The sequence below is a fragment of the Dipodomys merriami genome, unplaced genomic scaffold (assembly GCF_024711535.1).
Source record: "Dipodomys merriami isolate MVZ:Mamm:240054 unplaced genomic scaffold, mDipMer1.0.p SCAF_12, whole genome shotgun sequence".
Taxonomy (NCBI): Eukaryota; Metazoa; Chordata; class Mammalia; order Rodentia; family Heteromyidae; genus Dipodomys; species Dipodomys merriami.
The window spans coordinates 30,024,792-30,095,908 of record NW_027202493.1 but is presented as its reverse complement, the minus strand read 5'-3'; the positions used below and the strand labels follow the sequence as shown (position 1 = coordinate 30,095,908).

The following is a 71,117-nucleotide window of genomic DNA, read 5'->3' as shown; positions in this document are numbered from 1 at the left end:
CTTCCTTCCTTCCTTCCTTCCTTCCTTCCTTCCTTCCTTCCTTCCCTCCCTCCCTCCTTCCCTCCCTCCTTCCTTCCCTTCCTTCCTTCCTTCCTTCCTCCCTTCCTTTTTTTAAAAGTTTAGCAAGGATTTGAGTAAAAAGGTTTAAAGGAAGGAGAAATAGAAAAAGAATGAAAAATTTCCTGATCACCATGCAAGAATTAGAAGTTAAAGACTCCAACAGTTCTTTTCTTTAAAGAAAAGCAGTTTTATTTCAGGGAGCTGCATATTATCACCCCATTGACTACTAGCAAATTGACAAAGGGAAGACATGTCTTGAAGAGGGCTGTGTTTGCCATTACTTTAACTCAAGCATCAAACTCAGTATCACTAATAGTGGCAACTAGGCTCACATCCTCCCGGTGTTGTGTACCAATGAAATAAGCATCCTCCCTTGTAGAATATACTTCAGATTTCCATCAAGTCACATCTGGGTTATACTGCAGATAGAGGAACTATGGACATATGGCCTATAATGAACATAGAAAAACATGTAAACCACCATGAAGAAGAAACAAGAATCTGGAATTGGAGCACTCCATAAAACAATTTTAAAAAATCAATAGAGGCTGGACATTCCTGCAATACTAGCTACTCCTAGAGGCTGAAATCTGGAGGATCAAGGTTCAAGACTCAGTTTCTCATTAGCCAACTGGGATAGAAGCATGTCTCAAATGGTAGAGTACCTTTCATAATCAGGAAAACTGAGCAGAAATTTGAAGTCCCCAGTAAAGGCCTCAGTACATGCGTGCGTGCACGTGTGCCCACCTGTGCGTACATACACATCAATAATAGATAAGGAGGGGGTGGTTTAGTGCTGTTCCAGATTGAAAACAACTGATAGAACAATTGTATTATAGACTCCTTAGTTAATTTTAAGTTAAAAAATCTATAAAACTGGGTACTAACTTGAATATGGACTAAGTATTACATATTAAGGAATTAGTATTAATTTATTAGACATATGATGTACTGGAATTTGGTCATGTAAGAGAGAAACCTCATTTTTTAGAGATGTATCAAGAGTACTTAGGGTTGATTGCCTTCAAAGTGGTTCAACAAGAAGAAATGCAGTAAATGACACAAAGATGGCAAAACAATAACATCTATTTATTAAAGGTTTGAGTTATGGATGTTCACGTACTATCTTTTCTGCTTTTCTGCACATTGGAACATTTTTATGGTGAAAAGATTTTCTGCCTTAAACCTTACCTAGCATCCATAAAACAATTGATTCGATCTGCCAGTACTAAAACAATAGCAACAAGAAGAACCCACTACCTTTATTAGTTGTAATGCCTGAAAATTAGCTTCAAAACCAATGAGTTCTCCATCCATTTGTACCAGCTCAACCCGCTGGTCTGGGGGCTTGAACTCAGGGGCTTGAACTCACTGTCCCTGAGCTTTTTTGCTCAAGGTTAATACTCTTCTACTTGAGTCTTGGCTGCCTTTGAGCCTCTCTCCTCAGATTTCAGTCTCCTAAATAACTAAGATTCCAGGTGTGAGCCACTGGTCCCTAGCCTAAAATACATTTTTTTTTTAAGTAAGTAGAATCTAGATATGAACATGGTGACATCCAAGCATTTGGGAGGCTGAGGAAAGAGGTTCAGAAGTTGGAGGCCAGCCTAAGTTATGCAGCAAGAACTTGTCTACATACATACATACATACATACATACATACATACATACATACATACATACATACATGTGACAAAAACAGTAACAAAAAGGAAAACATTTAAACTAAACCACCTGTGATTTTTCAGTTATTTTAATCTTATGAGAGAAAAAGAAAAACTTGAAGTAACAGTGCCTAGCTTTTATATATAAGTTAAAATCAGCATAAATTGTTCTTATCGATGTATGATTATTTTTGTTGGTGGTGGTGGTGGTTGTGCTTGAACTCAGGGACTAGCTGCTGTCCCTGAGCACTTTGGGCTCAAGGCTAGTGCTCTGCCAACTTGAGCCATAGTGTCACTTCCATTTTTTGAGTGGATAGCTGGAGAAAAGTCTCATAGGAACTTTTCTGCCTGGGCTAGTTTTGAACTGCGATTCTCAGATCTTAGCCTCTTGAACAACTAGGATTACAGGTGTGAGCCACAGTGTCCAGCCAGTGCATAACTTTTAAATTGACATTTTAAAAGTGAAAACAATTCTACTAATCACAAATTATTTGTTGTAACCAACTTTTCCCATGAGTTAGTTGAAGCATTAGAGCACTAGTCTATAAAAAGGGACTTGTCCACAGCTGTGCCAGTTTACACGTTAGTAAAGTAATTTATTCCTCTCATCTTGGTTTAATCAGCTTACCTTTCCATCCAGGTATGTGTGCACAATATGGCTATCAAATAAATATTTATAGTTTATTAAGTATATTTGATTTAAATTGTCTTAATATTGTCAAGTAATAATTTATAAAAAATTGCTGAAATTAATTTATTGCAAGAATAAAGTAACAATCAGTTGGACATATTGGAAGTAGTTTGGAGCTAGGAATTATAAAATTGGGTGACAGACAACATTTACATTCTTATATACTAAATACAAGCTTTTATGCTAGTACACTAAATAAATGTCTGTCTAATTTGGGGCAAGTCTTTAATGTTCCTGAGCTTTATTTAAATGCATCCATGATTGGAAGAGATTAAAAGCTTTGGACTTGGGTTAGAAGGATTTATGGATCCACTAACACTAAAATATTCTCTGTGTATCCATATGCAAACATTTTTCTGAGAAGGGGTGCAATAGACTTAATGTGGTTGCAAAGCTCTGCAGCAACTCTCATCTGACCCTTAAATCTGTTTCCTTTCTTGTTCCATGGAGCTAGGTTCACCTTGTTACTTCCTCTGACCTAAAGAAAAAGAAATAATGTTATAGACTTCCAAGCCTGGCTTAAAGAAGCTTTGCCATCACCACCAAGTAAATTAGCCTCATCTCTTCTGCTAGAGACAGATGGCCCTGCTGTCAGCCAGTAACAACCACCAAATAGGGGACAGAGGCTACCTGGTCATTCAGTGTTAGTTAAGCCATCAAATGACCAAAGCTGCTGAGAGATTACAGAAAAAGCCAACAGAACCACCTAGATTGGTCCAGCACAAGCTGTAGAATTGTGGCAAATGAATAGTATAAGTAAGCTTCCCTAATCTAAAATGCTTATTATCAGAAGTGCTTCTGAGTACAGATTAGAAGGATGGGTTGAACATCTGCATATTTATAAAGAGATCTCTTAGGGATAAGATCCAAGTCCAAATACAAAATTCATTTCATCTTCATTTATATGCATAGCCTGAAAATAATTGTATACAATATTTTGTTTGTCAGTTGTGGGGCTTGAACTCTGGGCCTGAGCGCTTTCTCTCAGCTCTTCAGCTCAAGGCGAGCACTCTACCTTTTGAGCCACAGCAACACTCCCAGTTTTCTGTGGTTTATTGGAGATAAGAGTCTCACAGACTTGCAGGGCGCTGGTGGCTCATGCCTGTAATCCTAGCTACTCAGGAGGCTGAGATCTGAGGATCGAGGTTCAAAGCCAGCCCCGGCAGGAGAGACCATGAGACTCCTATCTCCAATAAACCACCAGAAAACCGGAAGTGGCACTGTAGCTCAAGTGGTAGAGCTGAAGAGCTGAGGGACAACGCCCAGGCCCAGAGTTCAAGCCCCACGACCGACAAAAAAAAAAAAAAAGAGTCTCACAGACTTACCTACCCGGGCTGGCTTTGAACTGCTATCCTCAGATCTCAGCCTCCTGAGTAGTTAGGATTACAGGCGTGAGCCACCAGTGCCCAGCTGTGTACAATATTTTTAATGTGTCTTCATTTTGACTGCAAATTGTTGCATGAGGTCAAAGGTGGAATATTCCACTGTGGTATCATATTTCTGCTTTAAAAAAGTTTTGGATTTTGAAGCATTATGGAGTTTGAGTTTTTGGAATATGAATGCTTAACCTGTAGTTATTTAAAAATCACCAAGTTTTAGGTTAGGTTGATGTATACTCTGATGTCTCAGTACTTCAAAGGGTACTTTGCTTTTATCTGATTCTCAAAGGTTATGGATTAGTGAATTTGAACTCGATTATTTAAATTTTAATGATTCTATATTTCGCCTCTGCTCATGAACTGTGTTATGGCATGATTTAATTTAGCAGATTTCTCATTCAACCTGCATTTTAAAGTAAACGCTAGCATTTTTGAATCGAAGAATCATCAGGCCTTCATCTGTAGTTCAAAGACTTCTTCTGCTTTCCTCTTGAAAAATCAAAATGTGGGACAGTGTCTGGGAACACCTCTCATCATCCTTAGTTTTTTAAAGATTAAAGCAATTGTATCTGAAAATTCTACTAACACTCTGGTTTGTATTTTCAGGTCAGTGTTTGAACTTGCTTAGGGCAGCTAGCATTTGTTCTTAAGTGATGGTCCCCTTCAGTTCTTCCCTACCAAAGGCTGTCCCTCCCTTTCCAGCCGCAAGAGTCGATGGGAGGCTGACAGTATTCACCCCTGTCGCTTGCAGTCTTTGTATCCTATCACCTCAGCCTATGCTTTCTCACACAGTCCTCTTCAGAGGTGGTTGTGGCGACTCACACCTGGAATCTCAGAACTTTGGGAGGCTGAGGAAGCGGGACCTAGAGTTGAGGCTACAAAGCAAGGACTTGTCTCAAATAAATAAGAAGAAGAAGAAGGAGAAAGAGAAGGAGGAGAAGGAGAAAGAGAAGAAGAAGAACAAGAAGAAGAAGGAGGAGGAGGAGGAGGAGGAGGAGGAGGAGAAGGAGGAGGAGGAGGAGGAGAAGGAGGAAGCAGCAGCAACAGCAACCAAAATATAATCCTTTTTGTCATCTAAAATGTTATCTACATTTTGCTTGTAGTCTTTTTGACTCTTTTCTCATATATGACTGACAGGGTTTTTTGTTTTTGTATCTATGTTTTTTGTTTTTTTTTTTTTTTTTTTAGGGGTTGATTGTGGGGCTTGAACTCTGGGCCTGGGCAATGTCCCTCAGTTCTTGAGCTCAAGGCTAGCTAGTGCTCTACCACTTGAGCCACAGCGCCACTTCTAGTTTTCTGGTGGTTGATTGGAGATAAGAGTTTCACAGACTTTCCTGCCCGGCCTGACTTAAAACCATGATTCTCAGATTTCAGCCTCCTGAGTAGCTAGGATTACAAGTGTGAGCCATGGACACCCAGCATTTATGTTTATATTACTACATCACTTTTCACATTTTATACCCATCATTTACAAAGATATCTGCTCTTAGTAACTTCCAGCTATAAGACACCAAATCTTTTTACTATCGCCTTCTTTTATTTCTTTACCTCTCTCCCACCTTTCTTTTTTCTTTCTTTTCCTTAATTTTTCTTAATTTGTTTTTTCTGTCTCTTTCTTTCTTTCCTTTTCTGTTTCCTTCTTTCCTTCCTCTCTGTCTTCCTTCCCCTCCCTCCCTCTTTTCTCCTTTCTTCTCTCATTTTCCCTTTCTTATCTCCCTCTTTCTCCCTTTATTTCCTTGTCCCCTCCTTCTTTCTCTCCCTCCCCCTTCTTTTTTGGTTCTGGTACTGGGGCTTAAACTCAAGAGTCTGGGTACTATCCCTGAGTTTTTGTGTTCATGGCTGACACTCTACCATTTGAGTCACAGCTCCACTTTGGGCTTTTGGTGGTTAATTGGAAGGAAGAGTCTCACGGACTTTCCTACAAGGTCTGGCATTGAACCATGATCCTCAGATTTCAGCCTCCTGAGTAGTTATGATTACAGACGTGAGCCACTGGTGTCTGGCTTCTCTTTCCCCTGCCCCAACCCCTCCCCCGTCCTTTCTTTTTTCCTTTCTCACCCCTCATCCCTCTGCTTTACATCATATGAATAGTTGTGTCTGAATGTCTTTTTTTTTTTTTTTTTTGAGGAATACCCTCTGCTTCTTTTTTTTAAATCTCAGAACAGGGTGTCAAAGTTAGACTTTTATAATTTCCTGAAATATTCTTAAGCTTAGACTAACAGTGTATGTTTGGCAGTGACCACATCTCTCTGGAATTTTCTGATGGCCAGGTGGCCCACTTCCAGGGTTCCTGTCACTTCTGATTTTTCCATTCAAGGCCGCTTTGGCCAGAATTAGAAGCAGGGTGTTAATCCTCCTCATCGCTTCCTCTTCCTTCTGAAAGATGAAATTATCATGTGTGCTAGTGATTCTCAACCTGGCTGCACGTTGGAACACTTAAAAAAAATGGGACCCATTCCTGAGTGATTCAGCTTTAATTAGTACAACACTTTTAATTAGTATAGGATGGAAGTTGCCTCTTTTTTGATTGTTTGCTTTTGATTGTTTGATTGTTTGGGATCTGACAAACTATAGGTTCTCTTATCTCAGCCTCCTGAGTGGTTATAGATGTGTATCACTGTGCCTGGCTTAAAAGAAACAAAGGATAGAGCCCAAGACCTTGTGCGTGCTAAGCATCCTTTCTACCGCTGAGCTCCAGCCCTCAATATTTTTTAATTTTTAAATTCTTGGTTATTGTTACTTACAGTCAAAGCTGAAAAAACTAATTGCAGAAATCATGGACATATCAGATGTTCTGAATTTAGAAAATGAGACATCTGGCAGATGCCTGGATAGCTGAAGCCCCCATCATTAAGATTTTTGAATGCTTTTCTTCTCCAGTCCATTAAGTTTTAACACAGGCAATCTAGTTCTAGCATGTCTAAACAGGATAATGACAACCAGAACCATGATATTACCTTCTGATTGTTGATATTAATCTCAATGCAGCGCTAACATCTTTAAACAAGATGAAGTGAGACAGTAAAAGTCCTTAGAAAAGTTCAGGAAACATGTTTTGGGACATTAGCTTTTTCAAAATTTAAATAAACGTGAACCACTGTTGTTCTAAATGGCTTTTCTGTAATTAAGTCAGTAATTTGACAAAAGAAGAAACTTAAAATAAGCAAATAAAGCAAAATAATTTTGTTGCTCTCATTCTGGTTAGTTTTCAGATTACTAGTTCTGTCTTATTCAAAAGGCAATTGAAGCTGGCACCCATGGCTCATGCTTGTAATCCTGGCTACTCAGGGGATTGAGCTCTTAGGATCATAGTTCAAAGCCAGCCTGGGCAAGAGCAGTCCTAAGACTCTTATATCCAACTTACTAGCAAAAAAAAAAATCAGATACGGAGCTGTTGCTCACGTGATAGAGTGTCAATCTTGAGTGAAAAATCTCAGGGGCAGCACCCAGGGTTCAAGCCCCAGTACTGTTTTTGTTGTTGGTGGTGTTTTTAAATAAGCAATTGAGAAGTCAAACACATTAGATTTTTGAAGGTTTTGGTTTTTTCCATGTATCACATCTACTGCACAATAGGGCTTAAAAAGTTAAGTACTAGGGGAAACAAAGGAGGAGGCAACAATGCTTGATAAGAAATGTACTCACTATCTTGCCCATGTAATTGTAATCCCTCTGTACAGTATTTTCACAATTAAAAAAAAAAAAGAAAAAAGATCAACAGCAAAAAATGGGGGAAAAAAATTTAAATGCTTCTGGGCGCTGGTGGCTCACGCCTGTAATCCTAGCTACTCTGGAGGCTGAGATCTAAGGATCCCGGTTCAAAGCCAGCCCTGGCAGGAAACTCCTTGAGATTCTTATCTCCAATTAACCACCAGAAAACCAGAAGTGGTGCTGTAGCTACAGTGGTAGAGTGCTCACCTTGAGGTGAAGAGCTCAGGGACAGCATTCAGGCCCAGAGTTCAAGCCCTATGACCGGCAAAAAAATAAATAAATAAAAATAAACAAATAAATGTAAGTGCTAATTTCTAATTATCATCATCGATATTCCTATGTTAGAAATCTAACTCACAATACACTAGTGTTGGGAAGTAGGGCTTAATGAGATTTTTGTAATGATCAGATCAGAATATTTCTGCCCTCATGAATAGATTAAGATCACTGGGTTAATTATCAAATGAATGAACTTGTTATAAAAGTGAGTTCAGAGCTAGGAGCTGTGGCTCATGCCTGTAATCCTAGCTATTCAGGAGGCTGAGATCTGAGGATTGTGGTTCAAAGCCAGAGGAAGCAGGAAAGTCTGTGAGACTCTTTTTTTTTTGGGGGGGGGGGTCCGGTCGCTGTCCCTCAGCTCTTCAGCTCAAGGCTAGCGCTCCACCACTTGAGCCACAGCACCACTTCTGGCTTTTTTTTATTTTTGCTTATGTGGTGCTGAGGAATCAAACCCAGGGCCTCAGGCATGCAAGGCAAGCGCTCTACCACTGAGCCAACTTCCCAGCCCCAGTCCGTGAGACTCTTATCTCCAGTTATCCACCAGGAAACTGGAAATGGCATTGTGGCTTAAGCGGTAGAGCGCTAGTTTAGGCTCAGAGTTCAAGCTCCACAACTGACAGAAAAAAAAAAAAATGAGTTCAGTCCCCCTCTTGATTTCGTCTTCTTTCTTGTTCTTTCTTTGACTCTACTACAGGATAGCATAGCACAGGGACTCAATTTAGATGCCAGCACATGCTCTTAGACCTCTTGTTCTCCAGAAGGATGACTTAAATAATTTTCTCATTATAAATTACCCCATCTGTGGTATTCTGTTATAGCAATACAAAAGGAAATAGGGAAATTTCCATGTTTGCAAATTCAACTTTCTATAAAATTGTTTTTTTTTTTCTTAGTAGAAATAGCCTTGTTTATAGTCAGTGACAGGATGGATTTTAGTGTCCCTCTCAGAGGTAGACCCTCTCAGGTCAGCTAAACTGAAATATCCAGGAACAAATAGCAAGCTTACCTTGCAGTCATATGACTTGAAATGAGCATCTTGTCAAGTGACCTTGAAGAGGTCATAAATATATGAGTACATTTTGCCACTAGCCAAGCATGATTTTACAATTTGGTAAGTGTTGCTGGATATGATGAGTATGCAGGAGGAAATCATCTTCCTATAAAAAAATAAATAAGCATGCAATTTTCCCAAATGCTTACTCAGGGAATAAAAAGCTCAAAGTTGGATGGTCTAAAACTCTATCTCCAATCTGCTCTGAGTTAGCTGTGAAAAAACGGCTATCTGGGGACAGTAGAAATCCAAAAGTATGGCTTGTAGGAATCTACAAACACACAACAAAAAGGATAAGCAACATTCTCACATTGAAACACTGCAACTGCTTTCAATCAAGCAAGGCCCTTTTGGAATCACAAGCATTTTGTCAATAATTTGGTCTTGCAAATGTTTTGCAATATGGTTTCATCTGAGAAACTCTCAGGAGAAAGCATATGCCGAAAAATGGAGTCAAATAACATTAAAGGGTGTGTTTTGAAACTGTGTACACGAAGAAAACTAGTGTTGGTTTCTCTCTCCAATTTGGAAAACAATGCGTGAGAAGATGGCAGAATAAAAAAGAATGCTTGACAAAACAAGACAGCACTAGTAGCAGGGGGAAGATATCTGAGACATGGTTTCCTAAAGTTGGTCGGTTTAACGCAGACTGAAGGTTGTTTGGGTGCCTTGTTCATATTTGAGTAGTAAATATGCCCAACTGGACACAAATATCTTAGCATCTACCTCCAAACATCAGCACTAAAAACAAGGTTTACTTTTGCTCTATAGTAGTTAGAAAATTGTAGAATTAAAATATGTTTATAAAAGTTTTAGAACATGGTAGACTCAAGGGAGAAGTCAAATGGTATAATTCCTTCAAAAGGCAAAGTCAAAGTTCAACAAAATAAACACCAGGAAGCAGGTATTCAAAGGGGATGGGATGAGGTCACAGAGAAAGGGGGTCAAAGACCAATGAAGAGAAGAAGGGGAGGATACAGTCAAAAACTCAATGTAGGGCTGGGAAGGTGGCTTAGTGGTAAAGTGCTTGCCTTGCATGTCTGAGGCCCTGGGTTCGATTCCTCAGCACCACATAAGCAGAAAAAGCCAGAGGTGGCGCTGTGGCTCAAGTGGTAGAATGCTAGCCTTGAGCTGAAGAGCTGAGGGACAGCGCCCAGGCCCAAAGTACAGGCCCCTGTAGGGGAGAGATGAGTGAGACTGTGAAGGGGGTGACATCGATCAAGACATATTGTATTCATCAACTTCGTTCAATGGCAATTCCTTTGTACAACTAATTAATTTTCAAAAATGTAAAAAGCATTTCAGCTCCTACCCGCGTTCTTTTTTCCTTCCTTCCTCCCTCCCACCTTCCCTTCCTTCTCTCCTTCCTTCCTTCCTTTCCTCCCTCCCTTTCTCCTTTCTCTCCTCCCTCCTTCATTCCTCCTTTCCATTTTTTGTGTGCTGAAGGTTGATCTCAAGAACGTATGCACACAGTCTACACAGAACTACACCCATAAAATTGTGTCTTCCACCAACAATGCAGTAGGGTTCCCTTCTGTCCACATCCCCTCCAGCATCTGTTGTTATTAGAGTTCTTGATTATAGCCATTCTAACTGGGGTGAGGTGGTATCTCAGTGTTGTTTTGATTTGCATTTCTTTTATGGCTAGGAGAGGTTGAGCGTTTCTTCATGTGTCTATTGGCCATCCTTCTTTCCTTTTGAAGAAGTTTCTCTTTAGCCCACTTATTTATTGGGCAGTTGTTTCTTTTCTTTTTTTTTTTTTTTGTTGCCAGTCATGGGGCTTGAACTCTAGGCCTGGGCGCTGTCCCTCAGCTCTTCAGCTCAAGGCTAGCGCTCTACCACTTGAGCCACAGTGCCACTTCTGGCTTTTTTCTGCTTATGTGGTGCTGAGGAATCAAACCCAGGGCCTCATGCATGCAAGGCAAGCACTCTACCACTGAGCCACCTTCCCAGCCCTGGGCAGTTGTTTCTTTGAAGATTTGTTGTTGGGGGATTTAATTTTTTGAGTTCCAGGTATATTTTAGATATGAGACCCTTGTCCATTGTATAGCTAGTGAAGATCTTCTCCCAATCCTTGGGCTTTCTATTGATCTTGCTAGCTATGTCCTTTGCCATGCAGAAGCTCTGCAATTTCATGCCATCCCATTTGTCCAACCTTTCTTTGATTTGTTGTGTTTCTGGGTCTCTATTAAGAAAATTTTGGCCTGTGCCAAGGAAACCTAAGGTTTCTCCTATTCCATCCTGTAATGTTTTCAGGGTGTCTGCTTTGACTCCAAGGTCTTTGATCCATTTGGAGAACCACTTTGGAAAGTAGTATGGAGGTTCCTCAAAAGATTCCACATAGAGCTCCCCTATGACCCAGCAATCCCACTTTTGTGCATTTACCCAAATGATCACAAACAAAACCACACTAAAGCTACCAGCACAACTATATTTATCGCAGCATTATTTACCATAGCTAAGATATGTACCCAACCCAGATGCCCCTCAGTAGATGAATAGATTAAGAATATGTGGTATACATACACAATGGAATTCTATGTCTCTATCAGAAAGAATGACATTGCCCCATTTGTTAGGAAATGGAAAGAATTGGAAAAAATTATATTAATTGAAGTAAGCCAGGCCCAAAGAAACATAGGTCTCATGGTTTCCCTTATGTGCAATAACTAGCATATATCTGAGACAAGCAGCAAAGGTCAGATGAGATGATGTTAAGCGAAATGAACCCCAGGATAAGGACACAAGTGGTCTTTTCTTTCTTGCTATTGTTTCTAACATATTTATAAGATACCATGTGTTTTTTTTGTTGTTGTTGCTTTGTATGTCCCTCCCCCACGGTATAACCCCTGTTTTCACTGTATTTGATGTTGGTATAATTTGGGGAGCAGAAGGGAAAAAACAAATTGTTTAAATAGGGATACAGGTGGACCCATTGTAACAATGAGATGTACAAGACGCTATGTCGAAAAACGAACTTTACAATTTAGTGGGGGGGGGGGAATGTAGTTGTGGAAATGGGAGGGAAGGGATGGTAGGGGAAAAACAAAGGAGGAGGCAACAATGCTTGATACGAAATGTACTCATTACCTTGCTCATGTGATTATAACCCCTCTGTACAGTACTTTCACAATAAAAAAGTAATTTAAAAAATTGTAAGTCTTCCTAAACATCCTTGTTGACATTCTGGAAAAATAATGAGATTTCAATTTTTCAAATTAATTCCTTTATTAGAAATGAGTATCCAGAATTGGGAGTATAGCTGGGTATAGCCTAGTGGTAAAGCACTTGCATAGCATACATAAGTCCTGGGTTCAATCTCCATCACTGGAATAAAGAAATAGATTGATTCTACAAATGCCTCACCATGCAAAGATAGATCATAATAAGATCTGAGGTGTGTATCAAAGATTGTTTTTTATACTTATTTCCTGCATAATGCAAAAAAAGACACAAAAAACCATACTTAGCACTATTAATGTTTGGCTTTAGTTTTGGTTGTAGAAGCAATACAATCAATCTCCCAATTTCATTCTATAACAGCATAGGTCCCAGTCTGATACAATACAACCAGGATTGTACAAATGCTGAGGTTAAGAGAAGTCATTCTACCTCCTCCTCTGAAATGAATCCTTGGGAATTAATTTAAGATGTCAAACTGGATTTAGATAAAAACATGCTGGAGAAACAATACTATTTTGGTTAAGGAAGAGGTTAATGAGGAAATTGTAATCCCTACTTGAAGGCCCTTGGAACGCAAAGCCACATTTATTTGCATGTGTGGTATCTGTACAAAGTCCAAGGAATTTTGTTTTTGGAGTTTTGATTGTTTATAATGTATTCTCTTTTTATTCCATCTACTAACAATTCCCAGAAATGACAGAAATCAAAAAGCAGAAACATTTAAATGAATTTCGGTTCTAAGAAAATTACCAGTTGCAACATCAACTCAAGCCACAGTTCATGAAGCAGGTGATTATGGGGACAATAAGAAAAAATGTCATTAAATCAGCAAAAAAATAAATAATAATAATAAATCCCCTTGACTCTTGCCAACTCTGTAATAGCGTCTAGAAGTCTGACACTTCAAAATAGTCCTTTCCAAATTTTGCAACAAAATTTCACCAATAACGATGCTTGTTTGCAAGGATGTAGTTGAGATATTCCAAGCTAGAGGACATGAAACATACTGGATGCTTTTTTTTTTGAGGTTGTTATGTTTTATTAAGTTATTTGGAAAGTGTCAAATGAATCTCGTCTTTTCAAAGTCATCCTGGAAAGGTCACCAACTTTTCAACAGACCAATTCCTCATCTCACTTTTAGGTTATTTCCTTGCACATTTCAGGTTCATAAATTGCTTCATTAAGAACACTGGATTTCAAAACAACCTCATTTTCTTCTAAGGCCCAGCAGTCAGAGCAGAGCCCAGGGTTGGGAAGCCACAGGCCATGGAGCCAGCTGGAGACGCCAGAGATGCGTTGGCAGGAAGTCGGTCAGATGATTGTTCTGGTCACAAGTTCTCATTTAAAACAGTGTAGCTGTCCTGTTGCAGCCCACTGCTAAGTGTTACCTCTGTGTAATAACAATGGTTAGAATTACTGTTACTTAGCAAGGTGTCAATGGCTCATGCCTGTAATCCTAGCTACTCAGAATGTTTAGCTCAGGGAGTTTGCAGTTCAACGTCAGACCAGGCAGGAAAGTTTGTTGGACTCCATCTCCAAAATATCCAGCATAAAGAAGGGTTGGAGGAGCCGGGCGCTGGTGGCTCACGCCTGTAATCCTAGCTACTCAGGAGGCTGAGATCTGAGGATCGCGGTTCAAAGCCAGCCCGGGCAGGAGAGACCGTGAGACTCCTATCTCCAATAAACCACCAGAAAACCGGAAGTGGTGCTGTAGCTCAAGTGGTAGAGCGCTCGCCTTGAGCTGAAGAGCTGAGGGACAGTGCCCAAGCCCAGAGTTCAAGCCCCACGACCGACAAAAAAAAAGAAGGGTTGGAGGTGTGGCTCAAGTGGTAAAGCACCAAGCTAGCGAGAACAAGGCCCTGAGTTCAAACCCTAGTACTGCCACACACACACACACACACACACACACACACAAATACTGTTGGCTAAACTTTTACTCCAAGGTCTGTATCTGTCACTTCAATGACTTCCTCTAGGCTTTAAAATATGCAAAACAGAAAATGAACCCAAAAATGCAATATGGTGATCACTTGTTAACATTTCTACTTCTGGCATCTTTTGGATACACAGATACTGATCTGCTTTAACTGAATTCCTCTGGAGAGCTCTGTCTCCCTTCTCTAACAATTAACAGTAGGACAGCATCTGCTAGAACCTGTGCCTGAGTGGACGGGCTTGGTTGGGAAGGTACTGCAGAACTTAAGAACCCTTTCTCCTTGTCCTACCTGCCACCTTCCCCTCCCCCACACTTCTCAAGGGCAATGTTTCTCAAAGTATGGGTCAGTATCAGCATCACTAAAGAATCCACTGGAAACTCCAGTTCTCCAGCCCCATCTCAGACCTGCTGAATCAAAACCTAGAAGTGATTCTAGCACCGTGTTTCGAATGAGCTGTCCAAGTGATCTGAAAGCTTTCTGTAGTTTAAGAACACATCTTACCTTTATTCTCTGGGAATATGGGAAACAAGGTCAACTTGATGAGTAGCAGGGCAAAACCAGCCTCAGGACCATGATCTAGGAAAGCTAAAATGCTGCATGCTGCGAGGTCCCTCCTCTCCCCTCAAATCTATATCTAAGTTTCCTTCATTCAAGCTGATCACATAGTACCAGAACCCAAAGTCATGAGATTTAGGCAAGGATGTAGTTGTAGAGGGAGAAGGCAGGCCACACGCAAACTGGATCTGCCTTAGCTATCCAATCCAGGTCCTAGGATGGAAAAAAATGGAGCTAGTTGGCTTTTCTAAGGATACATTCAATAGGTCTACTTAGCAGGAAATAGCTAAGGGTTTAATCAATATATTGAAACTTGAGTGATGGAAATAGGAGCTGCTTCTGTTAGACCAGCAGAGGGAGAGAAAGGAATAAGGACAGAGCGCATAAGGAGAAAGCATACTTACCCCCAACATGAATCCCTGGACCCCCTAAAAAGATCTCCGTGCTTCAATTCTATTCTCTATCTCTATTTGTTAAGATACTACATCCCCTTTCCATACCTTTTAAGGCTCACCCTTTCATTGCTTGCTTGAATAGGAAGCTTCTGGTTTGGAGACTATGGAGTGGAGATTAACCCAAAATCACCTCCTATGCTGGGGGCTACATGACTTTCTTTCTTATCAGTCCTTTGACAGATACCTGGAGAGCCACACCATCTCTTCTCCAGTATAATTTTCATAACCAGGAAGACCCCTACTGTGTTGAAATGCTAAAAGTTGCATGCCCATCTCCCCATCTTATTTTTAGTGGGTCAAGTCGGCCACAGAGCACAGGAGTGCTGCAGCTCAGTGAAGGCCAGTAAGGGGCAGCTCAGGCCTTAGTCTTGTACCATAGACCCGAAGGGCATGAAAGTGAGAGCAAGAATCTTGTTATAGCAACCTGACTTCTAAAGCGATAGCTTTCAACCTTATTTTTAAAAGAATTCATAAGAAATATATTTCACCTTGCAACTTACTACCCTCATAACCATGGGAAAAGAAGATTTGTGAAACAGTTCGTTTCCTTCTTTATAAAATCATGCTTAGGATACTTTTTAAAATTTTATTTATTTGTTTATTGATTTGAACTCAGGGCCTGGGCACTGTCCCTGAGCCTCTTTGTGCTCAAGGCTAGGGCTCTACCATATGAGCCACAACGCAATGGCACTTCCTGCTTTTTCTGAGTATTTTGTTGGAGATAAGAGTCTCAGGAACTTTCCTGCCTGGGCTGGCTTCCAAAGGCAACCTTTAGATCTCAGTTTCCTGAGTAGTTAGGATTATAAGTGTGAGCCACCAGCACCCAGCTAGGATATTTTCATTTATTCTACTCTGTTTTCTTAATGCTCTTGAAATTTCTCCCACCTCACCCACAAGATTGATTTCACACACACCACACACACACACACACACACACACACACATCACTGATTTCACTAGTATCCCCCCACACACTGCTCTGCAGAGCACTTTGTCCTAGAGACACAAGCAGCGGTATGTTTAAACGCAGCATCCGTAGCATGTTGCTGTCATTCCCGAGGCTGCAGAGTGCTGTGTGTGTGCTGCGTGTGTGATTCTGTCATTGCAATTAAAATCTTAAACCTGCCATAGTCCAGAATTCCAGCTCGATGCTCTCAGTAGCCCAATGAATGAAACATGACTTCCATTGACTTCCTCAACTTCAGAGGGTGTGCATCGGCAGCACATGTGGAGGGCCCGTTTCCAGGACCGGCTTAGGAGTTCTTCCCTCCCCCTCCCCCCACGTTTCAACACATTTCCACTCGATCTAAATCGAGTGCATCAATAGCATTGTATAAGACTGGGGTTCCTCTGTTCTCTCTGTTAAATTACAATAGTTGGAAGGCTGGAAATCTTTCAAGGAGAAAGAAAAAAAAAAGATGGGGTTTGAAAACGAAGAGCTGTGCTATTCAGACCCTCAGCTGCACTTCAAACTCTTGCTGCCTTGGGAGCAGGGAGGAGTTCTGCTTCATTCTAACCATGCATTTATGGCATCGCTTAGGAATAGGTCACCAAACACAGCACAGGGCGACACCCTTCTGCACCCAAAGGAATGTGTACACGAAGGCGCCCACCCCGCCCCACATGTCATCTGCAACCCAGACAGACTCAGGATGCTGGAAGATTGGAACCGGCCTTAACCTCTCCTCATTCTCTTCCCAAATCAAAACCCACCGTAAACGCCACGAAGAGCCAGGAAGCCTCACGGCTTTAATCATTTCCTTTCCCCCAGCTCCATGTGGCACACAGGACACGCCGCTCTCCTTTGGGCTTGTCGTCATTCTGCAAGGGGTGAAGAAGAAAAAAGCAAATCTGTGTTTCCTGAGGGCGGAGGGCGCACAGAGAAAGCACCACTTCCAAGCTGTGCTCTTCCATCCATCCCCGGGCTCCGCTCTAAGCAAGCCAAGAAAGCCTCTGGCTCTAGCAGAGGTTGAGAGCTGGCGCCACCTGGCTTTGCAAAGAAGAACACGAGGCAAGAGGTGGAGGAGAGCGGAGAGAGCTTTAGGTACACTGCTTCCTCGTGGGCACCAGCGGGGCTCAGAAGAAAGCTGGGGCGCTGCAAAGCACAGGACACCTGAGCTGTGGACACCCTCCCTGCAATAAAAGGTGAAGCAGTCACTCTGCTAGGAACCAGAAAAAAAAAAAAAAAAAAAAAGAAAACCAGAAACGCCCCGCTGCTGATGTTGGAAGAATCCGCACTTGAGACAGGTTAAATGTGCAGGAATAAGTGCAGCACTGAAAGCATTGAAGATAACGACTATTTCCTGTCCGCACCCTTCAGCCTGTTCTGAGCAGTTTCTATCAATCATTGGTTCTATACACACTTTCTGCTCCGATCTGTGTGTATGAGGGGGAAGACGGGAGAAAAGGGATCCCAGGTTTCTGGTCTCTATTCCAGTCTATTACAGCTTTGGGAAGAAGTCAGTTGAGATGTGTGATGCTTGGATGTCTGATGCCCCTTTACAAACAAAATGAAGACCACAGTGCCTTCGGTAATGCCGAAGGGATATTCTTTCCCACCCAGTGCCTATTAAACATGTTCTAAGTTGAATTTGTGTGAGGAAGGTGTAATGAGTTCGTAGAATGTTTGTTAATTGGAAGACACAAACTGCTCTATCTACAGCCTGCACTAATTATCAAACAATAATTAATTGATCAATTTCAAAGGTTAAAGTCTACCCCAGCCAAGACATAGGAGAAATCTCTGATATTGAAAATAATGATACTGACGTATAGTAGAGGAATATTAACAAAAGGATGAGGCTAGAAAGACCCAAAATGACATGAAGCCTGATTTTATATTTATATACACACATTCACACACGCACATTCATACCCGTATGGGGAAAAGAGCACTACTCAATAATCATTATCAAGATGGGGAAAAAAATGAAATCACCACTACACATACATGCATTCACATATACCCACAGGTATACGGATAAAAAGGGACCAAGATACAAGGAAGGCCTCAGTTAAAATGCTTATTCTTAAAAGAAGAGGAGGGGGAGTTGGCACCTTTGAAGTAAATGTGGCATAATATTAAAATCAACGGTTAATGTTCAATTCTGCATATTCTTATGTATGCGAGATATTTCATAAAAATTGATTTTAAAGGGCTGTTATAATATAGACATGAAACAATGAGAATAAAAATTACATTCACAGAAGCCACAAAACAAAAAACTTTAGAATCTAGTGCAAATTAGTTGAAAATTACCTTTCCATTTCATGAGATCATACAGGAACATACAGACACATGGATGTAAATAATATGTATACTCGAAGCGCAGGTATGACAGGGTACAAACACACATGGGAAATAGGCATTTGCATGTATCATAAGGTTACATGGCTACTGAGATTGCAAGGCTTTTTCATTCAATTTTCTTTTATTCTTCAAATCATTAGGGGACATTGCTAATCCTCATTTTACAGATGAGAAAACTGAGGTTCCAGGAAAATAATTTTCCCAAACCTTGACAAAAAGTTATAGAACCAAAACCATTTATTCTAACTCTGAGTCATTTTCACATTTAGTAAACCTATGATGGATGCCCACTATATGCCAGGCATTAAAGCACAGTGGCCACCAAGAGTAAAGACATAGCACACTGCACTCAGGGAACTCAGCTAGTGGAGAAGAGAAATATTACACTTCCCTGAGGCTTAAGGGGCCACCCAGGCAGAATCTCAAAGGACAAGTGGAACACAGTATGACATAGAACCAGGGAGATATAGCCTGGGCAGAATGACAGCATATGCACAGACTTAAGGGTAAAAGAAGATACGGTGCTTAAGTAGCACTAAAGGCTTCTTAACAAGTTGTAGGGAGAGTGAGAAAGGAGACTGTGGATTATTATGAGCATTCTATGCTCAGTATTTGTTTCATCCTGAAGTCCTTGGAGAGGTGAATGGGAGAGGAAATGGGGAAGGAAATGCCATAATCAATGGCATAGCCATTATATAATGATCAATCCATCTGTTGGTACACCAACAGTAGGAGAAATGGTGAAATGATGCAGACAAACTCAATATCTGTCACTGCGGAGGCACATAGTAATTTGGAAAGAAAAGAGTGTGGGTTTGAAAAAATAATATTTAGGAGGGCTTGATGACAATTGCCAGGTCACTGGCCTGAGCAGTGGATGGGTGGTGGAGCCTTTCCCAAAGGCCTGGAGAATGTACTGTAGGTGTTCGACAGAGAGTAGAAATAAATTCTTCTTGAGAATAAACAGCTTTAAAAGTCAAAGTACTTCCAAAGGGAAAGTCATCTAGCAGGGGCTTGGATTTTTCAGGTCTAATACTCCAAGAAGAGGTTGAGTTATAAAGATATGTCATCAACACTAATTAAAACCACAGAATGGTTAGTCATATTTGCTAACTGCATCCAGTGCTACTTATGTAGGCAGCGCTGTGGGAAAAGCACGTTTAGTAGACTATCTCATTTAATCACAACAGTCTCACTAAGTGTTCTGATGATGTGTTGCCTAGGAAGGTTTCATATCAAATGAGAAGAGGTCTCAAACAAAAGCTAGAGGATTTCTTAGCTCCACCCTAGTGGAGGGGTAAGGGGCTGTTGGGGGATGGGCGCCCATTCCGGCATAACATCTGGTCTCTACTGTGGAGACTTTCTCAAACCAGTTGGGGTTCTTTTGTTCCTCAAGTCATGTCTCCCAGCCTGAAGAGAACAGAGGAAAAGACAACTTTAAGCTGAGAAACTACCAGGTCTCTTAAACTCCCAGGGAAAATTATATTCTAGCTCTTCATCTAAAACACTTGGGCTGCCTAGTGCCAGTGGTTCACATCTATAATTCTAGCTTGTCAGGAGGCTGAGATCTGAGGATCATGATTCAAAGCCAGCCTGGGTAGGAAGGTCTGTGAGGCTCTTATCTCCAATAAACCACTCAGAAAACTGAAGTGGCGCTGTGGCTCAAGTGGTAGAGCGCTTGCCTTGAGCTGAAGAGCTGAGGGACAATGCCCAGGCCCAGAGTTCAAGCCCCACAACTGATAAAATAATAATAATGATGATGATGATGATAATGATAAATACTTGGATTCTAGCCAGGTAGTCCCAAACTCAGCTTGGTCAAGATCAACCAAAGTGAGGTGGACAGGAGAGGTTAGTTTTTACATCAAGAAGGTACTCCCCCCAAAGCAAGGAAGGACTGTTCACTATCTTATTCTTAATGAGGGATAATTCTCATTAACTTCTCTTTTTTTCTCCTCTCCTCTCTTCTCCTCTCTCTCCTCTCATCTCTTCTCCTCTCCTCTCCTGTTCTCATTGGTTCCCAATGTTGATCATTTGAGAGTTGATTGTATATGATATGAAAAGATCAGTTGAATATTATTCTAAATATTGGCTCTACTTCATTCATTCGTCCCTTTATTAGGTATCATTAGGGATTTTTCTCTTTCCAACCTTAAACTCCAGATTGCAAAACCAAGTATAACTTGGTGCTTTCCTTCTCAGGAAAGAAGCCATGACAATGTCCCAGTGACTCTAGAGGGCTCATTCCCCACATACAAAGGCAATGTGTTTAAAGGTACGCCATGCACGTGAAATGGTGCCTTCCTGACTTTGAGTTTTACTTTAAATTCATGCCCTGATCACAAAATTATTATATTCTTGCCCAGTGATTCCTGATATGAATATAAAAGGGAGTTGATCTCTGCAAATGGCTGGGAAAGGAAGAAAAAGTTGGTACCTGCTCACATACATCTGCCATGGACATTGGTGGGTCCAGTGTCTGCAGTAACATCCTTGGGAGAGCATGGTATTGAGTCGGAAGCTAACCTGGGCTCCCTAGCTGTGTGTATTGAAGAAGTCAGATCTCAGCCAGGCACTGGTGGTTTATGCCTCTAATCCTACCTCTTTGACAGGCTGAGATCTGGGAATTAGAGTTACAGGGGCGTATGTCCAAATAACCAGCTAAAAGCTGGAACTGGAAATATAGCTCAAGTGGTGGAGAGCTAGCTATGGGCAATTTGAGAACTCAAGACCCTGAGACCTCAATGCTAATTTTTTTTTAAGTTATTTCTCTAGGTCCAGTGAAATGAAGAAGCTGAAGCATCTCTCAAGCCTTTTCTAAATTTAACATTCTGAGTATTTTCACTTATGAATGATCAAGTTTATAACATTGGCACTGAAGTTTCTATCTAGTATGGGGAAGGGCTCGCTAAATGTTGATATATGTTTTATACTAACAGAGAAATATATTAGCAAAGAACATCAGAACAGAAGGCAGATTTATGGATCAAAGAGGCCACTAATTAAAAATTAAAATTTGTATGTGTGTTCATACATTTTATATATGTGGATACACATACACATATGAAGTGTATGAATACATATAAAGTGTATATATATATATATATATATATATATATATATATAGAGAGAGAGAGAGAGAGAGAGAGAGAGAGAGGAAAAGAGAGAGAGGGAGAGAGGGAAGGAGACAGTGACGCAGAGAGAAACAACAAGTTGATGGCAAACCAGGTCTAAAAAGAGGTTTTCTAACTATTGGTTGGCTATTTTGGCCACTGGTCTCTATGTATATCATATATTCACCAGAGAGCTGGAAGATTTGATAAGATCCCTGTTAATCAACTCCATATGTCCTGCGCTTCTTCCTTACCACTATCAATATTGTGTGAGAAAAAGCTGCATGTTCTGGCGACAGCATGGGTCTTCTTTTAAATGGGAGTCCTAAGAACTCAGCCCTGCTTTTAATACTAACGCTGCATGTAAATTTGCTGAAGGATAATATCCTGAGATCATTTTTCAGAGGTGACGAAAGGAGTCTATTTAATCGAAGAGACTAAAAGAGAGGAAGTTATCTGGCTTGTGCTCCCACAAGGGCAATATGGGATAGTGAGCCAGACCAGGCCACACTAGTCCTCGAAAACAGGGCAGTTGTCCAGTTCTGTTCTTGCTGTGTGGCGTGGCCAAATCACTTTACCTTTTTTTGGGGGGGTCTCAGCTCATCTTCAGGAGCATGCAGAAATTGAATCACTTTAACCAACTCCACCATTCTGAGATTTCGCCCAGAGAAATTCCTGAACTATCTAAACTTTTAACCAACTATATTGCTCTCTGCTAGGTAATTGAGAAAACCAGGCTAGCAGTCGAGATAATAACAGCAAGAGGAGTTTTGTAACAGATCTTGCTTGGACAGAAATTAAAAGGTAGACTGAGAGGGCCATTGCCCTTTATTTAGTTTGTTCAATATTCATTTGGTAAGCAGTATATAAAGTGATATGTAAGGCCTGGGGATATACAATATATTTATATATATATTATATGTGTGTATGAGGATAAATATGTATATGTACATATAAGTATACATGTATGTGCATATGTGTATATATACATATATGTATATATGTATATATAGGCCACTGTATCTTGACCACATTAAGAAAGTAGTTACCAACAGGAAAATGTGAATTTGCAAGAAAAAAATGCATGGCACAATGCCAAAAAGACACCTAGCATCTCTGAGTCTAATAATGGCTAAAGTCTCTCACAATCTACTCTGGGCCCAAGTCAAGTTATAGCCTTTTACGCGTTCCCTATAAACTGGCCCGTCCTTAAAGTCCTTTCTTAGTATAGATTGTATGATTATATTCAAGAAGGCTTCATTGATTGTCTTGGTACAGCCAATATCCTGATAAGAACCGCAGAATTTCCTAGGTAATCTGAACCGTGACTCCCTCCCATTTGTGGAGAAAAAAATTATATATATATATATATATATATATATATATATATATATATATATATGGAAGGAGAGTAGTGGGGGGATAGAAAGGAAAGAAAAGAGAAAAATCCTGAGAAACATGTTCTGGCAGGCAAGGCCTTCAGAGATTACCATATGTGCGCCATATTGAGCAGCCTGTGGTCTTTGATGTTTTCCTGAACGTAAAGGCATTATTCTTTCTCTAACTGCGCCTAAGTAGTACAGACATTCAAACAATGGGGCTAGAACGGCGCGGACACGGACACGGGTCTAAGTGTTTAATTTGTCCTTCACCCCAGTGCCTGCCACCAGTTAGCGCCCCAGTTTGTACCCAGGCAGCTGGATAGGCGTCTATGCCCTCGGCCCCAGCCCCCTTTCAGACCTGGATTTGCCTGGATCTTGGAACACCTTAGCGCCAAGTTCGGAAGTAAGTGCTTTCCCAAACGGCGGGACAAAAACTCCCCAGATGTTTCCTGTGTCACAGAAACGAGCTCAGGTTGGATCTGAAGCATTCTTAACGACTGGGGGTCAAGGGGGGCTCTCCAGTCCCGGCGCCCCGAGCGTCAGCTCCTCCCCCTTCTCCTCCCCGGGGGGGCCCCCCTCCGCCCCTGCCCCGCGCCTAGAGGGGGGGTGAGCTTCGGGGTGCGGCCTCTCCAGGAGTCCAGGGATATACACTCACCCCAGCTCACCTGAGGGGCCCACGGGGGAGGGGAAGGACAATTTATTACACGCAGAATTCTAAACCACAAGCGAGGATCCCTAGTACATTTACACTGTCCTCTTGGGGGAGTTCATTAACTAGTCACTCAAGCCTCCCCTCCCCCTGTAATTCCTCTCCCCCTGGAGAAGTTCCTGGACTATCTAAACTTTTAACCAACTATATTGCTCTCTGCTAGGTAATTGAGAAAACCAGGCTAGCAGTCTAGATAATAATAGCAAGAGGATTTTGTAACAGACCTTGCTTGGACAGAAATGAAAAGGTAGATTTGGGGAATTTGTCCATAGCTGGACAAAAAGGAGGCCCTAAAATGAGGACTCTTGAATCAGTTCATGGAGCTCTCCAAGAACGTGCTCTTGCCCCCCCCCTCCTCCCCCGGCCAGGCGGACACCTCAAAGGCTAGCCAGGAGACCAGCACCTCTCATTCCTCTAAGACCACTAGAGCCTTTACCAACTGAAGTACCTCCAAAGTGAGCAGGGTAGGGGCTCACCTCCCAAACTAGGGGGTCCAGCAGCTGCTTCTGGGTCTAGGCAAGAGCCCTTCTGGGGTGCACACCACTCGGGCCAGCGTGGCACCGGCAGGATCATCATAGGCCGTGATGGATAGCGAGGGTAAACGCCCAAAGGGAACCCCAACCACCATGGCCCAAATAATGTTGGGCAAGTACTTCAAGCAGCTGCTGAAATACTTGAAGTGTGAGGAAGAAGATGGCCCGGGGATCCCTGGGGGAGAAAATGCATTGGGCCCAGTGTTTCTGCACTCAGGCCTCCAAGGAGGTCAGGGAGAATGGGATCTGGGCACCTTAAGGGTCAGAGAAGGAAGTATTATGGGATAGAGACAGAGGTTGCTCTAATTCTCTGCTCCTGAGGCCTGGTCAACTGGAGAGGGCTCGTAGGCTGAAGCAAGGTTTCCAAGGGGGGGAGGGGGTAATCTGGAATCTTCCAGATTGGACTGTTTGAAGTTGAGTTGAAAGGGGGAGAATCCTTCTAAAATAACTCCTAAGTAGGCCTGAAGTAAACACACACACACACACACACACACACACACACACACACACACACATCTTTGCTTCCACTGTTGTCGAATAATTGTCCCTTCTCATGGGAACATCCATCTGTCAATCCATATCATCCTCTTAGCACCCACTGGCTCCAGTATTTGCCTTTTAGGAGAAACAAAGCCACCCAAATGCCTGGCTCAGGATTGGGAAGTGAATTAGTGAGAGGGAGAGCACTCATTTGACTTCTTCCACAGTACTTTTTTTTTCTTCCTGGAATGAATTAAAAGTTACCCAGAGAAGAATATGATATTGCATGCCTGGGCTTCAGGCTTGCTTTCTGTGTTCTGACCCTTCCTCAACCCAGCTTTTCCTCTTCAGGAGATTTGGAATTCCCCCTATTGGGCAAGGGTAGGGAGACAGCCAGGTAAGCCACGTAGTATGGCGAATTGAGGGGGGTGGGGGGGTGGAAGGAAAAGAAAATCGTCTCCAAATGCAACCTGGCAGGTAGGGGAAGCTGGGAGCAGAAGGAGAAAGGGAAATCCGCCTTAAAAAGGCAGCAGGCTGCGTTCTCCTGCTCAGGTGTGAGGAACTTGTCAACGCGTGGGGGACTGGAGCTGAAGAGGTTGGGCAGCTGTTGATCTGCAGTGAAGTTCTTGGGACCGAGAGGATGTTTTCCTTGTTCCTGGCCTGCCTGATTCCTTTCCTCCCTCTCCAAAACTGAAAGCTGGAGAGATTTTCCTGGGTTCCCGTTCAAGAGTGGTTATCATGGCGGCCTGGAACCATAAGGAGCTCAAGGAGACCAGGTTTCCTCAGCCCCCAGGCCCCTGTTTTAGGATGCCCCATTTCTAGCTACCAACTTCTTAGTCCCACCCCCCCCCCTTCCTTGCAAATGATCCAAACTACACGTTTGTTTAAAAATCCATCTGAAGTCGCCCCTCTCAGGCTTTCCGTGTCCCGGCGCCTTCCGGTGACTGAAGCAGTCTCGTTTCTGGAATGTGATCATCCATAATTACAGCCTAGCCACTCTGGAAATATATACAAGCTGTGTATATACAAGGTCGGATGCTCGCCGCCCGGCTCCGTCCGCGCAGCGGCGCCCTGCGAGAGGGCAGAGCACCTGCTTGACCTTGAGCCTTTCTGGGCTGGGCGAGGGCTAAGAAGAAGGGCTGTGGAGCGGATCCGGGGTTTCCCGGTCCGTCCCTGGGACCCCGGACCGTCAGCCGGGGTCGGTGTCATCTCCCACTTTGAGCTCGTGTCCAGTCTTAGGCCCTTCTAGTCGCTATATTTGCGCTGGAGGCGGGAAGCAATGCTCTTCTTCTGCAAGTTGGGTTTTATGCGCAGGGTCCAGTTCGTTTTGAGGGTCTTTCCCGGGGCAGGGGGTGGGGGGGTGGAGGTGGGAGTAGAATATCAATTTCCCGATGTGAAGTGGGAGAGTTCATGGAAGCGACTGGGAAGCAATCGCAAGAATTCAGAGATGAGATGTCGATCCACTCTATCCAAACTGCATGGAGGCCGGGGGCAGGCGGGTTGGGGGGGACGCCCAGGGTGGGGTGCGAATCTGAGGCCACCCCGCTGCAGGGTAAAGGGAGATGGGGCTCGGGTCACATTTTCTGACTTTCTAGGAATTGCATTGGGGAATTTTCCTAGAAGATGGGGCGGACGGGGGGGGGGGGTGCTGGGGGGGGCGGATACAGAAGGATCACCAGGTACTTTCAGACCCATTATTTGGCAAACACCCCTGCTGTGCAATCGCAAAGACCAGCCCAGAGCCGGCTGGGGCCTCTCAAAGGCCTTCCTAACTCTTCTGATGGTTTTTAAGTCAGTGTTGCCTTTAGTGAAAGACAATGTGTTACAAAGGAAGACGCAGTGGTAAATTGTCTTTTAATTTCCACTGACTACAGGCACCCGCCGAGCCTAATTATTTCAAGTGTGCCTTCCTCCTCGCCCCTCCCCGCACCCGCACTGAGCATTTGAACCCAGGGCACACAGCCACCAGCAAACACCACCTCGTCTGGAAACCACGGAAGCCACCCACACGGTCAGCCCGCGCGACTGTCGGCTAGTGGCCTTGGCACAGAGCCCGAGCTACGCTGTTTTTCTCATTTGGATTTCGTTCTTTGGGTCCTACCTGAGCTAAGATCTTTCTGACTCTAGTAATGGGGTTTGGGGAAGCGCTCAGCTGACCTGACTGGGGATCCCTACGTGGGGATGGCCTAGACTGGACCTGCTGGCTCGGGGCAGGTCTTCACCCAACCCAATTCCCCACCACCCACCCCCAGCTTCCCCTCTCCATCGCCTGCAGGGAGGCCTTCCAGGAGGCTGAGCCCCCTTGTCTGCAAAGAACTGCAGAGGTGCTGAGCAAGCGAAATGGGCTCAGAATCACGTGGATCGCGCCAGGAGAGCGCAAAAGACCCGCCAGCATAGACTGCAGCTGTTGGAAATACCGAATGCCCTTCTGAGCCTTGTACAGTTCTTTCCCTCCTGCTTGCCTTTCCTTCCCCTCATACAAGTTGGTTGTTCAACCTTAAAATTTCCTCAGCTCTGTCTTGATGTTTGGGGTTTCCAGGCCTTTTAAGGACCAACTATGACAGATAGATAGATATATAGACAGACAGACAGACAGACAGACACGCGCGCGCGCGCGCGCGCACACACACACACACACACACACACACACACACACAGATGCAGTCCTTCTGCTTGAATTTGGTTTTCACTTGTCTGTTGGTTGGCTTTGCTATCCCTGAGTTACATAATCAACAATTGAAAACTAAGGAAAATAAATCACCATAATCTCTCCTTTCATAGGTAAGGTGTATTAATACATCCTCTTTGAGTTTAAAAAGTCCTATTGGATGATCATTTATTTGGCCACCTCCAAATCTGGAATAGCACTCCAGTAGCAATGGGCCCGGGGGCTTTAGATAAACCAAAAATGTGGGAAATTTATCTGATATTACTCCCCCCCCCAACCCCCAGCACACACAGCATCACTTTCAAGCAGGAAGAGAAAGAGATGACTTTAGAGGAAGAATGTGGCTTCAGGGAACGCTGCAGAACAATTAACCCTTAATGACCATGTATAGTAGATATCCTTTGCAGCTGAGGTCCCAACAGAAGGATATGAATGAAGGTGAGCACTTTCTCTCTAGGCCTTAATTCCCCCCCCCACACACACACCATTTCTTTCTCTACTGTCAGAAGAGAGAAGACAAAGAGAAAGAGGGAAGTAGCTAGATCTGGAGAAGATCTTTGCTCTGGCTGTCTGTACACAGTTCTACCCATTCTCCTTCCTTGCTTCCTGGCTTTGCCTGCTCTGTTTCACCCCTCCAATAGGAGAAAATATTCTGCAGATTCCTTAAACTTTCTCCAGAGACAGCCTTTCGAAATGAGAAAGAAGTTAATGACACTACTAAGCAACTATTGGATGAGGGCTGGCAGGTAACTGCAAATGAAAATATTTGGGAGATAGAAGTTACGGGGTTTTGCTTGCAAAGGCTGACAGGTGGTTGACAGAGCCCCACATTCAGTCCTTTCCCAACTTAAGAGTATATAATCCCTTCTGCTCACTGGACAAACTCCTGCCCTGACAAATTGGGAAAATGGCTGAAGAGGGACTTGCCAGGTAGGAACCCAATTCATTCCCTCCTAGGCCTTCCCAGCCTTCTCACCTGGAGTTGTTCCTGCCCCCAATGTCAAAGCAAGGAGCTTTAGGCTCAGTTTAAGTGGTACCAGTAGAAACTCAAATCCAATGAATTTGAATTAAAATCTAAAACTCTGATGCAATGAAGCAAAAAAAGTGACCTTTTAGGATGGTGGATGCTGGGTTGGTTCCTCTAGTTAAGTAAAAGAGACCTGAAAACTTTTGCAGAATAACAGAGATGTGGAGACAACCCTTTAAATTGGTACCCAAAGCGTCAAGTTCTTAGGCCAGGGCTACATCTCTTAGAGCACTATAGAGTGAACCACAGAGGCTCCTGGAAGGGGTCTCAGCCCTTTTTCCAAGTTGACAGGAGACCTAGTTCATGGCCAGGAGGCTGCAGTTTGTTTGGATACACAAATCTATGGCTCTGGCTAGATCTGTCCTCTTTATACCTCAAGTTCTTTGCAGGCACACATGGTTTGGAAATGCCCTCCTTGTGGGTTTGTGATGCTTAAACAATATGCACCCTGTAAAATGTTTGGCACTTAGTAAGAGCTCATGAAATAGTAATTTCTTCCCCATGTCTTGGAGGTATATGTGTGGGAGGAGGGGTGAGCAGGTTTTATTATTTTGGAAGAATTGAGTTATGGAAAAGCAAGGAAGGACCACTCCTAATTTCCCTTCACTTCTTGCATTGAAGCCTCAGGGCTACCAGATTCTATCTTTTTAAGGTGGCAGATTCTTAGTTCTCTCCAGCTCCTTTGCCAAAGTGAGGGCTTGGATATGCTTCACTCACCCACCTGATTCACTTGAACTGAGTGTCAAAGAATCCATTAACAGGCAAAGAGCAAGGCTCTAACTATCCCCAAGTCCCACTCAATCAAATTTACAGTGCAGCCCAGAGGCCTAGCTGTAGCAGGCTGAGGCCACAGTATGAAGGGGAGCAGTCACTGGGCAGCCTCTGAGGCCTAGTGTCCAGGAAAAGAACCAAGTAGCCCAGCCCCTGTTGCTTGCACAAGGACAGAGGCACAGCCCTATTTTTGAACCTAGAGTTTCACCCATGCTAGGCAAACCCTCTGTCGTTAAGCTACATCATCAGTCCCAATATTTCCAAAAGCATCCTTCTAACTGCTACCAAAGTCAGATCCATTTGTCACCAAGCCTTGTTCTTCCTATGAGCTGTCCCCTTGAAAAGGAGTGCAAAGCTTTCTCCACACCTGAGCTCCACCCTATCCAGTGGCTACCTCCATCATCATCGCCATCTTACAAGGCTTTGGAGACCTAACCAGGAAGAGAAAAGAAAGAATCCAATGGTCCCCCCCCCCCAAGAAAGAGCAGTCCTCTTTTCTGTCACCAGAAGGCAGATGAGTTGGAGCAGTTGCAGGAGGCCTGGCTTGGGATATGGAAGTGTTTAGCAGGTTCAGTGCCATTACTGCCTAACAGGGTGTGAAAAGTAATATGAATGTGAAATACTGTGGGAAAATGGACAATTTCCAAAGCAAAGCAGCCGGGAGGCCCCTCCTCTGGCTGGCCTAGCAGGCACCAAATCCCTGCTGCCCCCTGAATCACTCCAGCACTCATTGCTATTGGCCCAGAACTACAGAGGAAAGCCAGGAAGGGAGGCAATGGCATGAGAAGCAGGGCAAAGGAGGTGAGCTCTGGGACCATGCCAGCAGGAGGTGGGGGACCCAGAGGACAGGTGAACAAAAACCTTAGCAAAATGCTGCCGTTTTCCTAGAATGGTGTGTGTGTGTGTGTGTGTGTGTGTGTGTGTGTGTGTGTGTGTGTGTGTGTGTGTTGAAAACAACACTTTCACCAATTTTAGGAAGTAACCTATCAACCCATTGCCATTGGGGAAAGATAGCAAGAGGCATGGAGGTGGGAGAGGGCCGAATGCCAAGGTCCTAGACAGAGGGAGATTGCTCCAATGGAAACCTGGCAAACAAGCCCAGTGCTCTGACCAACATCCTTTACCCTCCAACCCACAAACGCGTTTCACATCTTCTAGGCCTTAGCAATCCCTGGTTTCAGGCTACAGGGGGAGTCCGGGCGGCTCTGCTCTTCGCCCTGTATAGGTGCCCAGGTGACTTCTTCTCGGGTGAGGACCGGGCACTGCGGAAAGGCCCAGGAGAAAGGTGGGGGCCGATGATCCCCGGGTGCAGCTGGACTTAGCTGATCTCGCTCTAGGCGCGAGGAACCTGGGAAAAGAACCACTGGGCGTTCGGGGACCTGTTGCCTGGTGAAGCAAGGTGTGGGGGGCGGGGGGCGATGCCTTTCCAGGAAACAAGGCAGGGGCGATCGCGGGCGCAGGGTCAGTTCCGGAACGCTGTCTCCCAGTCTTCTCGCTTGTTTTGTGCTTTCCACGGCGAGGGGTGGAGGCGAGAGCGCAGGCGTCTTTGGTTAGAACGGTTCCCCAACAAACACTGCATCCGGGCAGCCAGGTGAGGGTGCAGTTGGCACAGAATTTGGGAACAGACCCGGCCGGCCTATTCATCCAGCCCGCACGAGCCGAGCCGCGCGTTCAAAACCCCGGTCACCACGCAAGGAATCCAGCAAAGTCCTGGTCCCTGCATTTACGAGACTAAGAGAAGAATGTGTGTGTGTGTGTGTGTGTGTGTGTGTGTGTGTGTGTGTGTGTGTGTGTGTGTAAGCGCGCAAGCGCTCAAGCAGACACAATTGGAATGGAAAGGAAAAGAATCAAGCTCTTGTGCGTCCTGAGACTCCAGCTTCTGTCCTCGCGGCCTGAGCCTCCAAAATCTCGCCCGCTGATGCCTGTCCCAGACCAGGGAGCGCGGAAGACCAAATGCAGGCGTGGGATGGAGTCGGTGCGTGTGATCCACGGCAAAGGCCCCACGGCTTCGTGGGAGGATGGAGGCAGGGGGAATCTGGGCTTGTCGTTTCTCCCCTAGGCTCAGGGAGCCTCCGGGTTCTGAGCCCAGGGCTTGGCTGTGGGAGGCGGGGGCAGGGAGGCGGCTGGCCGAATCCGTCTCTTCTTTCCTTCCTTCTGCAGTGAGCTCACTTCCTCCTGGCGTTGAGCCGCCGGCCTCTGGGTGTCTCGAGGAGTCTCCCTGGAGCCCCTTCCAGCTTCTTGGGGAGATGTCCAAGATCGCAGCGAGATTCCTCCGGGAGGAGAGGGGAAGTGAGCGTGTGTGGATGGTTTCTTTCTGGGCCTTGGAGTGGCTTCCTCTTGATGCGTGGTCCTCTCGAGTCCAGGGCCTGTGTGTTTCTCTTTTCCTTCTTTATACCGCCCCTTCTTTCCCCTCGTTTCTCACTTGAATCCACTTGTGCTTTAAAAAAAAAATTCATATGCAGGCACTTTTAAAAAGCAATTTCGCATTTTAAAGTCGGCCGGCAGCAGAGGGAGACTTACAAATAGGATTGGATTTAATTAGCTGGTAATGCCCCTCTCATGCCCAATAATTAAACAGAGATTCTGGTGGCGCTTCGGGGTCCACAAGTGATTATTACAAGCATATTTTACATTTACATTAAAATGCTGTCCCCGGGGTGTAATACGGGATCTGGCTCCATTTATTCGGATGTGGAAGCCGAGCACTGCTTCCCACCGTTGGAAGACTGGCTTGCCGAACCTGCCGTGTGGGTTTCTTTGATTTTCATTTTTGTCCCGTTTTTTGATTCTAAGACCTAAGGCAAGTGAGTTCTTGGCTCCCGAAGCCACTGTGGATGGAGACAGGGCAAGGCAGTCACTCCACTGAGACGGCAAAAACGAATTTTCTATAACACAGATTTGTGTAAAACTCAGAACTTTGTGTTTCCCTACAATGCACAAAAAGCCACATCCGGACCTATCTAGAGAGCCCCAAGGGTAGAAGGGATCCGGGGGCGTCTCAGAGAGACTAGCTCCAGATAGAGAGCTAGAAGCCCCACATTCATACCTAAGCGATTTCTTTCCCAGCCAGCTCTCCTTGTGGCCTCTTCCTCTCTCTCCATCACAGTGATTAACCAGCTTCCCTCGACTGCTATTCTTTGTGAATTCACATCACACTAGTGCTCTCTCCAACCCAGAAAGCAGTGCCCAAGGAGGTTTTAGTCCGGGAATCTACCTTGTGGTCCCTGTGGTCAACCCATTCCCACCTCTGCCACTGGGAGGGGGAGGATGGGGGGTAAATTCTCCAGGTTAACTTTAAGCAAAGTGTGTGTGTGTGTGTGTGTGTGTGTGTGTGTGTGTGTGTGTGTTGTCAACCAGAGCCATCAGTAGTTTTGATGAGCACTGCTTCTCTTTTGCAAACACTATTCCTTTCCCAGGAGAAAATAACTTCTTCTCTTGGTCTGGCTTAGACAAATAATAACCAAGACAAAGTGTCTGTGGTGTAAAACCCCCAAAAAACAAACAAAATAATCAAAACAACAACAACAACCCCCAAACCAAAACCAAAACCAAAAACCATGGGCCTCTAACAGCTGTGTGGAGTAGAATAAAGACACTCAGGAAATGTAGATAGGGCCCCATCCAATGAATTGATCCAATTATCATATCTCTGGCTGCTTCTTTTCTCATCCATCTGGTCCCCTGTGCTATTTTTTTTTCTCCCTCTTTCTCTCCCTCAAAATATTTCTTGTAAAATTTCCTCCTTAGTTATGCCTTTATCTTTCTTAAACAACAAATCCCTGGAAATAAATACTAAAGATAGGAGAGGAGCCTCGCACCCCTAGTTTCTTTATTTAGCCACCAAGCTGGAATATGTTTAGACCTCAACCTTCTTATCTGCAGAGACCTGGTAATATACATAAATATGCATAAATAGAAAAATACACACACTTTCAGGAATGTGTGTATATGTGTGTAATGTTCTGTGACAACATGCAGAGGAGGAAAACATTTTAAACTTCTGAGAGTACCTTTTTGATTGGTTCCTGGAAGACCAACCTTCTCTCTTGGGAATAGAAAAGACCCCCCAGGATGGAAAGCAGGAGTGGGTGGGCAAGTCTCTGGAACACTGCTACCATCCAAGTCCACTCATGGTCACATGATTCATTAGGACTCTTAATCCTTCTGAGAGCACTAGCATCAGACCCTCTGACCTTGCTAGTGAAGCCCCATAAAACTGGCCAAGAGGCTGGCCAACATATGTACACATTAATTACAGTGATGTGGGCTTTTGGTTTCTAGTCTGATGAACAGCTTCAGGAAGGCAGCAAGGGGCAGAGGATTTGGGTTCCTGTTCAGCCTTTGGATACCTTTGGTCCTACCAATGTATCAGCTGAACACAGAAGATGATGGGAAACCCTTCTCCCTGTCACTTAACCTTAGTATCTAAGGGTAAACCTGGTAGTGGATCCCTAGTTGGAACAGATAAGAAAAATATTCAAAGGAGCAAACAAGAATAAGCTTTGAAAATTTTGTTGTTATCACCTAACTTATTTTGAAGCAAGGCTGGGGAGGAACCAAAGTGAAAGAAGATACATTTTTCCATATTAATGGAAAACATGTATACTTATCAACCCTCTTTCACAGGAGGGAAAGGGAAAGAGAGAGGGGGAGGAGGAGGGAGGAAGAGAGGGAGGGAGGGAACAGTAGTCCACTGAAAGTGTTTCCAGCACAATTTATGAGGCAAAGGAAAAGCATGTGAGGAGGAGCATGGGTTTCTGCCAATATGTCCACATTTCTGGCTTAGAACCTTAAGCCACAGAATATCCAGAAAACAGAACTGCCCTCATCTACAAGTGTCCAATAAAATTTTTTCCAATAAAATGCATTGTTCTCCTTCCATATCTAAGTCCGAGATGGAGGAGAGTCACTGTCCAGATTAGATTTGGGAACAAGACTTACCTATCTACCAGCGCCATATCTACACTTTCCACTGCTATAAAGAAAGTGTTGTTTACTTTGGAGATGAGTCATCATCTCTGGTGTTATCTCTATCATGTGTGTGCACATGTGTGTAACACAAAAACAACAATACCAATACATAAAGAAAAAAATTCAAGTTGGAGAGTGAGAGTATACCAAAGAAATGATCTAGCCTTCCTAGAATTCTAGATAGAATTTGATAGCCTCATTCTTTCTGTAAGACATCCAATCTGAAGTCTTATGGATCCTTTGTTCTGCGTGTGCCTTTCACAGGTATTTTAAATTATAACCAGGAGGTACCTTCCACCATGTCCAGACAGGATTTAGTGTGAGCCTCTTCAAAGCTTCCAAGATCACAGCTCCATCACAAGACCAGATATACAGAAACAACTCTCAATTCTAGAGCCATAGAAGGGAGATTCAAATTTGCTTTTCCATGCATCACAAAGCTCAGAGAATAGACTCAAGAAATAAGTAATTGTGTGTGTGAGATAGGGGATAACTGATGTTTTATAAATAGATAGAGATGTGTCAAGGAGATCTATCTATCTATCTATCTATCTATCTATCTATCTATCTATCTATCTATCTATCTATCTATCTATCTATCTATCTATCTATCTATCATCTATAGGAGAATGCCTGTCCATTAGAAATTAATCTCATCAGAACATAGACCTTTGGGCTGGTATGTTGGTGTGCAGCTGATATCTTTGTACTCTGGAGAGGCAGGAGAATTAAGAGTTCAAGACCACATGGACCATAGCAATTTCCAGACCAGTAGAGGGTACAAATGAAGATATCAGAAAGAAAGAAAGAAAGAAAGAAAGAAAGAAAGAAAGAAAGAAAGAAAGAAAGAAAGAAAGAAAGAAAGAAAGAAAGACAGAGAGAGAGAGAGAAAAGACAAGACCCTAAATAATTAAGTAAATAAATACATTTAAACAGGATATATCTGATAGTGGATGCATTCTTGTCCCTTCCTTCCTTCCTTCCTTCCTTCCTTCCCTCCCTCCCTCCTTCCTTCCTTCCTTCCTTCCTTCCTTCCTTCCTTCCTTCCTTCCTTCCTTCCTTTCTTCCTTCCTTCCTTTCTTCCTTCCTTCCTTTCTTCCTTCCTTCGTTCCTTCGTTCCTTCTCTTTTTTCTTTATTTATGTTGGTATGTGGGCTTGAACTCAAGGACTGGATGCTATTCTTTAGCTATTTCTGCTTGAGGCTGGCACTCTGTCACTTAAGCCACACCTCCATTTCTGGCTTTTTGGTGATTAAATGGAGGTAAGAGTCTCATAGAAATACAGAAAGAATCTCATGGGTATTCTTGCCCCAGCCGGTTTCAAATTGTGATCCTCAAACTTCAGCCTCCTGAGTAACTAGGATTACAGGTGTGAGCTACCAGCACCCAGTGCTAAATGTATTTATATGTTATCACAGATGAAAGAATTAGCTCAAAGAGTCATCTCAAGACTATGGGATTGAAAAACATGCCACAAACTTTCTGTTTAGCTCAGTAGGTTCTAAATTGGAAATCAGATTAGAAAATAGCATTTATATGCAGAAATATAAAGCTTATAAATAAGACTTTAAATGCACTTTAAAATTAACTTTAAATATACAGTATTCTTCTTTCATTCTCCCAAATGGGAAGACTTGCTGGATTAAAGTAATTTTCTTCTCTGGAACGACAGACTTGTTTGAATGACTGAACACAGTCCATGAGGAAAGCTAAGCTGGAACACAACTGAAATAGAAAAGTGGGCAGTTTGTAATCCGTGCTGTTAAATGGACAATTTGTGGTTTTGTTATAATTGCTTTAATGTTACTTTTATTGTTATTATAACGATGATGTTTAGAGGTGTTACCGTTACATAAGTCAGGTGACAAGCACATTTCTTTTGGGGCAACATCACCCCTGCCTTCACCTTCTCCCAGTTTTCCCTCTGGTCTCCATTCATAGACAATTTGTTCAGAAGTAATGGCTTTCTAGGAATGGCTTTCTCTCAGAGCCCTTGTTTTTTTTTTTTTTTTTTTTTTTTTTTACCCATAACTTCTGGAGAAGGCTGAATGCTTTGTCCCTTTCCCAAGGCTCTAGCTGGATGGAAAAGTTCTTGTTTGTCAAACTCTTCTTAGGAAACTTAAAGTTTTACATCTACATTGGAAACAGAAGAGTGAAAACATCACTAGGTAATCCCAGAAACAAACGCTTTGAGTTGTTCAGTCTTCTGTAAAACTCCTGGATACCCCCAAATATTTCAAGTCAGAACTGCTGTGCTCTGCTCCTCCAGAGATATGCAAATAAACTTACCCAGTTAAATGAGGCTCACATTGATACTGAAATATCCCAATTTTTCTTGTCCCATGGTCCCTGCTAGTAAACAGCATCCTTTGCTCTCATGGAAAAGGTCAAGTTGCAAAAGAAATGAAATCAAGACTTAAAAAAAAAAAGTCATCTTTAAAAGTATAGTCTATAGAAAGCCAAAATGGAAAATAATCCCTGTTTTATCCATTTGAGTCCCAAATGCAAAATTAAGTTTGCTTTTTTCTACAAACACAGGTGGTGATTTCCTGGAAAGGAGTTCAGATAATGACCAGGAGAAATAATAGGCTTGGTGTTTGTGAGATCCAAAAAAGGTGGCTGTTGGGGAAAACAGTGGGGCAGGAAAGAAATGAAAGAGAGTTGAAAGAGCCCTTGGTTTTCCCAGCTGTTTGCAGAAGTTGGAACATATGGTGCTAGGGTTTTTCAAAGATGACAAAGAATAGACAGTAAAATTCTCTCCCTCCCCAAGAATGCCTTCCTCTGCATAAAGATAAGTCTTTAGGGTAGGATTTTTTTTCCCTTTTCCTTTTCTATGGGGAACCAACAGAGGTCACTTACAAGGAATTCTTGTCATTTCGTAAAAATAACAGGGTGATCCTGGAATAGCAGAAGTCAAGGTGTTCACGCTTAAACAACAACAACAACAACAACAACAACAACAACAAAAACTTCAAGACCTGGTTTGGTCTAGAGTGGTAATACCCAAAGGAGTTCTTCATATTTCGAGTTTTATAGACAGTCTTTTCCCTAAAGGATATACTTTCATTAGGTCATAAATGCACCAGCAGATGAGAGGGGGGAAGAAGGTGTGTGTATGTGTGTGTGTGTGTGTGTGTGTGTGTGTGTGTGTGTGTGTGTGTGTGTTTGAGCAGATATGGTGGGTTGACTGTGGGGATGAGAGAGTGCTGGTGGAGATTTGAACCATTCATTCCCACAGAGACTGCAGGGCATAATCCAGGCTGCCCACTGTGGGGCTTGCTCGCAGCTTGCTGAGGTTTGACTCAAGGGCTAGGTGCTCACCTCAAGGCTGACATTCCACCACTTGAGCCACAGCTCCACTCCCAGATTTGTTCTTTTTTTGGGGGGTGGGGTGGGGGTTAATTGAAGATAAGAGTCTCACAGACTTTCCTGTCCAGGGTTAGCTTCAAACCTCAATCCTCAGATCTCATCCTCCCGAGTACCTAGAATTACAGGCTTAGTGAATATTTTAACTGGAGGAGGTTTATTAGGTGGGGACCTCGGTTTTTAAGCTCCGGGTGGGAGGGAAGGGGCGCGCACTTGTCCCTGCACCCTAGTTGCAGAACTTTTGAAGAATTTCTCCCTCCAGCTAGGAGTCCCCAAAGGTGAACGTCCTTCACCCCTCCTCCTCGTTCCAGGCAGGGAGAGCTTGGCCGGCGGGGAATTGCCGCGTCTGCCCCAGCACCCCAGCCTCTCTGAGCGCATTCCTCAGTGTTTTAATGCAGCCATCGTCAACGGGTCCTTTCTGTCAAATCTCAGAGAATGTTTAACTCCACACTTCCGATTTACACTTAGAAGGTCGGTAGCAGTTTTAAAATTATTGTAAAGCACCCACGGATAATATATTATCTGTCTAGGCCAGATTAGCAAGAGGCGCTCTCATACTGGGTGCTTAAATCACACCCTGAAATGCGACAGAGAAGAACTGGAGCAGTGCTTATGTCCTTATTTTCATGGTGTGTGTGTGTGTGTGTGTGTGTGTGTGTGTGTGTGTGTGTGTGTGTGTGTGTGTGTGTGTGTGTGTGTGTGTGCCCTGGGATCAAGGGCGAGTTAGGTAAAGTGTAGTAACAGGCAAGCGAGTCGCCATCGTCGTTTCAATCCAATCCCAGTTGGTAGTTCAAGGCGCACAGACTTTAATTGACACCGTGCATATCCCCCAGCTCCTCTCCGACTGCCTTGGCAGAGACGCCCGCAGAGTATTTATTTCTAGGACTGGAAACAAAACAACCAAGCCGGTCTACGGCGTTCAGAGAACGTTCCAAGATGGACTGCCGGAGAAAGGCTTTTTGACCCCAGTGGAAATTAGTCATATTGACAGACGCGCAGGGAAGGTAAATTACCCGGTGCGCTGACGTTACGCAGAGGCGCCCGGTGTTGTGCGTCCGCCCGGGCGCAGAGGGGTGCCGTGGCTCCCAGTTCTTTGCCCCACATTTGGATCCAGCCCTCCTCCCCGCCCCCCTCCCCTCACCGACTTTTGCTTCCCCCCAACCTGAGATCTCCACGTGAAGGCGACCGACTGAGCAGAATAAGACGTTAGAGAGGACCCAGACCAGAGAAAGAAGGCCACACAAAAGGAAGGAAAGAGATGGGCTGTGCGTTAGGGCCAGATCATCCTAGAGCGAGGACAGAGAACAGGAGCAGAGGAGGGGATGAGGGAGGAAGTGGGGAAGGCCGAGACTACGTGTTCCCCCCCCCCCCAGCCCGGGCCACCACTTGGGAGGTCCTGGCCCCCTCGCAGGCCCGGACAACCGTTTCCCCCCTGGGAAGATCGGGGCTCGGGCGGGGTCACAATTACACCTCGGCTCCAGCCGAGGACTTACAACCTAGCGGCGGGGACGGCCAGTCTGGCAGCGAGGCCCTGGCCTGCGGTTATCAGAAGGGGGCGGGGTGGGGGAGAAGCCAGTGCACGGGAACCTTTTACAAGGCATGTGTGGGTCCAAGGAGGGGGAAAAAATCAAAATAAACGCCTTTCATCCAGCATGGGCAGTGCAAATAAAAGCTGCCTTCTGCGAGGAGGCGAGCGGGAGGTTTTGGAATCGAGTTGTTTTGTTTCGATGTAGAGGCTTGGTACAAAGCGTGGGGTATTAACGAGGAGAGTTCGAGGGGGAGAGAAAGCGATCGTAGGGGTTCAGAGGTTTCCCCCTCAATCAGATCGTGCCTGGATGGAAAGCTCCAGCCTTCGTCCGGAACGTTTCACGAGAAGCGCGCGCACGACTGGCTTGTGCTTGGCACAAAATAGCCCCCCCTCCCGACCCACCTCTGTTCTGTTTAAAAATTGGCCCTGAGAAATGGACAGGTGGGAGAGGCGGGGCGTCTGATTTTTTTTTTTTTTTAATCAAAGGCTGGACCGGAGGTCTTCTCCAAGCGTAAACAACATGGCCACGAAAGACCCCGAATCTGGGAGCCAAAGACTCCAGGCCGAATTCGCCCAGCGGCGTGGGGCCCGCGCCGGCCGCGTGCGGGGCCTGGCCTGAGCTGAGGGGGAGGAAAGGTCCCGCGGGCTGGTCCTGTCCCTCCCCCGGAGGTGCGGGAAGGAGTCCGTCCCTTGGGGGGAGGGCTCCGCTCCCCCGCGGAGGTGAGTAGGTCCTCGGAGACCCTGGACCTTGCATCTGAGACTTTTAAGAAATTAAAAATGAAAATCCAAACCAAACCAAAGTCTTTGCGGGCTCTCTCCCAGCTGCCCCTTCCCGAAAGGGAGTGGGGGTAGACGGTGGAGGCTGCCAGGGTGTTTTGATGGGGTGTGTGTGGGGGGAACAAAACAAAAACACCAACCCACAACCCCATTCATCTTGAAATAAAGAAAAGAAAACAAAACGCGCGCGCCCCAGATCTCTCTCCTCCTGGTCTTCTCGTCGTTCCGCCCTGCGGTCACACTCCACGACACGCCGCCGTTAAGAAAGAGGACCGTGGGGGACAAGGATGGGTGGGGCCTAGAAATCCACTTCAAATCCACGTCCCTTCTGCCTTTGATCCTTTCTCCACCGCCGGGGCCCTGGAGTCGGTCTGGACAGCTTACCCTGGAGGCCGGGAGGAGGAGGAAGGCTCACTCTACCTCAGGGAGGCGGCGGGGGTGGGTGCAGGAGGTGGGGGTGGGGTGGGGGGGAGGTGTCCAGGGCATTTATGAAGTTACTTTTACAATAAAGGCTTACAATAAATCCAAATCTTTCTGCAACGGAATTTCCAACTTCTAAGTATCCTGGGGTCCGGATACTTTTCTAAGTATCCTGGGGTCCGGATACCTTTTCACCTTGGCCAAGGCCCCCAGTCCAGTCTTTTGGCTCAGACCTCACACTAGATTGGTGCAGCATCCCTTTGGAGGATCTGCTAGATCCACTGAGATCCCAAATGTTAGTCCCAGGGTCTGATGGGGGGCGCACATTGTCCTTCGAAAGTGCCCTTCCTGGCTGAACCGCCTACCACACGGGAGAGGTGTCTGCGGGCCGAAGCGGGGTGAGGGAGCTTCTACTGCTGCCTTTGTTCCACTCTTCCCGCCCCTTGTTTCTCTCGTCTATGTACGGAAGCCTTTGGCCTTTCCAGGCTACCCCAAGTTCTCTTCCCATGTGTTCAAGAGGTGCCCCCCCCGCCCCTGTCCCAGATACCACGCCCTACCCACCGGATTGGCTTGGGGGGGCCTCGAGGCTGGGGTCGTCGTCGGCGTGGCGTGGTGAGCCGGGCGATCCGGAATCCCAGGCCCAGCTCATCTCCACCTCTACGCTATTAGTAACCAGGCGAGTGGAAGATGCTCCGGCGCGGAGACGGTGGGGGTGGGGAAGGAAAGCAAAGAAAAAAAGAAGAAGAAGAAAGGGCGGTGTGGTGTGTGTGGGAGGGGAACCCTCCCATACACACAAGCACTCAAAACCAACTTTGGGGTTGCTCTGTTTTCAGTTTCTCACACGAAGCGACCTGGAGTATCTGGAGAAGGTTTTTTGTGAAGACGTTTAGGAGGAAGGGTGAGTTTTCTGCTGAGAAACTCAATCTGCCATACAGTAGCGGCCCCATCTGGGATCTGTCACTGCTGACAGCACCACGGGGCACAGCCCTGATCTTCTGCACAGCCTGCATACCCTCCTTAATCAAAGGATGTCTGCGCTGGAGCTCAGCTGACCGCGCCGGGAGCAGCAGGGCCAGTGGATTCCACCCCGGGCCCGCCCCCTCCCCACGCACTCGGCCAAGACCCCTCTCGTCTACCCAGCACATTAATTAAAAGCGGAAAAGACACAGAGCCTGATGTCATTGCTAGCAGAAGATCATAAACGTTAAAGAGTCATCCTACGAGAACCCCTGAAAATGACTTTAATGAATAATTTCAGAGACAGTTATAGCTTTGGGTGATTACTGAGCGAGAATATGAAAACCAGATTTGCAAAAGAAGGCGGTGGACAGGAGGCCACTTCCCCCATTGAGACCTCACCACCGACTTTCTTTCCCCCAGCACTAGTTAGGAACAAGATTTCCCCCCACTCTACTCCAAGTTTTCTTCCTTAAAAGCAAAAGCCACAAACACACATCCCAGCCCCCTAACGCAGGCTCTGCTTAAAGATGAGAACGTCAGCTCCAGGCAATGGTTAAGGACAGCTGGCTTTGGATGGAAAGCAATCTTGCACTGGGTTAGTGGCCATTGGCTTCCATCTTTTTACAAAGGACTGATTTACTACCATCTTAATTTGGGTATCTTTTTTTGGCTTCTCTAAGCAAGGTGCTTAAGGAAAGTTGGAAACTCTCTGCCCATGAGTAAATGCACTGTTTCTTTTAAATCATTTCAGTTGGTTGGAGCAGAAAACAACAGAGGATGGAATGACCTACCTTCACAGAAAGATTTGCAGCTCTCTTCTTACTTCCTGGTCACGAATGCATTGAAAGATGGCTTGGTGTTAGAACAGGAATATTTCAAACACTCTATCTGGTCACAGAGAAATAACAAGTTGTCTGGGTCTGGTCGTTCATGACTACTTGTGCATTAAAATATTATTTAAAAATACCATTTTCTAACAGAGTAGAGGTGTTGATTGGGGGAGGAGACTAGGAGTCTCTGATCCTTTACACAAATGGTTTTAAGTGCTTATAAGTCTACTTCCTTTTCTTGGGAATATTGACACTGTATTAGATCTGGCCCACATAGTTTTATCCCAACTAATTCAAATAAAAAGTTCCTTTATACCCTAAGCAAGAAAGTATTATAGGCCCAAGTGGTATGCAGTTACTGGCTTTTGAGTTATGAAACTGGTTGAGTAGACTTGATCTTTAAGGCAGATCATGGAAATCCCTCTTCCTAGTGTGGCTGCCCTAGCTTCCACCTCTTCCTCCAGCAGCACAGAATGCGGGGCATCAAGGGTGCAGTTGTCTAAAAGCCTCGTCTTCATCTCTAGTTCTAACCCTTCCTTGCAGTAAGATTTTTCCTCCCTCTGGGTTGAAGATAGAACTGTGGGATAGGGGAAAACTAGCCATGTGGTATTTCCCTTGACTAGGAGGAAATGTTCTTTTTCCATTCGAGATCCCATGAAGATACTTTGGAATTGAAGCAGAGACCACTTTGGTGGGAACCTTTGGCTACTGCCTTTCCAGTTTTATTATTTTTTTAATATGCTCTTGGCTCTGGCACTCAAATCACAGGCTGTCTTCTTTTCTTTCTAGGTAAATTCACTGTAGCCTCTGAGCATTCACTTTGCCCTTTTTAGTAAGGAAATAATGACAAGGGCTCTACCATTTGCTTTACACCTCCAACCGGATGCGTTTGTTTTGAATATTTTCATTGCTCAATTAAATCGAGGTGTAGGGTCGATCCACGGGATGGCGAATTCCCTCCCTGTGGAGACTTTAAATAATGCAGACGTCGCCCTCACCACTTCCTCGTCCTGGATAAAACCACCCCTACCGTCACCACACGGATTCCACCGCAGCCGTCCAGGGAAAACGTGCGGAATGCGCGTAACCAATTGCGCGGGGTGGGCGTGGCCTCGGGATTTGGTTCCGGAATCCTGTACTTGAGCTTTTGAAAAATCTGGGGCCCTAACATCTAGTCTCTGACCCGCTCGATTAGGATTTCTGGCAAAGCTGGGATGGAATAAAGGCTGAATTTGTGCTTGCTTTTTTTTTTTTTTTTAAGCCATTTCCCAGGACAATGGGAAACATCCACTTAAAATTCTCAGGTGTTGCTTTCATAACCGCAATCTCTTTACTCCACGAAAGATCGGGCCAACCCGCAGGGCTCCTGGGTCAGAGGTCTGGGCACGTCTGTCTGTCCAGCCAGCAATGGCACAATCCACCCATCCTTGCTCCGAACGCTGCGACACAATATAGGACAAAGCTGCCGCCAGTCGGCACGAGGTATGGGGTGGGGGTGGGGGCAGCTGACCTGATTCATTAGGTTTTAATAGCAGGTGCAAATGTGGCGATCCCAGAGTTACCGCATGCTACGTAACTACCTTCTGCCAGGCACCCACCGTTTTAGCCGAAGGCCTTGAGGATTTGGCGAGGTGGGGGAGGGCAGCCCTCAGAGCGTCCTGACCTTTCAAGAGTCACCCCAACCCGGTCAGGGTCTCCCAAGTCTCCACCCTCGGTACCGGAGAGAAGCGCCCTGGCTCTGAGCAGGGACGTGGAAGAAAGAATTGCCTGGGTTGGAAAACTTAAAAGTGGGGCGAGGGAATTAGCAAGGTCCGCGGGGCCTCTTCTCACCCAAACAAGGAAAACCAAAAGGTCTTCCAGGCTAAAAATACATCTTTCGCGAATTCCTGTGCGCGGGCGGACTGCGCGTTCCAGCTGCCGGCCTGGCCGCGCGAGGACTTGGCGGTGCAGCCGCCGATTACACCCAGCTGGGCAGCGATGGCTCCGAGCCGTCTGCCCTGACGTCAGCGAAGCTCCGGGCCCCGCCGTGGCGAGATAGGCAAGCGCGGCCCGGCGCGGGCGCGGAGCTAATCACTCCCAGATGTCCCTAATAGCGGAGATAAAGAACCGAGCGGCCGAGAATAAATTTGTAATCAGGGCCCTACCATCTGATCATCAAAGCGTCCCCAAATGCCGGGAGAATTTGGAGATTTGGAGTGTGTGTGTGTGTGTGTGTGTGTGTGTGTGTGTGTGTGTGTGTGTGTGTGTGTGTGTGTGTGTGTGTGTTGTGATTGCGTTTGGGGATGGGGTGGGGGCGCACTCCTGGATAAGAACTAACTTGGGATGTGTGGATCGGTGAGAACAGGCAGAGGAGTTTATAACTTCTGTGTACACCTAAGTCAGATCTTCGGTGCAGTTATCGATTTCCATTAGCCCCGCTGGCCGAAGGAGCTCAGCAGTTACAAACAGGCTCATTCCAACTGGGCAGAAAGGAGGTGCGCGCCGCCGCGCGCGGAGGGTGGTAAGGCGTTCACAACTGTCCGGCCCCCGGAAACGTGAGATTGGCTTCCTCTCCTGGAGCAACACCCCTCTCTCCCACCCCCCTTCTTAAACAGTTTTTTTTTTTTTTTTTTAAATAGATACGCATAGTGGTTTCCTCACTCCCTCTGCGGCAGCGATTCCTCGCATCTCCAAGCTTTTGAAGCTGTTGAGGGGGCGGTCTCCAGCGAGGATCCGAACCCCAATCTGAGGCTAGCTCCTAGGTTTACAAAAACCAAAACAAACGACAACAGCAGCAACAAAACTGGATCCGAGACGAGGGGGAATACTGCGCGTCCGGCAGGCTCGTGGGCGCCCCCTCCTTGCAAGGAGATCCACACGGGCTGTAGGGACGAGACCAACGGAGAGGGATGGGTTTCGGGTCAACCGAGCTACCCTGCGAACACCTGGGCAGTGCCCAGGCTCCCGATCCAGACCTCTCTGGGGGCTCGCGACTACTAAGACAACCTTGCTTGACGTCCAGCAGCCGATCCCTTTCCCCATTTCCAGGTGAATGGGAGGGGCTCGCGCACCAGGAAAGGCCAGGAGAAGAGAAAACTGTGGGTGATGGTGATAAGGTCAACCTTCGAACCAGAATTTAAAGTTCTGGGAAGAATTGAAAAGTCTAGCGCTTTGTGGGCCCGCCGTGCAAATGTAGTTGGGTAAAGGAGGCATCCTTTGCCCCCTTTGCTGTTCCTTGCATACATACTGGACTTAGCGACTGGCTCGACTTATCTCTGCAAAGCTGTAGTCTCAGACACAGTCCACAGGCTTTGCATTTGAACTCAATCTTATCTTCCACTCGAGATTCCGAGTGCTTCCAACTCCTGTTCTGCCCTAACTACAAAGATGGCAGAGGAACTCTGCGATTCTCACTGTGGGACAGGAGCCAGGGAGCAGAGTTACTGGTAAAGGGGAGGAAACCCAGCATCCTTTACCCCTGACTCATGCACACACATTTTCCAAGTGGCATGGAAGCCTACTTTCCACACTTTACCGATGCATCCATACAATTCCGAAACAGGTCCTGATGTCCTCCTCTATTTGAATCTAGGCTTGGAGTCCTACTATTGCTGGACACTGAAGCCTACTGGCTGACCCACCTGTAGCTGGGCACTAGAGATTTATAAGCCAAGCATAGCACCCCTCCTTTTCCCCTCCCCCTCGAGATCTTGCTGTCATCTTGGACTTGTGAAGAACCAGGAAAGCTGCTCTCAGTGCCCCAGCTGGGGACCAAAGTCCTGGAAAATTGACACTAAGTTGGGATTGTGGTCCACATCATTATGGACTTTTTTAGATTTCTTCTCAGGCTGCAAAGGGTCAATTAAAACACACACACACACACACACACACACACACACACACACACACACACACACACACACACACACACACACACAGCCCCAGCCCTGGACTGCCCATGCTCCAGGGTTATCAGGCTTTGGGCCTGCAAGTTGGTCTGGGGCTGAGCTCTGACAGCCAGATCTACCATCAATTTACCTTCTGCCGCCCCAGCTTCCCATTTAGCTTTTAACGTCAAATCCTACATTTTTGTCGGCTCCGGCCTGTCTAGAGCGCTTGTGATTTCGCTGCAGGAGTGATTGCTCTTAACAAAATGGCAGCAGCCACATTATCCAAGCAATTAAAACAGAGGCTTTTTAGCCAACCCCGTAAGTAGGAGGTTGGAAAGTTTAAAAAAAAAAAAAAAGGAAGAAAAGGAAGCAAAAGAGAAAGAAGTGTATGCAGAAGCATAGAATCACTGAAGGAATGCCGGCCCAGTTTGCTTCCTGGGACATTGATCACACGAAACAGTGACCCATGCATCTAGGTGGCAGGAAGCACCAAGCTGGTTGGCATCTAGGAGCTGAATGAGGGACAGGAAAATCTGAGGGATCCTGGTGACCTCAAAGTGTTACCCAGTTAGACTGTGTCTAGACAGAAGGTTTGGGCCTCAGGTGTGGGAGCATTTGGAGCTTTTAGTTGATCAGATACAGGATACTGCTGAGTTTCTGGTCAACTGGGGCCTCTGGCAAGTTCCAGTGGCATAGCACATGACATACTAGAGCCTGATGCTGTAGGAAGCAGCAACTAGCAGAAGAGATTGTTTGGGAAATGCCTTGGCCGCAGCAAGACAAAGAAGCTGAGTGTCTGGAACTCTGGTTTAAAAGCATGGATATTACTGGGCTGCTGCACCACAGTGATGCACTAGGGTCTTTGGTTCCTTTGTGCTGTGTCAACCAGAGAAAGCATTAAACCCACAGAGGTACAGGTAAGGCCCAGGCAGGAAGACCAGCTATCCAAAGAATGCATTATCATAGTGAGCATAGTGATGAAGACTCAAGTTAAATCTTTGCTGCCTCCATTACCTTCATTCTATCACTCTGGTAGTATTCCTTTCTTTTACCTCTAGAAGCTGAAGTCTTTCTTTTAATGGGATAAAAAATATAGGCCCGGGAGGAGATTAGAAGCAAAAGAAGGAGTGAGCTGTTCCATCAATCAGACAAGGATCTCCAGAGCATCAGAAAACCAGGGTGCGCCTCCCCCACTCCCTAGTGCTATAAACAAAGGCAAGTGTCTGTAAACACAGCCCCTAGCCCACCAGGTTGGCCCAGTGCTGGCTGACCTGAAGGGAGAAAGTTCAGATCGCTTTGGCCAAGTTGTTCTAACCCCTGGCCCCTGCGTTGTCGGATGCCTGCAGAAGTCCTACAGCCACTGGTACATCTCTCCCGGGGACACTTGCAAATTTGCCCACACCGGCCTCATTGGGGCCTACTACAAGCCACTGGTCAAAGTTGGCATCGTTGGGATATCACAGGAAACTCTGTGCCTGCAGACAAGGTGCAGAGGATGGGCTCCAAGATGGAAACTTTCTGGAAGCCTCTCAATATCAGATTTATAAACATGGCATTTCATGAAACAAACGGTTTATTATTTTTTAATATATGGTTCACCTTTCTTCCACCCCCTTCCGAATTCATCCTCCCCTCCTCCTCTTCTTCTTCCTCCCCCTCCTCCTCCTCCTCCTATCCTGTAGTCAGTTCTTTATGGTATTTCAGTTTCTCTGGTTTCTAGAGCAGAAATTCAAGCTCAGCAGGAAAATGAGACCACAGGGACTTTCTTCCGGGATATTAGATATTATGGGACTCCAGGAGACCAGAACTCCCCAAGGGGTGAGGACTCCTTCGGTCAGCTGGTAACCAACGGAGAATGCCTCCTGTTCCACTGGGCTTTGGGGCCAGGAAGACTTCAGACATTGCGCACGGTTAATATTGAGTTCCTTGTAGCTCCTTGTAAATCTAACCCACCCCTCGCCTCCCTTTAAATCTGTGGTCTTGTTCGCGATTTCTTACTTGACGTAAAATTCCTTGTTACCTCATCATAGACATTTTTTTTCAAAAGCACCCCCACATCCCCAAACTGAGCCTGCTCAGAGAAGAATCCTCTCATCTAGACTACAAGCAATTTCTCCTTTTCCTTTTTTTCCTTTCCCCTCTTTCCCCCCATCCCTTGGATAAAAGCCACACACACACACACACACACACACACACACACGTACATTACTAAATACTGCAGACTATTTCCTACACCAGTAACAATGCCTGGGATTCTCCTGACACCTCTTTCACCAAAAACAGATTCCCCAAACACAACCCCTGCCCCAAGCACGTCATCTGGTTGACTTCAGGAAAATGAGAACACCTTGGCATCTTCAGAGCCAATTCCCAGGCTTTCTCCCACCCAGATACATCTTCTAAGGACCACTGAAGGGTTTCCAACACTCCACAGAGTTCCAGCCCCCAGGCTCGATTTTTCACTAAAGACCCTTCTCTTTCACACAACCTCCACAAGCTCCTGGACCTCAGTCATATGGATGGATAGGAAGCACTTAAAAAAAATAAAGTTAACAAGCAATTCTGATAATTTAGTTTACTTCTGAATATTTTAAATATTATGAAAACAAGTATAACAGCTTTGTTTTCAAAACTTTTGAGGTATCAACCATTAAAAGATTAGGGTTTTTGTAAAAAAAAAAAAAGAACACACAGTGGTTTATTGAATACTTACAACGTTTACATCTTCAATATTAATTAAATTCCACTTAGTTTCAGAGGACGGAAGTGCACAAAACAAGTACTGTTGGAAACACTTTCGAATAAAGAACCACCACATAGGAAAAGACAGCACTAGATATCAACCCCCAGCTGAAATGCTAGCGGCCCGGTTTTCTGCTTTGAAATAAAACTTTATAATTGCCAGGAATATTTATACCCAAAGGCCAAGTTTTAAAGATACATTTCACATATACACTAGTGTCCACTGCCTTTATCTGGAAGGAGCTGGGTAACGCTGGTGTCTACACAGCCAAGAGGCAACATTCACGCACACAGAATCTACTAGTCGATGGGATCCCTTACCCACGCGTAGTGTCCTCTTCATATTAAAATATGGAATGCTTTTCTTCAAATATCCACTTTTTTTGGAGGGGGAGGCAGGAGCGGATACCTCAAGGTGGGGGGGGGGCAAAGAGATGGGGAAGGAAATTGCACATAAATAAACGGGATGAGCCAACTGCAAGAAGTCCTCCAGCAGAGCCTGAGGGTTTGCCAAGAGTTCTGGGTCTTCATCTGGAGCTGTGGCCCAGGCTCGCTCACTCTCTCTCTTCTTTTCCCCAAATCTTCACTGCTTGAGCTCCAGCGCCCAGACATGCTGTGGCCAGCCCGTCCGCCCTTTGGTTTTCTTGTCGTTGGTACTCACTGTGCTTTTCAAGATTTCATTCTGGACAGAGAGGGCGAGAAAAAAACGAAGAAGAGAAATTCAGAGAGAATGCCTGGTCTCAGGCCTAGGCTATGAGTTACAGTACAAGGGAGGAAAGGCTGAAAGGTGGTGGGGGGTGGGTGGGGAGGTGTAATTTTTCAGTTGCGGCCTTTGCAGAGAGGTGTTGCAGGTTTGCAACACCATAGCTACTGCCCGGGCCTCCACGCTGCAAGGCTCAACTACCAGATCGGCAAGTTTATAAACAACTGCCTGCTTTGCAGCCGTTTATGGAGGAGCCAGGGGTCTTTTTCTGAGTCCAGATGTAGGGGAGGCAGTGGGGGTCGGTGCTAACTCTGCCTTCTGTTTTCAATAGCAATCGCAGATTCCTGCTCTAGGAAAAATGGGGCGAAGGCCCCACAGCATTGGCGTGGGCCTCTCTACCCTGGGCTCCCTAGTCGGCCTCCAGCTCAGTAGCACTGCCCAGCAGCCTGAGGCCTCTGAAATCTTTGCTTATTTGGGAGGTCACTCGATTATGAAGCAGTCAGAGGGCTGAAGGCCCCAAAGGAGAAAATCTGGGAGACAAATGGAATCATTTTTCAGGCCCTTCATGTCCATAGTCCTGGCCCAAACACCACTCCCCTATGGTCACTTGGTAGAAGCCTGACAATATATTTTTGTAACCGTATTTTTGCCTGGTTCACTATAACATTGTTAAGAACAATGACCACAATAATCTGGACTCTTTTTTGGTCTTAAAATGCATACTCTCCTTCAAATAAAACCACTGTTTTCTGTGGAGTGTACGCATGTGAGAAATCACATTTTTAATGACATAGCCGAAGCGAAACCTAGGCTGTACTTTGAAATTAAAGACAATATTTACCTGCATGTTTTATGTGTCCTAGTAATTAGAGCAACCATAAAACCTTAGAGTCGTTGGCAACCTTCTTTTTTGGAGGGGAAAATATGAACAACGGTGAAATACTTGGAATAGGGGATTTAGGGCTAACTTACATGAAAACAAAATGGAAATCAGGGTGGGATCCGAGGCCAATGAAGCCTCTAACGAATGCATAATGAGGGGGTTCCCGGGCCCGTGTGACCGACTTGGGAAGATGGGTCTGGACCAATAGTTTAGCAGGCCCATCCTAAGCGATCGATCGTCCTTAGACGATTAGAAGCCTGAAGCGTCTGAAACATTCCCTGAAGAAAAGCTTCACTTCCTCTGGCTGACATCCTTCCCCTCTCCTTTTCCCCACCACGACCTGGTTGCAAACAACCTACCGCCTAGGACTACGCAACTAACGGGTGCCCGAGGCTATTTCTGGGCACAATTAGCAAGACCAAGGGAGCAGCAGCCATCCCCGGAGAGAACCCCTCCGGTTCCCCCCTCTTCCCACCGCCTTCCGCCCCAGGTACTGACCAACTCCTTCTTCCTCTTCTCCTCTTTCACGTCTGTCTTCTTGATCTCCGCCTTGAAGGCCTCCGCCTCGCCGTTCTGGTCATCCTTGGCCAGCAGGTCCATGAGGTAGGCGATGTAGCTGGTGGCCAGGCGCAGCGTCTTGATCTTGGAGAGCTTGGTGTCGGCGGGCACGTTGGGGATGCACTCACGCAGCTCGGCGAAGGCGCTGTTGATGCTCTGAGTCCTGCGCCGCTCCTTGCGGTTGGCGGTCCCGCGGCGCTTCACCGGGCGCGGCCCCCCCAGGCCCGGGGGCCCCGCGCCGGGCGGCACTCCCCCATAATGGGAGTGGTCCAGGCCAGCGGCGCCGCTGGCATACTCGGGGCTGTAGGACAGGGCCATGCTGTAGTCGGGGGGCGACATCTCCGGGTGGCCGATGAGCCAGCCGTGGAAGTAGGGGTTCTCCTCGTGGCTGCAGCGGCTGGCGGCGGCGGCGGCGGCGGCGGCGGCAGCGGCGGCGAACGGATAGCCCTCATGGTGCACCACCGGGTGGTGGGGAAAGCCCCCCACTAGACTCATGTCGCCCTCCGCGCCCCTCCACGCGCCCCAGCGTGCGCGCAGCCCCGCCGCGCTCTCCGCGTGGGCCCCGGCTTCGGCGATCGGCGCCCTTCCCCACCCCCCACCCCCCAACCCCCGGGCTCCGGGGCCGGCCCGGCAGCCGCAGAGGGGGCTGCTGCAGCCCGGGCCCCCCCGGCCCCCCGCCTGGCCAGCCGGGCCTGCTTCAGCCTCGCTGCGGCCGCCGGTTCCCCATGGGGCGCGGCGAGCTGGTCCCGGCACCGTGCGCCCCTGGCCGCCGCCGCCGCCGCTGCTGCGGGGTCCCGCCCGGCTCTACAGCTCGCGCACCGGCTCCCGCGTCCCGGGTTAGAGCCGAATTCAGGCACGATCCTCCGGTGCTCATGCAAAAGAGCCCGGGCTTCCGCGAGGAGGTGGCGCGGAGTCGGAGGGGGGGCGGGGGGTCGCGGAGAGCGGGGTCCGCGCTGCTCGGGTCGCGCTCCGGGCGCCGAGGCTAACCTGGAATCCGAGGGCGAGTCCGAGCCCGGGCTGGAGGAGCCGGCCGGGCTCCGGCGGGGAGGCGGCGGGGTCGACGGCTGGCGGCGAGGCTTACCTCCGTGCGACCCTCCCCTTCCCGCCTCCTCCCCTCCCCCACCGGCTCCAGCCGGGCTCTCGGGCGCTTATTGTTTTAATGAGATTGTTTGGCTGTTGTTGTTTTGGTCCTGCAATGTGATTTTTTTTTGTTTTGTTTTAAAGCTGCGAGTGACTCGTCCTCGCCTCGATCGGCCTCTTTCGGAAAGTTGTTTTTTGGTTTTGTTTTTTTTTTGGTTTTCACAGAGGTCTCAGTGCATCCATTTCCCGCCCCCCCCCCACCCGTCCCCTCTTAGATCCTCTCCGTGGACGGCCCGAACGCGAGGCCCTGGCAGGCGCCTAGGAGGTCGCAGGCGGCGGCTTGAGCTCTCCGACGGGTCTGGGCGACGGGCGAGGGAGCTCCGGGGTGGCGGTGGCGGCGGCGGGTCTCCGGGCCGGGCGCCGGCAGGGGAGGCAGGCGGACTTCCCCAGCAGGATCTCCATGGACAGCCACATCTTCAGGGCCGCTCGGGTTAATATATGTCGTCAGAGGCTGCGCACGCCAATCCGGGGGCGGCGGGGGCGGCGCCTCGCGCTCTCCGCAATAAAACTTTTTGATGTTCCAGTTGCTAATTGCCGGGGTCCCGGTCTAGGATTGGCTGTTCGCTCATAACCATAAGGTAATTAAAACAAGGGAAAGGGGGCAGGGTTAAATTTTTTTTTTTTTTTAGCAGCCAGAGGTTAATTCAAGTGTTTAACAGATGCTTCACTATTTAAAAAAAAAATCACAATATTCCCCCCCCCTTTCAAGTCTCAAATATTGAAGAATCGCAAACCAGGTATTGTATCACTCCACTTTCTTTTCTAGACTGTGTGTGTGTGTGTGTGTGTGTGTGTGTGTGTGTGTGTGTGTGTGTGTGTGTGTAGCCCCAAACCAGGAAGGCGGATACAGCTTTTCCCCAGGATTTTGGTAGGCAATCGAGGCAGGAAAAAATGAGCCGGCGGCCTGGTGCCGTTTTGTGTGAGAGCCTTCTTGGGCACAGGAACCACCACCACGGCGGGGAACGGGCTCCGGGGGGGCCGAGGTGGGTACGTGGAGCGACTGAGGGACGGGTGCAGTCCTTTGACCTGGCCCGCGCTGCAGGCGAGTGTCCCGAGGGTTCTTGGCTTTCTCGATCCCATTTCCATCAGTTTGCGGGAGAGGGGTGACTCGGGTTATTGTGACAACTTGGAGAGATCGCATTTGAGATCCTCCTCTCCACACTCCCCCACTCCCCCACCCACCTGGGGTGGACGAACAGCCCCAACTGATCGTAAATGCTTTCCTTTCCTTGTAGTAGGGGAATGCCAGGCATCCATGGAGAGACTCTCTGGACGTCCAATTTCAAAGCGCGGTGAGAATCGGCGGTGTGGCCGGACTTGGTGTTCCCTGGGTTTAACTAGCCTGTTTGGTAAGTAACTGAATATTTTTTACAGCGTGTTCAGAGCTTATTTTCCAGTTTTTATGAACAAACATATAAATACATCTCTGCATTCCTGCCTCCCCATAAAAGCGGGCATCTGTGGAAAGCAGGTTTAGTTATCGGAGGGGAACTATTAAACGCCACTTTAAGAGGCGGGCCGGGAGGACGGCTCGTGGATGTTTAGACTGCAGGCCAGTGGTGATCTCGGACGTACTTTGATGGGAAATGGATCTCCACGTGTAAGTCGCCGGGCCGCGGGACCCTCGGGCGGCGGCGCGCTCCGGGTGGAGAGCCCCCGCGCAGAGCTTTCGCGGCGGAGGTGAGGACCGTCCAGGGGTAGGAGTTGAAATCGTCCAGGAGTGGTGGACCCCCCCCCCCACCTTCGGGGAGGATGTGGATGGCTAAAGGATTTGGCCCCCCGGTGGAGTCCGGTGTGGAAAAGAGTGTCAACAGGAGTTGGTGGGCTGTAAATTAGACGGGCGGAGCGGGTGGAGCGCAGGGTGTGCGGCCTTGGACCTGGCCCGCTTCTGCCACGACGGACGGACGGACAGACCGAAGCCATTAGATCTACAAGCAGCGCAGGCGGGAGACCAAACCCGGCCGGAGGGAACACAGTTAGTTCGGGGACTCGGGGTCGACTCTGTGGCTAAGGGCCAGGTCAGTTCCCAGAGAGGACATAGAGGACACGGTGGTGCTTCGGGGGCCTGGTTGAGTCTAGAGCACCAAGAAGTAAATACAATTAAAGGCATATTGTAATTAGTTGGGCGGTTGGAGAAGGGAGGGAACTGAGGACTGTAAAAAGCCAGGCTGGGAGTCCAAACACACCCGCTCTTCTTCAGCTCCCTTAATAGGGAGCCGAGCGACTTATGGCAGAGGGTAGAGCAAAGGGGAGTAGCTGAATCCCAACCTGTTGATGAGCGCTAGGGGCTTGCATTTGGTATCAGAACAAAGTAGCAGCCAACAGCGCGTGCTCCCAACCTGGGTGGGTCTGTAGACTTTTGGACGCGAGGAGATTTTTTTTTTAAAGGAACTTCTTAAAGGCAAGAATACAGGTAGGGTGGCAGGATTCTGTTTACATTTCATCAGGAGACATACCCTAAATGTGTAAATACTAGTAGTTCAATCCTCTGACATTGGGTACATTAAAAAAAAATCTGTTTATAAAAAAACACATTTAGGCCTTGGGTTCAGGTAGACTAAGTAAGATGGTTATTCTTGCTCTAAGTATTAATAAAAATAGAGAAAATATTTGTTTGGTTGTCTTCAGGAAACAATATTTAGGTGATTAAAAGAAAATAAAAAGAATCCAGAAGATGTCTGGGTTGGGGATGGAGAAGCTACCCTCTAGAGGGGAGTGGGTGCAGTTGTGATGGGTCAGAACTTATCACATCTAGCCTTTCCCAAGCTTCAAAATGGAAACAACAACACAATGAGGGAATGGATTCGATTCGTGGCCCCAGATAGTCTCATGGCAAGTGATAAAAGAAACGGACAGCTTGGAACCGAAAAGGCTCGTAAATGATGCTAATCTGAACATTACTCCTCACTGACAGCATCATTATCAGTTAATTACTACGATCCAGGGATGATCGAAAGCACTGTGTATCTCAGAAACCCAAACCCCAGCAGTTAGAGCCTTAGAAACGCAGAACGTTGATGGCTAGGGGACACGTTGGTAAGTTCTAGGGTGTCTCCAACTGTAGTAAATGATTCAGAGAGGCCAGAGGGGTTCTGAATGCACCACAAAACACATTCTCTGGTTTCTTTTCGTGTTGTTTTTTGTGGTTCATGTTTGATCCAAGAATTCGAGGGTGTTAGCCTGCTGTTGTGGAAAGCTGTGAAACTAAGGCGTCGTCTTAAGTTCATCCCCAATTTAGGTGGCTAGGGCTGGTAGTGCCAGAGTCAACTGTAATGGTAGTGATAGAAAGAGTGTCCTGTCAGTTTAGATATCACCCTGAGGACCCCCTACCCCTTCGTGGGTTGAACTAGAATGGCCTCTGGTATACACTGCCCCCCAAAGGATACATATTGAGAACTCTGAGGAGTCAGAAAAGTGTGATGATGCATACTGGGGAGCTACTCTGGGTGCCCTGGGAGAAAGCCAGGGGTTGTGGGAGGAAAGGCAAGCTTCCTCTCTAACTCCTTCCAGGCTGAAGGCTGAGGGTCCTGGGTCTGGAGACCAGTTATGGGGAGGGGAGGCAGCCTAGGTTCGAGGAGTGTCGGTGATTGTGTGGCCGCCGTCTTGGTCTTAGCTGATGATGTACTTGCAGTGCTGCAATATTACATTTGCCTTCAACCAGACCAACAGAGCTGGCTTCAATCATATACTTTGGGCCCCAGTCACTGGTCTCCTTTCCTTTAGCAGTACTACAGCTTTCCCTAGAAAAGATTCAAAGAGTACTAGAAAGGCTGAACACGCCATTGCAAATGGTTTTAGTGTTGTGAGGCATTCCTTTTAAAATCAAGCTGGGTTAAGAGAAAGTAGTTTTCTTTGAACTCTAGGCTTTTTTTTTTTTTAAAAAAGGAAAACTATAGATATTTTAAAGAAATTTATTCAGTGGCAAGAGCAATTTTGCATCTTGTGTTTTGCTCATGAAAACTCAAAATAAACCGGACCCAAAAGAGACCAGCTCAGAAGGTCATAAATACACGTTGTATATTTACAGGAGTCAGGACTCAAATCCTTCATTTGTCTTTCAAAAGACTTTTTAGCCTTTTTTCTTAACCAAAGCTGTAGAAATAATTTTTGAGCATGCTTCTACATATCTCTAATAAGGTGAACTCAAGATCATGCTCAGGACTCAAGAAAGAATATGAAACCCAGAAGATGTCAGGAAAACTAGTATGGTTTTGAAGATGCAGTCTCAGCCCGCCCTACCTGCTCCCAAAACAGTGCTTCTTGTGACGCGGGTGGCTCTCATTACTTTCTTGAACAGGGCTGCATCATTTTATGTGTTAGGCACTAACTTCTACAATGTTTAAAACATTCAGAACATGTTATATGGGCTGAGCAGCTGCAAAGTTCTCCCTCTAACTGGAGTTCTGTAGTTCTTCCTCTTGGCGAAATGATGCCTGTAAACTTGGCAAAAACAAACAACAAAATAACCATCCCTCTAACACCCAAAATGAAGTGTATGAAAAGATGCCTTGACATTTACATGGCTTTATTTCCTCTGGACAATTTTTTCTTAGTTTTTTTTTTTTTTAATGGAGGAAGGGCAGTGTATTTGAGGCCCCTTTTCTACAGCAGATCTGTGGACCTGGAGCAGAAAAGGGCTAGTCCAGTTTAAATAATGATGGAGGGGCTGATTGACTGCTCATGAACTTTTCAATCCAATTTTGTTTAGGAACAGTTATATCAGTGGAGAAATTCAGGGCTTGTTAAGTGACTGTACATTTCCCTCCCCCCCCCACTTTTCCCTCCCATTTCTCTCTATTTCCTTCCTCATTTGTCTCAAATTTATCCTCCAACAAGGTTTGGATTTATAAGATTTAAATTTTATGTATTTATTCATATTAAAATAAATTAAAGTTATTATTTTGCTTATCACAGACACCGAGGCTAGTGTGTTACAATCAACTATTGGTTTATTGTTAAGTTCTTAAGGAAAATTCAACTATTTAGTATTACAGGCAATAGAACTTTTCATTTTCTCCATATAATCCACAACCAGATCCCTGTATTAACCAGAAGACATGTTGCTGCTTCAGAGCATTTTCACTGATAAAGAAGGATTAACCACTTTGACAGGTAGCCAAGTCTGTCCATAAAGCAAAAATACTTATTCAGGCTAAAGGCAGCATCAGATAAAAAGGGCCTTACAAACATAGCCTGCTACATACATAAGGAAGGTGTTATTAGCCCAAAGAAGTATGAGAAATCAGATCTTTACTGATCTTTACTACTCTGTAGCAAAACACAGGATTTAAAGCAAAAGTCACATAAAATTACATTATTTAATGTAAATCCATACACAGGATTTACATCAAATACTTGCCCACATTATTGTTTTAAGCAAATTATATAGACCTAGAAATATTCTTGGGGTTGAATGTATGCCTAGCATGCTCAAGGCTCCCAGTACCATCTCCAGTGCTACCCCCAAAACTACCCCAAGAAATTACAAAATAACATTTAAATAAAATAAAAAAAATCAAGCTAGGTATTTTCTTCTATGTTGGAAGGAAATCATTCACCACTCAGATGAAGAAATAAATGTGCTTTTGCATAACTGCACTACTGAAATGTAATAGACTTCAACTCGTGTTCACTGTTGCCTGGGGTTCCAAGTAAAATATGAATGAAATTAACAACTTAAAATGTGGGGCTTTGGAGAAATCATTTATGTGACTCAAAGATTTGTTTGTGACTCAAAGCCAGGACCTCGCCTTCGCAGTTCCAACTTCTACGCTTTGGCTTTCCAGGGAAAGTCCGATTCTGTAGCTTCTTTTGCAAATCCATTTGCAAGTCCATGTAGATGGATTTCTTGATGTCTGACAGTTCCTTCGGAACCTGGCCTACATTTTTCCCCCCTAAGGTTTTTGCTTATAGACAAGGGACTTGAGCCAGGATGGTTAGGTTTCAGGTTAACAAAAAGAAACACTTTTATTGTCAATATTACTGGCAAACCTCGATTTTTACAAGGGTTGGGTTTAGCTGCGTGAGCAGATCAAAAGCAGCTTGGCTCGATTTCTCAATATTCTCTGGAGCTTAGACAATTAACTGCAATTTTGCCTCTCACGAATCAATGCAGAACGTTAGTCATAAAAATGTTCAAGTTAGTCTTTCAGGAGAGACTCCCCCCCCCCCCACGTGTGCACAACTTCTTACAATAGAATACATTTGTCTCTTCAACTGGAGTTGAGTTTTGAAAGAAAATTCCTTAAGAAAATGCGTGTGAGCCGACTGTGCAAGCCGCAAGCCTGTCTCCGTGTGCGCATTCCATGCTTGCCTTTCTGGCGCGGTAAGGATCCGGTGCACTGAGGTTTCCCTGGTAATTTGGGTACACCGAGTCTCCAGTTAATGATAGATAATCAGCCTTTGGGTCATTCGGTCATTCTCTTATTACAAACCCCTTCTGCTCTCTCTGATCTCCTTTCAAACTAAATTTCACACAAACAAATAAAGCAAGACAGGGACAAAGTTCTTCTTTTAAAAAAAAGAGGGGGAAATATTAGGAACTTGTGATACAGAACTCTAAACAAGAAAAGGCAAGCTACAAGAGAATAGGAAAGAACATCTTATCAAACTGAACATGTTGTGTACAAAACATTAAAAGGAAAGGCTCTGGTTTCTGTTACAGTGACAGAAAATTAAAATAAAAATAATTACAAGCGGCAAAGTGAAAATATAAACAGAGAAGGCAGGACGCTTGCTGGAAATGCACAGCATCAGGAGGCCAATTTCTTGGTACTGATTAGATCTGCCCTGTGATTGAAAAAGGACTACTTTGTTCCATTTTCCAGGAGAGAATGGTTTTCTTTTTAGTACTTGTGTGAGTGCCCATTTAAGTTAACACAGGCCAAACCCTCGAGGAACAAAAACTGGAATTGGATTCTGCTTGCCATGCATCCAACTTCAAACGAAGAAATTGGTTGCGCACAGAAAAAGGAGAATTCAGAATACATTTAGAGACTTCAATAAATGGGTGTGACTGATTTTTTTTCCCCTAACGGAAAGAGAAGTTCATTCTTAGGGAAGTACAACCAAAACCAGTCCTCCCTACTCTCCTGGGGGTCTGCCCTTTCCAGTGACTTCAGAAGGAAACTTCCAGATTGGTCAAGATACAGCTCAGATGAGCTGTATCTGGAAAAGTGCAGGAATGCGTGACTCTGGTAGTTGGGATGTCTTGGGAGAGCGCCCCTAGCGCTACCTTCCCATTCCTGCCCCTTATAAAGGGCCTTTGATATTAGTAATAGCAAAGATTACCCACTAGTTTTTGCTTCCAAGCTTTAGGTTTCACTCCTAAGGACTGGAGATCAAACTGCAGTCGTTCAAGCTAGAGGGGCAGGCGGGAGATGGGTGCAGATGGCCAAGGCGTGACTTCCACATTGTCAAAGCTGTGGGTCGGCTACCCCACTGAGTAAGCCAGGATCTTTGTCAAGCAGCTCATCGGCCTCACGTGTTGGAAATTCCAACCCTCTTGGTGATTTCTAGGCTCAGTCTAAATACCACCTCCTCTGGGAAGCCATTCTAGATAGCACGTCTCCCTTACTCTTCCCCAAATCACAGCTGCTCCACTCCTTGGAACTCATTTTTGGCGACATCACCCATACTCTCTGGTAGTTGTCTGGAACTGTATCCTTCACCTGCGGTGACCCGTGGATTTCTTAACAGGCCAGTGAATACACTGCGCCCAAGATGCTCAGACAGCGGTGGAAATGAGAAGTACAGAAATCTGGTGGGATGGCAATCGGATTGGTTCCTTTATTTCGAAAGAGATGAGAGCTGATCGAGGAGGTGGAAGAGGCCACCACCCGCTAGGCTTTGAGGGGGGCTGGTGAAAGTCTGCTGGGGTTCAGCCCTAGCCCCAGCCTGGCTCCGCGGTGCCTAGCGTCAGGAGTCGGGCAGGGGCCACCTGCGACTCTCCAGCATTGGACACACCATCTTTCTCCGTGTCTCTAAGATTCTAACTATCTGAGACAATGACAGGGACCTAACGGGGCATGGGAGCCTCAGGAAGTAAAGATTAAAACCCTGGAGAGAGACCCAGGAGACGCTCAATAATTATTCATGCATTTTCTCTTCCTGCTTTGTCCCCCACCCTCCTTCTTCCAGCTACCTGAAGACCCAGCTCAACCATGATGGGTGCCAGCCCGACCAGGTGTGCCCTTCCGGCGCTGCCCACCCGCGGCCTCTTCTCCATCGACTCGCACCACGCAGACTCCCTGCCCTGGAGGAACGATCCGGGATCGCCCAGGCCTCAACCTGGGAAATCAAGACGCGGGGCTGAGGCCTAGGCCTGAGAATGCTGGGGGGCAGGGAAGGGGGGCGACCGGAGGTGCTGCTAGCTCCAGTCTTTCGCGCGCTTTAGATGTAGACACCTTACGACTCTTCAGGCCTTGTTGGGACTGTCCTGATCCCCTTGTTGGGACTGTCCTGATCACCGGGGTTCCATGCTCATTCTGATCCCTCCCCTTTGGGTTTCTGAAATTGAACAAGGGTTGTCCAGGCCAAGAGAGGTCCTGGCTTTGGGAGGGGCAGAGCCCCAACTTCCCCCAGTCCATTTGCGGGGGACATTTCGTTGGAGGCGGGCAGGAAGGGGTTAACCGCGCCCCCCCCCGCGGGGGATGGGGGCGCACTCGCAGCTTGGAACCCCCAGGTGCTGTGCGCAGGCCGACCCGCTTTCCCCCTCCAGTTCTCCTTCGGGGAAACCCTCCCCGCACTTTTCAATCTTTCCTCCACCAAGTGCCTTGAACTGGAGCTGCTCGAACCAATTGGCGGCCAAGCCGGAGACCCACGCACCGTGTCAGCCTTGTTTGCTTTGCAATTACGGCTAGGCCTGCGGCCTCAGCGCCGCCCGGGAGGGTGGGGTGGGGTGGGGTGGGGTGGGGGGGTAAATCGGCGTCGGGCCGGCCGCGTTCCGCCCCGCACCCCCGGGTGGAGGAGGCGCGGGGTGCGCGCGGCCCGGGGTGGGGGGAGCCGCGCCCAGAGCCTCCGGAGACGCAGGGCTGCGCGACGGCAGACCGACCTCCCCCGGGTCCTGACTTACAGAACGCGCACCCCCGCACCCCTCCCCGATCAAGTGCAATCCACGCATGGGAGGCTCACTGTCCGGTTCCTTCCAGTTTTATTGTGTCCCACTCCATGTCCCCACTCCCCCCGACGCCCCACACTTCCTCCCACGCTCCGTCCATTCTTCTGCAGTTTCGATGGGAGTGGTTCCTCGGTTTCCCCGGCTGGTTTGCGCTGCGCCACGGGCTGGCCCCGTTCTTGCTGGCGTCCCCGCGGCTGCGCACTGGTGTTGGCACACACGCGCGCGCGCGCGCGCACAAAGTGGCTTTGACTCTGCGGCCTGGGTTCCCGGGCAGCGGCGGCGGCGGCGACGGCGGCGGGGTGGCGGGGTGGCGGGGTGGCCCGGTCCCCAGCCGGGTCCGCCTCGGCGCGGCTTCCTCCCCGCGCGGGGAGCGCAGCCTGCATCAGCACCACGGTACTTCAATCAAGTCCTAAGCCTGGTCTTTCACAGACAATTACATCTTAGCTACTGTGGAGCAAAACTGTAGTATTTACTCTGCTCTACACGGAGGAGCACTTGTAGCTAAAAAGAAAAAAAAGTGTGTGTGTGTGGGGGGTAGAAAATATGATAATAAAGCTCTTTTTCAAAAATAAAATAGACTCTCAGCCCAAGTGGAAGCACCATGATTTAAATTCCCAGCAGCGCCGCGCTGTTTATGGCACAGATTTTTCCTGCTGGGGGTGGCGGTGGTGGAGACACACCTTTATTTGCTACATTTCTTTGAGATGGAAAGTTTTGCTGCTCCACTCCCATAATATGTAACAAGGATTATGGAGCAGTATACTCTCCAGGGTGAAGTCTGCCTTTTACATGGATTAAAACTAGGAGGTGTGGCTTGGGTAACTATTTTATGATTTAATCTTAGATTGAAGTGTTTACCTATTTTGGAAGGAGAGGGGAAGTTGAGGCAGAGAATATTAAAAAAAGATTCTGAAGTGCATACTAACGTGTAGTTTATTGAGGATGTGTAAAGTACAGATGTTATATTAGTGCCTTGGTGGTCATAAACTGAATTCATACACATTCTAACCAATAAGCAATCACTTTCATTTTTTTTTTTTTGCCTATAATCCTACCTGGAATGCGTCTTCACTATCTTGTATGATTCTTATTGTAACATTTTGGTTCTCACTTACTAAAAGCAAATCTCAGAGAGGATGGCTTCATAAAATTGCTCAATGACAAAGCCACGGAATAGTATTTGAAGTCCCTACAACATCATGCACACCCATGTATATCATAAATCATCTTCTAGTCAGTTGACTGCTATACTATTTCATGAAATACTAAGGAGTAGTTAGGAAGAATACTATTTCATAACAATTCTCTTTTCACCAAAAGAAGTGGTCTGGCATATGATCCAGTGAACAAATTATACTATTATTTTCCTGTGTGTTAATCTGTTTGGTATTAAAGCTGCTAGAGTGTCTTAACCATTTACATGTTTTACCATGTTATTTTCAATTGGGTGATCTCAGAGAATTACAGAAATGCTGATGTTAATCCCACATAGAGTGACCAACTATGAAAATAAACCTTAAGGCATTACTACTATTCTCATATAATTGCCAACAAACAAAATAGTAGGGGGAACATGATTACTTCTTATCTGACATTATCCTATAAGGATGTGGCTGCATTCATGTCTTTTAAAATCAGAGCATATTTCAATTCCTTTTAAACCTTTTTCTTTTAACATTTTTGCAATTCTCATAAACCACAGCAACTTGATACTGACAGATATGCATTTTCCACATTATTATTCATTAACTTCTTTGCAAACTCATTAAAATAAAATAATATTCCAAAGATCACCACACAAGAAACAATGATTAGATTCTATGTATTTATTTAGGTAAGCCAATGTTATGAAAATTAAAAACATGTGCCTGGCACATAAATACTTTTTTATAAAAAGGAATTCTTTTTTGGATGCACAGTTATTATTTTTTAAACAGACTCAGATTTCCAAATACTGAGTTTTCACTCTTGAACAGGCATTGTATTGTTTCAAACAGTAGCTCCTGGAACAATATTGTCCTTAGTATTTTAGAGTTTCAAACAATTGGAATTGGATAAATGCTTTCAGCTGGGAGCACTTTCCTAATACTTTGGTAGGTAATAGGATTCTCTATTCGTGCTGGGTACAAACAGACAGTACTCTGGACAGACTTCCTATCCTTTGCAGAATCTACCAGAGCACTTTTTTCCTCTCTCTCTCTCTCTCTGATATTGCTTGTGACCTATCTAAAACATTTCTTGTTTAGATGTGAAGTGAAACCAGAGAATATGAACAAGTACCCTTTTAACTACATCTATAAAATGATGTCTTAGAGGGATAAATAAAAATATGACAGAAGGAACGCAGAAACTCGAAATCTGAAAAAAAGAAAGTTTGCTTAGGCAAGCTCTGATTTGCTTTCATTTTAAATAGGAAAATGAAGAACGAATTTACATAACCCAATAGATGGAATTCTGTTTCCTCCGATTTAGCTCTATCCTGGCTTCTCTGGTACCCATTGACTTTGAAAATTGTTCTTCAATGGATGATGAAGCCCAACCAAAGAAGTGTATGCAAATTACACACACACACACACACACACACACACACACACACACACACACACAGAAGAAGATACTAGCATACTATGATTTTTAATATTGAGTTAAATATAAGGATCTTAATTACAATGTTATTGTTTTCCCTAAATAATTGTGTAGTGCAACACTTGGTATCCAGTAGTACTGTTTTTGTTCTGTCAAATGGGATTTAACTAGAATGATAAATTGTATTCATGAGATGATTTCCATAAACTTTTAACTTGCTGAGACAAAAAAGTGAAAAAACTTTTTTTTTCAGTAAGAAACCAGGCAATGTAACTCTCATTAATCTGGGATAAATAAAGCAGGAAACAATCTCCTTACATTCCTAGTGATTATTTTTGCTTTCCTAAACATTGTTAGTTTCTATGCATCTTGTGCTATTCAAGTAGAGATGATGTCTGTAATCAAATTACAAAATCAAATCAAGTGATTATTTTTGCTTTATTACAAAATTACAAAATTTATGTATCATATTAGCCTCTTGAATTGCTTAGTAGGTTGAATGCTGTATTTTTCTTTTTTCAGATAGAGTGACATTTAATATCACTTATAAAGTCACTTATAAAGATAAGTATGATGGTTTATCAAAGATAAAATAGTCACAGTAATGAAGTAACATTTGAATTTGTGTGCTGTGTGCTTTGTTAATTATATTGCTTTTAAAATCATGACCCAGGTATTTATAATGGGGACATCTGAGAAGAGAAATTTGAGTCTCCAGTTTGCACAGCAACCGACACATAATCATATAAGGGAACTTGCCCTCAGAAACATTTTTTTTATAGATCTTGCTATTTCCTTTTTTCCCCCCTCTCCAGTGCTTCTTTCTGTGTTTTATTAGAAAGTTACAGAATTAGGAATGCCTGCTGTAATTTACTGCAGGGCTTTTCTCTGCTAAAACACCTTCATATCACTTGATATTAAATAGCTACATTAATGATTGAAAAGTTTTTGCAGCTGTTTTTGTACCTTCGGCCTATCCTCCTTATCCTTCCTGTATTCCCTCCTTCCCTCCCTCCCATCCTTCCTCTCCTCTCCTTTCTCTTTCTCACTTCTAACTATCTGACTAGAAATAACCAGATCACACACTCTCATTTTCTTGTTATCTTGAGTGCTAGAACTTTAACTGACAGCCTTATACATTCAAGTAAATAGCAAGCTGAATATTTTATTGTGCTGTTGTTGTTTATGCTCTGATTAGTGCCACAAAGAATTTTAAGCAGTTGTTATGATGGAGTGAAGATAAAGCTTCTGCTGTCTTTAGAGGCCCCAGACAGATATAGGGAGATGGTCTTATATAGAGAGATGCTGTCAGTAATCAAATTGCAGAATAGGTGGGTGCTGGTGGTGATACCTTAACCCTAGCTACTCAGGAGGCTGATATTTCAAAGACTGAGATTTGAAGTCAGCTGGGAGAAGAGAAGTCTGAGAGATTCCCATTTTCAAAATTACAAAGCAAAAAGCTGGGCTGAGGCATGACTCAAATAGTAGAGCACCAGTTATGAGAAATCAAGCCAAGCAAGCACTTCAAATTGCAGTATATGATGAAATGATTATTTTTACTTAATTACAACATTTATATATCATACGACGGTGTTGGATTACTTAGTTGTTTGAATGCTGAATTTTTATATTTTCAGAAAGTCAGCTATTTAGGATCAATTAATATTTAATATCACCAGACAGTCCAGACTGTTTGTGGAAAGCTGCTTTTATGCCATTTTCATCAAGTGTAGTGTAGTCTATTTGTGCCTGACATAGAAGTCTGAACTGGAATGTAAAACCTTGGAGAAATAAAACATGCTAGGTGCCAGTGAATTCTCTCTTTTTACTATGAACCTCATCAGCAAACCATTTTAAATATATTCATTTGCAAATTACATATCCACATTACTGATACATTATGTAAATTATAAACCCTTGAAAAATAAAGTAACAGAGGATAAGATAAAGAATTAGACAAAAATTTTAAATATTTTAAGGTGAGATTCAGCAACATCAGTAAAGGCTGCAAATTCACACTTGAAATAGTCTTGTCTGCTTAAACATACTTGAGCTGATTTGCTGTTGGACTCATGTCATTAGTTTCTGCATTGTTTGTGGTTGGCAAAAGCTCTTAACTAACAAGGAGCAGCAAAGTCAGTTTTTTTTTTTAATTTTTTTTATTGTAAAGATACTATACAGAGGGTTACAGTTACATGAGTGAGGTAATGAGTACACTTCCTCTTGAACATTGTTACCCCCTCCATTGTTTTCCCCCTACCATCCCCTCCCTCTCTCCCTTCCCCAAGGTTCTTTTTTTTTTTTTTTTTTTGATTGTGATTAAGTGATTACTTAATTTCCGGAAATTCACAGTATTGTGGAATAATGATGCTCATTTAAAGTCACAAGTTCATTCTAACTTTCCTGGAGCAAATTGTCTATCACAGTCTGTAATATATAACGGTGCTCATATGTTATATACCATATATGTGATCAGCAGCATGGGGATATTTAGTAGTGGTTCAACCAGATGAGTGGGAGTTCTTTGTTTCTTAAGTCCTGTTAGTTTTGTCATATCACCTAACATTTTGGATTCATCATCCACTTATCAGGGAGACCATGTACTGTTTGTCTCTTCGTTCTTGGCTTACCTCGCTCAACATGATTCCTTCTAGCTCCATCCATTTCCCTGCAAATGCCATTATTTTGTCATTTCTAATGGCTGCATAATATTCCATTGTGTATAGATACCACAATTTTTGGATCCATTCATCTGTGGTGGGGCATCTAGGTTGTTTCCATATCCTAGCTAGCAAAGTCAGTTTTACCAGTCTTCTGTTAATGGTTTCTGTTTGCATTCTTTGAATGGTGCTTCGATGAGAGAATCTTTACGGGAATCTTAAAAAAAATCTCTTCTTTATGATAAAGGTTTGTTTAGTTAAAACTGGATGATAATATCTTTTTACCTAACATACTGTAACATATCACTGTACTTGTAAGGACCACTGGCAGCACATCTGGGTGATTTCCCATTCCCTGAGGATAACTGGCTGCCCTGTGCCACAGCGGTTGACACAGAAGCCTGTGATGGTGTGCATGACAATGGTACATTCAGTGCTATTGCATCTCTCTGAGTGTTCATAGGAGAATGAATACAAAAGGAATTTCTGGCATAGCTCTACCTTCTTTCCTTCTTTCCTTCTTTCTTTACTTCCTCCCTTCCTCCCTATTTACTTTCCTTTCCTTCTCTCCCTCCCTCCCTCCCTTCCTTCCTCCCTTCCTTCCTTGCTTCCTCCCTTTCTCCCTCTTTTTCTTTCTCTTCCTTTCTCTCTTTCTCTATTTCTTTCTCTTTCTCTCTCTTTCTCCCTTCCTTCCTTCCTTCCTTCCTTCCTTCCTTCCTTCCTTCCTTCCTTCCTTCCTTCCTTCCTTCCCTCCTTCCTTCCTTCCTTCCTTCCTTCCTTCCTTCCTTCCTTCCTTCCTTCCTTCCTTCCTTCCTTCCTTTTTTTTTTTGGGTCTGGTCATGTGGCCTGAACTCTGGGTCTGGGTGCTGTCCCTCAGCTCTTCAGCTCAAGGCTAGCACTCTACCACTTGAGCCACAGCGCCACTTCCAGCTTTTTTTTCTGCTTATGTGGTGCTGAGGAATCGAACCCAGGGCCTCACGCATGCAAGTTGAGCACTCTACCACTGAGCCACCTTCCCAGCCCTTTTCTTTCTTTCTTTCTTCCTTCCTTCCTTCCTTCCTTCCTTTCTTTCTTTCTTTCTTTCTTTCTTTCTTTCTTTCTTTCTTTCTTTCTTTCTTTCTTTCTTTCTTTCTTTCTTTCTTTCTTTCTTTCTCTCTCCTTGCTTCTTTTTCCTTTCCTTTTCTTTTTATTTCTTTCAGGCTCAAACTCAAGGCTTCAAGTTGAGGCATGGGTTTATTCTTCATATCTGGCACTCCATCGCTTGAGCCTCACCTTCATTTTCAGATTTTTTTTTCTGGTTACTTGGAGAAAAGAGCCTTGATGATTTGTCTACCCCAGACTGGCTTTGAACCTCTACCACAGATCTCAGCCTCCTGAGTAGCTAGGACTATAGGCATGAGCCATCAGCAGTTGACTCACTTATATTGTAGCTTAGGAGTCAAATGGTTCTTGCTGTTTCTTTACCTTGGTGTGTAGTGGAAAAATGAGAAAGCCACTCAGCTATGTCGGACTTTATTTTCTATAACTTTGCCTTATACTATTTCACAATAGTGATATAGCTTCCTGCTGTTTATAAAGTACTCAGAATCCAGCATCTCTGTAAGACTGGTAAAATAGGACTTGTTCTTCTTGGTTTGATAATGGTAGGGATCAGCTAACAGTGGGTTGAGATGTCAAATAACTGCCCAAATTAACCCAACTGATAAGCAGAACAGCTGGGCTAATTTTTAAAAAAGTAATATCGTGCTGCTTCTGTTCTAGCATGTTACTGATAGACTCTGGAAGATAGTTTGGCAGTGTCTTAAAAACCTAAACAGAATTGTACTTCTGAACATGGAGCCTGAATGGATATATGAAGACTTAAGATTTACAAAGGATCCTTACAGAAAGTTTATTCATCATCGGCAACAACTGGAAACAGCCCAGATATCCTTCAATGGATAAACAATCATTCTGCTACAGACTATGAATCATGGTGCATCCATAGTATGGAATATACTCAACAACAAGAAGAAATAAATTATTAATGAGTGCATAAAAATGGAATGATTCTTTAGGAAATTATGCTGGGTAGAAAGTCAGCCCTGAAGGATTACATGTTATATGGTTCTATTTATTTAGCATTTTAAAATTGTATTTATTTTATTTATTTAGAATTCTGGAAATAAATTAGGAAGCAGAGAAAAGATTGGTGGTTACCAAGACTTATGGAGCAGTAGGGTGGAAGGGAAGTGGATATGGCTATAATAGGAAAACAAAATGATTCTAGTCATAATGGAAATGTACTATTTCTTATTTCTGCTTATGTGGTGCTGAGGAATCGAACGCAGGCCTCATGCATGCAAGGCAAAGTGCTCTACCACTGAGCCACCTTCTCAGTCGAAATGTACTATTTCTTAACTCTGCCAGTGGTCATATTGTACCACTGGGACAAAGTGGGTTTCTATTATTTCTTACAACTGCATGAGAATTTAAAATTACAAAAGAGAAAATAAATAAATGAAAGAGGTCAATAGAACTTCAAGGATCTCAAATCCATACCTTCCAGGACTGACCTGAAAGTAGGTAAAGGATAAGATTGAAAATAGGTGTTGTAAATTTTAAGAATAATTCTCAGCATACTGAAATGCTCCGATTGTGATGATAGATTGTAGTACATTCTTAGTCCTACCTTGGAGAGGAAAAAATTCCACCTCTGTAAGGAGATTCTGCATACAATTTTTAAACCCATCAGCTCATTGAGTTATGCATTAGAAGATGAAGCTAGATTGCATTAGATCTGATTGTCACAATCTATTTTTAAAGCCATGAGAAACATATAAAATTATTTTTCATCTCTTTCCAACTTTCAATTGTTTCTTTTCCTTCCTTATTGTCTTCTACTTGAATCCATGTTTTCCCATTATGTACTGTTTAATCTAGAAACTAGTAAGCACCCTTATTTATTTGTTCGTTCTTCTCTGAAGCACACATCACTATGCAGCCCAGGCTTGCCTTGAACTTGTGATACTCCTGCTTCAGCTTCCTGTGTGCTTGGATCATAGGTGTGCACCACTACATCTAGCTAGAGGAAGTGTTCTTATTGTTGATTAAATTATTAACACCTTCCATAAAATAAGGATAGACTGAGTAGCCACATATGGTCACATGCTTGCAGCATGCTTGGGTATTCTTATTTTTGTTCTTATTTTGAATAGCAGTAGTGGAAAAAATCTAAAGGCTATTAATAAGTTTGCTTAGCCAGGTCCTGGTGGCTCATGCCTGTAATCCTAGCAATTCAGGAGGCTGAGATTTGAGAATTGGGGTTTGAAACCAGCCTGGGCAGGAAAGTCCATGATAATCTTTATTTTTTCTTTTTGCCAGTCCTGGGGCTTGAACTCAGGGCCTGGGCACTGTCCCTGAGCTTCTTTTTTGCTCAAGGCTAGCACTCTACCACTTGAGCCATAGTGTCACTTCTGGCCTTTTCTGTTTATGTGGTACTGAGGAATTGAACCTAGGGCTTCATGCATGCTAGGTAAGCACTCTACAGCTAGGCCACATTCCCAGCCCCTCCATGATACGCTTATCTCCAATAAGCTAAAAAAAGCAGAAGTGGTGCTGTGGCTCAGGTGGTACAACACTAGCCTTGAGCAAAAGAAGCCCAGGGACAGAGCCCAGGCCTATAGTTCAAGCTCTAGGTCTGGCGCCCACCCCCCTCTCCTCTGCCCCCTCCCCTGCAAAAAAGTTTGCTTCTGGCATGTTGGGAAGATCAAGTCACAGCAATAGCACAGGGGGTTGGTCTCTTGTTTCCAGGCCACCAGTGCAGCCATGGAGCTGTCTGCAGACACACCTGCCAGTGCTGGAGAATGAGTTAACCATTGTAGGGGAGCTGCCGGCATGATAAATAGGGGTTAAATTGTGAGAATTTCAGGACATATTTTGGGGAAGGATTAAATAAATCAGGGGACTTGCTGACAGCAAATAGTATCTTTGAGTGGCTGATTTGAAACCCAGAGTCAGAGAATTGAGATGAATCCCAGGTGGTCATTGGGAGCTGGAAAAAGTCCCAATGAGTTGCCAGACTGTTGGACTTCATTTCAGTACCTTTAAATAATCTTTACGTGCTGGCTTATTAGTTGTGCTCTAGGAAAAGCTTATACTCAATACAATGGTAGAATAAAGGTATATGTTAATCTAGGAAGCATTTTGTTTGGATGATTTCCTTACTGGGAAGGTTAGAAGGCTATACACTGAAGGTACATTAGGTTCCTTTTTATACATTTTAATTTTGGTTCTGAGGATCAAACCTAGAGTCCAGTGTATATGTCAGCTACTACTGAGCTATGTTCCTAGCCCTCACATTAGAATTTTAACTGTCAGAACAAAAAAAAAGTGATTTTTTTTTAACGAACTTTACAACTTTGGCACAGGGTGTGTGGGGGGGAGATGGGAAGGGATGGTAAAGGGAAACAAAAGAGGAGGCCACAATGCTTGATAAGAAATGTACTCATTACCTTGCCCATGTAATTGTAACCCCTCTGTACAGTATTTTCACAATAAAAAAGTGATTTTTTTAAAGTCCAAAAATTGAGTTCTTACTGTCTTACAATTGTGACTAGTAAGTGTTATTTAAGGGGATATTGGTGGGCATGAAGACAAAGCATTTTCACTCAACTAGCTTGCACTGGAATGAGAAGAGACTGGTAGAGAGACTGAAAAAACATTGCAGCACACATAGCTATTTCCAAGTGTTTACCAAAAAGAAGCAGTGTGGAGGGCAGGGCAGATTCTGTAAATACTGAGAAACAAACTTCTGAATCTATTGAGGAGAATGTGGTATGGCCAGGCCTTCAATGTTTCCCAGGGTAACAGACAAAGAAATACCCTCCTGCCCAACTAAAACCAATCAAAATCCTAGAATCCCTAACAAGACAACCAAAACGGTCCTACAAAACCAAGCAAAATATGGGCTGAATTTATGAGATCAAGTTGAAGTCAGGAAAAGAATGAGAAGCTTTTGAGAGGAAGGAGATCATCAAAGCTAAGAGAAGCTCAAAGTGGGGTTTAATAGCAGCT

General features: G+C 45.1%; 1 protein-coding gene and 2 long non-coding RNA genes across 6 annotated transcripts; 1 reads left to right on the top strand and 2 right to left on the bottom strand.

The window, feature by feature from the left end:
- Positions 1-12,096: 12,096 nt before the first annotated feature.
- LOC138823050 (uncharacterized) lies at positions 12,097-43,558 on the bottom strand. 3 transcript variants are annotated; one of them, XR_011370723.1, is made up of 5 exons: positions 43,402-43,558; positions 41,765-41,861; positions 40,575-40,675; positions 16,673-16,780; positions 12,097-13,402 (listed from the first exon to the last, which is right to left on the bottom strand). It is a non-coding gene; the product is annotated as an uncharacterized lncRNA (long non-coding RNA). The 3 variants fall into 3 exon arrangements; XR_011370724.1 differs by lacking the exons at positions 12,097-13,402; positions 16,673-16,780 and adding an exon at positions 31,611-31,780; XR_011370722.1 differs by lacking the exons at positions 12,097-13,402; positions 16,673-16,780 and adding an exon at positions 39,309-39,978.
- Positions 43,559-48,346: 4,788 nt separating this feature from the next.
- Hand2 (heart and neural crest derivatives expressed 2) lies at positions 48,347-52,110 on the bottom strand. Its single transcript, XM_070016468.1, has 2 exons — positions 50,499-52,110; positions 48,347-49,096 (listed from the first exon to the last, which is right to left on the bottom strand). Exons 1-2 carry the CDS (start codon positions 51,051-51,053, stop codon positions 48,998-49,000), a joined length of 654 nt encoding a protein of 217 aa, XP_069872569.1. The 5' UTR covers positions 51,054-52,110; the 3' UTR covers positions 48,347-48,997.
- Positions 52,111-52,213: 103 nt separating this feature from the next.
- LOC138823286 (uncharacterized) lies at positions 52,214-63,721 on the top strand. Of its 2 annotated transcripts, none has more exons than XR_011370777.1 (3): positions 52,214-52,276; positions 52,934-53,047; positions 59,838-63,721. It is a non-coding gene; the product is annotated as an uncharacterized lncRNA (long non-coding RNA). The 2 variants fall into 2 exon arrangements; XR_011370776.1 differs by lacking the exon at positions 52,214-52,276 and adding an exon at positions 52,310-52,435.
- Positions 63,722-71,117: the final 7,396 nt, after the last annotated feature.

What these genes read in the sequence shown, in the direction of transcription:
- Hand2 (XM_070016468.1), bottom strand. Translation starts at nt 51,053, where the DNA reads ATGAGTCTAGTGGGGGGCTTTCCCCACCACCCGGTGGTGCACCATGAG. An exon ending in AGAAGAGGAAGAAGGAGTTG is followed by an intron (nt 49,097 to 50,498) that starts GTCAGTACCTGG and finishes CTCTCTGTCCAG; the next exon opens with AATGAAATCTTGAAAAGCAC.